This window comes from Haliotis rubra, unplaced genomic scaffold (genome assembly GCF_003918875.1).
Source record: "Haliotis rubra isolate DU_JTF1 unplaced genomic scaffold, ASM391887v1 Scf28, whole genome shotgun sequence".
Classification (NCBI taxonomy): domain Eukaryota; kingdom Metazoa; phylum Mollusca; class Gastropoda; order Lepetellida; family Haliotidae; genus Haliotis; species Haliotis rubra.
In genome coordinates, this window is record NW_025766891.1 from 1,313,159 (window position 1) to 1,385,247 (window position 72,089).

General features: G+C 40.4%; 1 protein-coding gene across 2 annotated transcripts; it reads right to left on the reverse strand.

Moving 5' to 3' along the window:
- Positions 1 to 11,450: 11,450 nt before the first annotated feature.
- LOC124281123 lies at positions 11,451 to 46,110 on the reverse strand. Of its 2 annotated transcripts, none has more exons than XM_046717139.1 (10): positions 45,302 to 46,110; positions 22,883 to 23,900; positions 19,233 to 19,253; positions 18,495 to 18,601; positions 17,233 to 17,303; positions 16,716 to 16,827; positions 15,637 to 15,853; positions 14,920 to 15,093; positions 13,302 to 13,625; positions 11,451 to 12,764 (listed from the first exon to the last, which is right to left on the reverse strand). In XM_046717139.1, exons 1-10 carry the CDS (start codon positions 45,407 to 45,409, stop codon positions 12,394 to 12,396), a joined length of 2,523 nt encoding a protein of 840 aa, XP_046573095.1. In that variant the 5' UTR covers positions 45,410 to 46,110; the 3' UTR covers positions 11,451 to 12,393. The 2 variants fall into 2 exon arrangements, with proteins under 2 accessions (XP_046573095.1, XP_046573096.1); XM_046717140.1 differs by lacking the exon at positions 45,302 to 46,110 and adding an exon at positions 24,774 to 24,909.
- Between the last annotated feature and the right edge of the window lie 25,979 nt (positions 46,111 to 72,089).

The window sequence follows — 72,089 nt, forward strand, 5'->3', positions numbered from 1 at the left end:
ACATGTAAAGTCACTTGCCCTGATTATTTTCCCACTGTACCAACCGTTTTCTTGCTGATTTTTTAAATAAACAACATAATAAACATTGGAAAGTCAACTGGACACCGGTACAGTGTGATATACAAATTTGCTTGCCCGACAGAAAAAAACACTGGACTCGGACGTCAGGCAATGGGTTATTTCCACCCCTGCTGATGTGTGCGGTGTTAAACAACAAAAGAACTCGCTTGACTTGTATCGGGCATTTGGTTAGCCTATTGGTTAAAGAGTTCGCTTGTCGCATCAGAGACCCGGGTTCGATTCCCCAATTGGGTACAATGTGTGAAGTCCATTTCAGGCATCCCCCGCCGTGATATTCTGTTGGTGTAGTGCAAAAAGTGACATAAAATCATATTCACTCAACATGACTAACTTTGAAAACCTCTCATTCACATTCAAAGAATCTGCAATAAAATCATCCACTAAACCTTGATATCTACCATGGTTAAGGCGTTTCTTCAAGCGATCCAAATACACGATACTTGCTCTTCCTCTCGCCACTGTGAAACCATCTGGACCCAAATAACAGATGTCAGACCAGCGGGTCCTAAAGCAGGTCTTTGATTAGGCTATATATTTTAGACCAGTTGTTTTGATGACTGTTGCTGAACGATAACGCCACACAAAATACACACAGGGTTTTACCTTGACTCAATAACACAATTATTACTTTTAAGGGTCCTTGCAGGTCCTATGGGGGTCCTGTAAAGCAACAGTGTAGAGAACTGTATATTTTTTATAATTTCTTTAGAGCCTGGAACGAATCATTGATCATGTAGACTAATGGATGAAATGATGCAGGTCTGCCCTGGAGGTGAGGTGAGGTGAAATTGGGTTTAACGTCGCACTTGAGAATATTTCGCTCATATGACGACGTGCATGTGTGTGTGTGTACGTGCGGCTGCTTGTACTAGCCCAGACTGAAGCTGGTTTTATAGTGCTAGCCCACTGAGATACCATGCCGCAGTGAAGCATGAATACCCCACTCAGACACATTATACTGACTCCGAGCCCACCAGTCCTTGTTGTACCCATTAATGCCGAGCGCCAGGCAGGGACCAACAAGTACCATATTTTAACGTCTTTTGGTATGACGCGGTCGGGGATCGAACCCGCGACCTTCCGCTCTCCGGGCGGACGCTGTAACCACTACACCACGGAGGCGGTCAACTGCCCTGGAAGAAACAACCAAACACTTAGTAAAGTCATATATGTGTAGTGGGTAGGCTACAGTGAGTAATATTGTGCGTCCCTCCGTGAATTTTTCTGCGTCCAATCTCTACATTTTGCGCGTTGTGTAAAACTCTGTACTCTTAAACAATACCGTACCGCCGAGAGAAATTGCTCGTCACCAACCCATAAACCAGTGGCCGTGCCTTGAATGAGTGGGTGAGTTGGGTTTTTTTGTACCACTTTCAGCAATATTCTCGCAATACCACGACAGGGGACACCAAACATGGGCATCACACATTGTATCCATTGGAGGAAGCTTCGGGGTCAAAAGCGAACGCTTTAACCGCTAGGCTAACCCACCGCCCCCTAGTGGTTTAGGTGTTCCCTGCCGCAACATTGCTAGACTATTGCTAAGAGCGGCGTAAAACCATACTCACCGCGAGGTTATCTATGTGTTCAAGCTTAAATATTTCATATGTATATAGTCATTCTCTTTCATATTTCGAAAGTTTCATATTTGTTTTTCCCAGGTTCGAACCCATGTCCACCTGGAGCCTTCAACACCATCGAGCCGCACCAGAGCCAGTGCAACAAGTTCTACCTTTGTAATGGCGGCGTTGCTATGGAGATGACCTGTGCCCCGGGTCAGATCCTGGACGCTGTGTACAGAATGTGTGTTCTGAAGCCTCCTGGCCACGTCTGCAAGTTGTAACGGGCGATAAGACTCGGATAATCTTCCAGACACTCCAAATGTCTCGAAGGGTCGTTTTCCTCTCCCACCGAGCCTTTGTGACACACCCAACCTTGGAAGCATGAGCTGGATTTTTAAAAGAATGTATATTTTTGTAACTTTTTAGCAGCCATAGCTGATTTAAAAGAATCTCGGTACATTTATTCATTGTTTGAAAAAGATGCAAGATGGAAGAGACGAAAAACACCATATTAAAATATTTTAAAGAATATTTGCATATCATTTAAAACACTAGAATTACGCAGTAAATAGTATTTTGCCTGCATAATGTCTATTAGATTGTGAATATCAATTTTCGAAGACAGTTGTGTTCTGTATAAACTGTATTGTGGAAAGGAGGTTTGGAAGTCGACCAGCTTACTGCCTAAACAATACCGTAATTTGATCAGGCGGGTTGTTTTGATGGCGATCTTTGGTCCTGTGACTTCTGAGCGTGCATAACATGGTGATTAAGTTAAATTATTGGTGTATTTTTAGTGTGGAACGACTTGACAGATCATTATCGAAACAGACAATAACAGGTTTCGTTGTATGTGTAAGCACTCAGTCAATCACTCATTCTTCATCTATAGCAAGTCAGCTAAATATTGATGACATATGTTATTTTTGCCACAGTTGTATAACTGTCCTGAGCTATACAGATATCAGATTATGTACATAGCGTTGTCTCGGGGCTAATATCCCTGTACCTTCGTGTACCGTCTCTCCTACAGCTTAACGCAATATCCGATGTACGATAACACGCTTCAAATTAGCCTACCGGCTCCGTCTTTTAAACATATTTAACGCTTATGCCCAGGATCTTGATGAAAACCATCGATATACATGATATATCTCCTTACTACATAGCAATGGAATGCCCTAATGTACGACTTAGAGGGCAAGCAGGGAATGCCGCTGTGAAGACCGAGTTCGATTCGGTAGTAGTGAACCGTTGTTTTCTCTAACGCTCAAACAGCCGGAATGCTGCTTAACATTTATAAAGATAAACCCGTTTACGACACAAATCAAAATAACTAACTATAATGGAATTTGGTATTATTAGTGGGGGAGACTATGTTAGGGGAGGGAGGTTGTAGTAAACAAGTTTGTCCAGAAAAACAACAACAACAGTTGTTAACTTAATAGTACATTAAAGGGCAATAACACTCCAACATTGAACGTTTTGAACTGTGTGAGGTGTCTTCGCGGATTCAAAACTTGATGAGTGTTTCTACTCTCGACTAACTATTTAACTTGAGATGAACACTAACTGACATGTGATGACCGGCTTGATGTGAGTTGGATGATTGGGGCCCTTTAAATGTTCGGATTATATTTATGTTTTATGAAAAAATGTTGTACTCACCCTGTAGTCATTACAGGAGCGTACAGCGTCTGTTTTGTACGAGAAATATATATATAAATTTAAGTGTACCCTCCGCGGATGAAATGTGGAGCTGTCATTACTTTTATTATTAATATTATTAATTTTGAAACATACAATTTTCCCATACGTCAACTGCTATGTGTAATGTTTGAAATAAAGGGAGATTATGTCACGGCTAGCCATAAAGCCCTATCTCCAGCTGTTTTGTGACGGGACAGTGTTACCTACCGTGATAAAGAGCTCATGGCTTCAGGCAATGCTGAATGCTGGAGGATACATTGACAATTTCCCACGAATGTCATTTTCAATATAGGTCCCATTATGACTAATTTCATTTTGTATAATATATAACATATGCATATTTATTACAGTTTCTACCTTGGCGTATTTCTCATATGAATATATTATTTATACGCCTCGCTTCATGCCAAGGCAACAGTGTATGCCGTGTATATTTTATTCATACATTTTTGTCAGCGGTGTTTTGATTGTAAATAAAATTATCCTATTGTTATTGTTGTTGTTGTAGTTGTGGTGGTATTGTCTGAGCTGTTGATTGCCGGTGTTGTTATATGCGTAGGAATGCCGGGTTAGAATTGGCTTGTGGTGTGAAGCGACTTTACGGATCGGGAAGTCAGACTCGCTGACTTTGATCGAACCTTTTGATCGAACCTTGACTTGATCGAACCTTGACTATATGAAACTGTGTTCATGATATCAACCTCCTGTTACTCTGACCCACATTGCCGCGATGAAGCTGGAATGTTGTTGATAGCCACTGGGGCACCTTGACCTGATATGTGTCTTGAATATTGGCACCAACTGTGTATATTACACAAGGAACACCCGACTAGTACGTATTATTATATTTGATCTGAAAGAATTTTCATTTTAACTTCATCTCTCTCTCTCTCTCTCTCTCTCTCTCTCTCTCTCTCTCTCTCTCTCTCTCTCTCTCTCTCAACGTCATGTTTAAAGTTATTGAGTCACAAAGGCGGAGGTTGTGCCTGGAATATAGGGATCGACTCTCTCTCTCTGACTCTCTCTGACTCTCTCTCTCTCTCTCTCTCTCTCTCTCTCTCTCTCTCTCAAACAAAGTGGAGTATCCATGCTGCACTGCATCATATCTCAGTGAGCTAGAACTTATTTAATTTCACCATAAACCAGCTTACGCCAGGGCTAGTACAAGCAGCCACGCATACACACGCATGCACGTCACATGAGCGAAATATTCTCATATTCGACGTTAAAACCCATTTCACCTCACCTGTAAAGGATGTGTGAGGGGTTTGGGCAATACGTACATCATGTTTGTAACTAGTAAGTCTCTGAAATCAAAACACTTTTCAAAACATTTAAGGTTTTCTTTTAAAAAAATATCAATTATCCCCCCTAACCAAGTGAGTACTATCTTTTGTACGTCAGATTAGTCAGTTTAGTATCCTGGATAAAGAGGCAGGGGCATGAGTAAATGTGACACTTGCATTCATCATTCGCTTCTCAGCACATCATGTTATTTTTAGCTCTGGTCCTTAATACACCAACATGAATGGACTACAACGGAACCATAAATTATTGCAATGTATTTCCGGAGATTATGTATCATATTGTCGAGATTTATTGGACATATAGGCCGCTGTACAATATATCCTAACTGCCGAACTTTAACCTTGAAGCTGATGGATGATGGCGGAGTTCAACGTTCACCGCATTCCGAACATTCGTGCTATTCCTGGAAAAGCCGAATGGCGACTCGGGACTCGTGAGGATTTCACACTGGCGTGTGAACGAGGAACTACTTTAAACAAGAACGATAACTCTGTTCCTGTTCAAATCCAGTAATAATAAGCATTGCACTCACATGTTGTTGTTTAAAAGAGGAAAACATCATTAATATATGTGTATGTTCACAATGAATTTACTTTCTTAAATGTTCCTGACATGAAGCGCCAATGTAAATATTTTACATGAATAGGCAATTAAATACGACCGTTTCCCATCTGTAATAGGTTCCAATACAGAAATACATTTGCCATACAAGTTCAAATATAGGTATCCAGTTTGTCCACAAAACTGTTGAAAGCATTGCGTTAATGACCAATAGAGCGATTCCATCAGAAAGACATGTAGTTTTTCAGAGTTCAGATTTCATGTGTTTTGGTTGTCTCTGCACAAACGCACATGCACAGGCAAAATATGCTTGAATAAGTATTGACGGAAAACCCAGTTACCTTAAAATCGTTTTTGAGCTGTTATTTATATACTAAGCAGCAAAAGAAACGTCAGTTTGGAATTTCCCTTCACAGAAACGGATAACTGTAAACTCATTTCATGTTTTGATTGTATATTTTTGACAACATCTCTGAGCAAAGTCATTCCTTCCCGAACTCAGAATGGAACCCAGAAAATGGTCTCAAAAACGCAACCTGATCTGGGATATGGTAGGGTGTTCTCCATGTGTTTCATGCAACTCATGCTGCACGAGGACCAGCCCTATAAAATGCTACCCCCAACCTGGTTGAAACATTCACATTACAACTTCAGCAGGATGCCGCGACTCACGGCAGCTCAGAGGAACCAGGCGCTAGGAAGACTTGAAGCTGGCCACACTGCACAAGCCGTTGCCATTCACTACCAGGTCAACGTTCAGACCATCTACAGGCTGCAGCAACGTTTCCGGGCCACCAACACCACAGATGATCGCCCCCGTACTGGCAGACCAATGGTGACTACAAGACGACAGCATGTGCAGAATCCCTTCATGCAGGCATCCGAAACAGCACGTCAGACAGTGGAAACACACGGAAGACCAATCAGTACTGATACAGTACGCCGACCTCTTAACAGCGGGAACCTCCATTGTCGTAGACCTTACCGTGGACCTATCCTCACCCCTCGTAATCGGCGTGAACGTCTACAGTTTGCTTTACAACACCAAAACTGGCGATACGGGCAATGGAGAAGTGTTCTGTTCACAGATGAGAGTCGGTACTGCGTATCAACTGTAGATGGCAGAACAAGAATATGGCGACGACGCGGCCAGCGTTACTCAGACCAATGTGTTATGGAAAGAGACTCATAGAGAGGTGCAAGCATCATGGTATGGGGTGGAATAGGCCTGAACCAGAGAGTGGGTCCTGTGGTGTTCCAGAACCTTGGGGGAGGGGAAGCGGCATCACAGTGGTGCGCTACATCGACCAAGCTCTCAGACCCCACGTCATACCACATTTCGCACGTCACCGAAACAACATTTTCCAGCATGTTAACGCCCGGGCCCATACTGCCAGAGCTACACGGGACTTCCTACAGCAGAACGGTGTCAACATTATGCAGTGGCCAGTCCTTAGTCCTCATTTAAACCCAATTAAAACATCTTTGGGATGAAATATCATACCAAGGCCGAACACAGCCGATTTTATTACGCAAGGTCTTTCTTAGAGTGTGGTTCCAGGTGCCAATGGCCTTCATCAATCGATTGGTGCACTCCATGCATAGACGCTGTGCTGCAGTTATTGCCGCTCGTGGTGGTCACACTAGATACTGAAGTCAAGAGTTTGAATGGACTGTAAACGTTAACGTAATGTCTTGAAATTGTGCTGAGTTATTCATTGATGTGCCAAGATATTGTACACGAAAAATGTTTTTGATCCGCTTGCTATGTCCATTTCTGTAATGATTTGATTACAGTGCCTATCTATTTTTGAATTCGTACTGACGTTGGTTTTTTTTTTGCTGCTGCGTATATATATACTGAGTCAAAAAAGAAACTTCACTAAATGTAATTTGTAAAATAATGAATATTTTTTCTCTGATGATACATCTATGTATCCGAAATGGGATCCCTATCTTTCGACTCTAGAAAAACGTTAGCAAAACCCACACAAACCCATCCATTCGTCGTGCAAATGACGTTAGTGCCAAATCGCATCGAAGTTTTCTTCATATGCACGTGTTTGCATTGGCCTCAAGAATTGAAAAAACACTTATAAACCACAGTTCTAACGGTACTTGAAATGCCACGATTGTCAAATGTGCAACGTGAACGTGCCGTTGGCATGTTGCAAGCGGGAAGATCAGTTATTGACGTCGCAAGAGCAATGGGATGCAGCCGTCGTACTGTGTATGACTTGCGAGTTCGTCTACAACAAACTGGCACCACTTCTGATCGCCCAAGGTCGGGTCGTCCACGTGTGACGTCACGAGCAGAAGACCGACAAATCGTCCTACGTCACCTACGTGACAGATTTCTGCCGGCTACACGAACCAGGGCTGAGATGTTTAGAGGTCGACTGTCCTCACAGACCATTCGAAATCGGTTGCAGGCTGCCAATCTCCATTCTCGACGTCCATATCGTGGGCCAATATTGACGCCGTTTCATCAACGTCAACGTCTGCTGTGGGCCCAACGTCACCTCCGATGGACCCAGAGAGACTGGAATCGAGTCGTCTTTAGCGATGAATCCAGGTTTACCCTCAGATTCGCGGACGGCAGGCATAGAGTCTGGAGACGACGTCGACGTCGTGAACGGTATGCCCAATGTTGTGTACAGGAAGTCGACAGATTCGGGGGCGGAAGTTGCATGGTGTGGGGTGCTTTCTGTGGGAACAACCGTTCCCGACTTCTGGTCATCCGTGGAAACCTCACAGCTGCTGCTTACCGCGACCAGGTGCTCACCCCTGAACTCGTTCCTTTCATGGCGGCTCGTGGCCCAGGTCTATAGTTCCAGCATGATAATGCTCGGCCGCATACCGCGATGTTGACACGAAATTTCCTTCAAAACGCTGGAATCAACGTCATGGACTGGCCAGCAAGGTCCCCTGACCTTAATCCAATAAAGCACGTTTGGGATGCACTTGGGAGAAGGCTTCGTGGTCTTAGGAACCAACCTCAGAATTTGCAGGAACTTGGCGCTGCCTTGCAAGAGCAATGGCGCAGAATCCCCAACCACGTGTTCACAAGCATCAGGCAGTCGATGAGGAGACGGTGTTTGGCAGTGGTGAATGCGCGGGGCGGCCATACACGATATTGAACTGAGAAATTTCGCATTTTTATTCTTGTGACATTCTGTATACCCATGTTTTGGAACGGCGGTTTAGCCTAATGGAACTGATTATGGCACTGTCAGTGTATCGAGTACATCACACACATCTCAGCAATGAAATAATAACAATTTAACCATCTTACAATCTCTTGTTCTTTTATAGTGCCCTGAAGAAAGAATGTGAAGTTTCTTTTTTGACTCAGTAAATGCATCTGACACGGGTCAGTAAAACAGGTCAGACGTTAAGGATACGTGCACAGATCTACAGTTTTCCCAGACATTACTGAGAAGATCTTTGTTTCCTAATACTGATGATAGACGTTTAACAGGTGTTAATACTCAATATGGTAAGCAGCTCTTGTAGACTTAAGAAGTCCAGCTACAACCCAGATCCTAACCCTATTGAGAATGTGTGGGGACTAATGAAGGACAGAATAAACCAAACAGGACTTAGAAATATAGAGGATATGAAGGAAGAAGTGGTCGAATATTGGGATGCGCTGTCACATAATTTATAACAAACTTTGATCGGTAATCTACTTAGGCGCATTTAGTCGTGTATTGGAGGGCAACGAGGTCTCACAAAGTACTGAAAAGACAAATATAAAAACTGTAAGGGAAACATATCTCAATATATTCATTTAAGTAAAATTAGATATTTGCCGAAACAACTATCTCAATCATTTCTGGGAATTCTATGTACCGCGAGTGAGTGAGTGAGTGAGTGGGGGCGGAGGGAAACCAGATCTTCAAACTGACGAACGAACGCTTCAACCACAGTCACGTTAGGAGCAGGAACCCTAATTAACGTCAAACCCTCTTTAACCATGTTCCAGACAGTTATAGTCCGTTTTACTAAAAGGGGACAGATGAATTGCAATCTAACTCGAAAAATAATATTTTACGCTGATCATAATCAAAACATCATACCCACTCTGTGAGGTTTTTGCAGAATTTTTGTCCTAAAAATAAAAAAGTTGTTTAACAATCTATCATTAAAATATTGACACAGTTCACTGTTTGTTACGAGAGAGGAGTGCAGAGAAAGGGACAGCCAGGTGTATGAATAAATAACTTTGTCTGTGAACGTGCTTCTCGAACACCTGGCTGTCGCTTTCTCCGCACTCCTCCCTCGTAACAAACAGTGAACTGTGTCAATATTTTAATGATAGTTTGTTAAACAACTTTATTATTTTTAGGACAAAAATTCTGCAAAAAACTCACAGAGTGGGTATGATGTTTTGATTATGATCAGCGTTTCATTGAGTATGTTATGTTTATTAGATTTAGAGTTAGATTGCAATTCATCGGTCCGCTTTTGCGCCAAACGGACTGTACTGTTGAGAACTGATAGCGATAGTCTTGTTGATAGCAAAGTGTCCCAGAAAGTGTTGTCAACCCTCTACCCTCTATTGAAACAAGGGGCGGTGGAGTAGCCTAGTGGATAAGGCGTTCGTTCGTCATGCCCAAAACCCGGGCTCGATTCCCGACATGGGCACATTGTGTGAAGCCCATTTCTGGTGTCCCCCACCGTGATATTGCTAGAATATTGCTAAAGGCAGCGTAAAAGTAAACTCACTCACTCCCTATTGATGCTAATAACTTGTCAAGTTCAGTTCGTCATTGAAGATACACTAGCGTCAGTCACTTTAACTTCAATGATTGTCCTGCTGTTTCTGGCCCGTGAAGGTCCGGGTTAGAATTGGTCTTCAGCAACGCTTGCTTGTCAGAGGCAACTAACGGGATCGGGTGGTCAGGCTCGCTGACTTGGTTGACACATGTCATCGCATCCCAGTTTCGTAGATTGATGTTCATAATATCAATCACTAGATTGTCTTGTCCAATTCTATTCGATTATAGCTCGAATATTGCTGAGTGCCGAAGGACTTTCGTCAACAGACCCGTCAAGATCCGGGTTAGAATTGGTCTCCAGCAAAATTTATTGTCGTAAGAGACTACCAACGGGATCGGGTGGTCAGGCTCGCTGACTTGTTTGACACAGGTCATCGTATCCCAGTTGCGTAAATCGCTGCTCATGATGTCGATCACTGGATCGTCTGGCCGAGAATCGATTATTTACAGACCGCCGTCGTATAGCTGTAATGTGTATAAACAAACAAACTACTGTCTTTGTTACCAGTACAAGTGTAGTTCACTTGCCTGTATTTTTGAGACGACGATATAGCCGCTCTCTTAGATTGTGGTAATTCAATTTGCATTTTACAAAGTCTGGTCTTGATGTTTTACCGCAGTCATTGAAATTTGGGATAATACCGTCAGGGTTTAATTTAGTTCGCTGAAAGTCCAAGAGTTAAACCGTTACTCACAATCTGAAATATTTGCCATCAGGAGTTTTCATTTAAAGCTTATAAATGAAAACTCCTGATGGCAAATATTTCAGCTTATCAGGTCTTTACTGAGGTATTGAGACTCGTTGTAACAAAATACATCGAATAACGCAATAAGATTAATATTACGGGTGCCTCTTATGACAAGCATGGGTGCTGAAGATCAGTTCTAACCCGGATCAAACCAAGCGATGTAATTGGCATTACATATCAAGTGATAAGTATTATTAGACAAACCACGTGATGTCATTACAAAACAAACCACGCGATACCATAAGATAAACATGGTTGTTGCTGATGTTGTTGTTGTTGTTGTTGTTCTAGTGTTAGTGTAATACGAATCTTGTGATATCTGTAGTTTTATTCATAGATGACCCATGTGATGCCATTATGCTTACAAGAGCACCCCGGGGCGGTGGGGTAGCCTAGTGGTTAAAGCGTTGGCTCGTCACGCCGAAAACACGGGTTCGAATCCCCACATGGGCACAATGTGTGAAGCCCATTTCTGGTGTCCCCCGCCGTGATGTTGCTGGAATATTGCTAAAAGAGGCGTAAAACCAAACTCAGTCAGTCAGTCAGTACAAGAGTACCCCGGTGAAATCACGATGAACAAGCAGAGATCAGTAGAATCGGGGACACGAGGTGTGTCGCGTGATATGATGTCAGGGTTAGGCAGGTACTCTGGTGCCAAGCTTCTCGAGCAGTTTCATGAGATGATAAAACCAAGATCAGGTTAACACGGAGGTTTTATTGCATAAATAGAAACAGTGACAACGAATATATCAAAAACATCACATTGTACCCAGTAACATTTAAAGAACATACATCCATACAATGGAGGATGAATCTTGAGGGGTCTCACGTAATACCCGATAGTTCATGAAATACATCGGGAAATGTAGCTCAAATATTGGTTCTGTAATAAACCAGAATTAAGGGAGCCCTAACAGATTGTCATATCAAAGAAACTTTGTACATGTCTGTGTAGATAAATAGCAATTGTAATTCCAACCGGTATTTCCTATATTACAACATTAAAGTTCTAATGGGTAGTGTCCAAAATTTAGAAGTTACCACTTGTTCACAATGCTTTGTTTACTCGTTTCTTCTTGTGTTGTTGACCCTGGTAACAAGTTTGTCGTCATGGCAACGTCATGAAAACATGTCGTAGCAACACTGTAACAACCTGTACGACATGCATTTGCGTTCTGTGGCAGCTTTTCATATCATTTGAAACGAGTGCGTGTTTTTGTGTTTGCGTCTGTCCGTTTGTGCGTGTATGTGCTTGTGCGTGATAGTCTGATTTGTAACGCCGCACTCAGAAATATTTTAATTCCGCGACAGTAGCCTGAAATTATCTCGACCAGACAAGCCAGTGTCAGTGAGTCTGACCACCCGATCTTGTTAGTCGCCTCTCACGACCACCATAGATTGTCGTGGTCCTTTCTAACTCGGTATTAGGACAGGATTCATTAGCCGTGATTCAATGTACAGTATGAATGCAAGAATTCAGTTCTACTGAATCACTCCGACTGGCCCTGTTCATAAAACGTACAGAACATTCATTGAACAAGGAATATACCACAACAAGGAACAATATATTATAGTTAGAGTCCCGCTCTAACTTGTCTTCTATCACAGATACATATCGGCGTGACGTCATCATTATAGTCACGTGTCTTCATCCGGGCAACTGACAGAGTTCGTTTTATGAACACAAGAGTTCACGTGTGGGTTCCAAACGAGGCTATGCATGCACGTCTGTATTACCTCCTTTCCGTCGTTGCACATGATAAACTTGTTGCACTTACGTGGGTGGGGGAAAAAACCTTGATCGCGACCTTCACAAGGTCGGATGTCGGGACAATAGAGGTCATTCTTGGCAGGTATGCAGACTTTGATCTTAGGGTCAAAGTACAGATCTTTCGCACATGACATGATTCTTTCGTTTTTGTATTCACAGAGGATATAACGGCTACAGTTGGAAGGGTCTGGGTACAATCCACCATTGGTGCCGTCTGCACAGGGAGTTGAAGAGTACTCTGAAAAAAGAAATGAGATATAAATATATTTCTAAGTTTTCTAAGAGAAGAAAAATGTAGGTCCTGCCCTGCGATTGAGTTGAGCTGTCCGCAGGTTTTAAAACGACGTCATGAATGTCATGACTGGGGACACCAGAACTGGAGTTCAGGAACGAGGGGAATCGAACCAGGGTCATCGGACTGAAGTGAACGCTTTACCCACTAGACCCATTGTCCCATGATCGCTATGTAAATGACTGCCATGAAAGGGCATATGGCAGTCAGTTTCCCGCATGGGACCTGCCTGTACAGACCAACAAACCGTCAAGATAATGGGTGCGGCCCATGCACGCGCCCCCCATTAACAAATGCGTCTGTCCATTTCAAACAAATCTTAAAGAGGCAGTACTACTATAACGTATCTCACCTAAACGTGTCACCGTTCATCAACGAATATTTTCTAAGAACTGACACTAAATTCGTACGATTTGCCAATGCTAGCTCACTGAGACACAGTTGCCTCCCTTGATTCGAGAAAATGCTGAATTCATAACCAACCTGGTCTTCCTGGATATATTATAGGTGGCGGGGTAGTTGTACTTCCGGTTCCGGGTCTGTTTGTCGTTCCGGTCACGTGACTGTCGCCTGTTTTATGCGTCACTGGCGCGATGACGGATTGAGGCGAGGGGACGGGAGGGGAAGGGCACTTGACATCGGGGGACGGAGGGACACAGATCTTCTGGTCTGAGTCGAAGACGTGGTTATTCTGGCACACCCGAACTATTGACTTGTTGTGTTGACACTGAAAGAACAGCCTGCAGTCTTCGGGGTAGGGGTAGTACTGTTGCTCGCTGTTCGACTTACAGGGGTCCCACGGGTCGGCTGGAAGGGTCAAGTTCACATATGTAATGATGAGCGATTAAGAGTGAATATAAAAGAATAAGAGTAATATTGCAGTATTGTTGCGGTGAGGCGGAGACATTTTTGCTTCACATTATTGTTATGTAAAAGTCAATAATTACGTCACAATTACGACACGAACATTAGGATGTTTCGCATTTTGCTCTTTGGGCGCTGGAAAACCAGGAAGTGGTGATTGTTGCTAGATTTTACTGACGCTTCTTTCAGCTATTTCGCTCATCAGCTAGCTGCTCAAAAACGTGTTCTGCCTGCGTTTTGGACGGTTTCTAGCCCTTAAGTACACTGCAAACACCCACAACTCAGTCAGCAGAGGTACAGATAAGCTGCGTATCTGCGTAAATTACGCAATTGTTTTTGGGAAAACTCAATTCCTATTAAGTCTATTGCGTACAGCGTACAAGTACGCTTGAATTTTTGTAAATACTCAATAAATGTGATCTTACATGCGTACACACAAAAATGTCAAATCTTAGCTTGGGTACCGGTGGATAGATAAAATAACTTAGGTATATTGAGAGGTTCTATTTCAGGACATGAACGTGACAACGTGACAGCAGTCTTTCTTATCATTTTTCATATTACAGATGAAACATAAATAACAAACACTAACATTTAAACTTTATTATATTTTTAAAATTAATGGAAAATGGCAAAATACCCAATTGAGTTTGAGTGAGGTGAGTACAATTTATTTGGTTACTCAAAGGAAAATTAGGATACCCAATTGAGATGAACACAAGCGAGTAAATAACTCAATGACCCAAAATGTTAGCTTTAGCTCTGAGTCAGTCAGTCAGTTTTGCTTTACAGGAAGAGCTGGGCTCTGGGACTGTGAGACAGGGTATATTATATAAAGAATGACTGAGATTGTCTTAAGCAGAATGTAATCATTCGTGGCATCGGGATATATTCATACATCCAAAGGCCGTTTTGTCGAAATTCGAGGTGCCGAACGTGCAGTTGTCCGAAATTCGGAATAAAAGCTTGCACCCTGTGTTTTCCTTGTTTAATCATTTCGGTCATGTTTCGGGTGAGTCGAACCTCTGATATATACGTAGGTCATCTTCGACACAACGGTGCTTGACTGTAATAATGTAGGGAGGATTCTAATGTTTAAATGGAAGAATATTTTCGATAGGTTTAAGACTTTTAAAATTTAAATATTTTAAAATACCTTACATTAACACAGCTGTGATAAAACAAGTGAACAGTTTACGTTTTTGTATGATAATGTCTAAATCTTGTTTATTCTTACCTGTACACTGCATGTTGTCGTTCTTGACAGTGCACACCTTGAGCGTGATGTTGAATACCGTGCCGGTAGGGCAGGTAAACAGAACACTCTCCCCGTTCAGGCACTGGATGTAGAGGTTGCACTGCCGAGGATGTTGTATGTAGTCGCCCGTCTTACCCACACATGGGTCGGGTGCTGGAATACACAAACATTTCTCATGATTTATGCATTCAGAAATACCACAGCATGTTTCTTTATGTTACTTTTAATTGAACCGAGTGAGTTGGGATTATTTTCGCTATGAGCAATATGCTGACGTGCAAAAGAAAGTACACACACCTGGTTGAAAATCTCGTGATCGTTTAATGTCCGTTTTATGTGATTGATGACATAATATTTTCACATAATACAACTTCAGAAACTGTGTTTCTGTACCCCCGTCGTTCAGTAAACTGTCCCATGTAGTGCTGTTTGATTTGAAGCCACTGGAGTCTGCAGAAACTCCCATACAAAGGAAACCTAGTCCAAATCTTTTTGGAAGGTGAGTCAATGAATCATTGATTGTTGATCTCCAAGTCATTTAATCGATGTTTGGGGCCTAAAGAGAGTTGCTGACTGCTGACTGCTGACCTCATTTGCATGGTAATGCGCTCGGTGAAAATACTGTCCAAAGTGGCACTGAATCTCACTCACTCACTCACTCAATCAAACACACGAGACCAAGCATAACGCTCTTACTGGATGACCGGGGCTGTTGTGTAACAGAAGCGGTGGATGGCGTCACGGTAGGCGATGACGTTGATGTAGATGAAGTTGACTTCCTTGTTCTACTCGTCGTCGGGGATTTAGGCGACGGAGGTGTCGCAAACGTAGACGTTAATTCTTCGTCATCATTGACCTTCTCTACCGTGACCTTGGCACTGGCAATATCCAGTTTCAACTGGTTTATCTGGACCTGTCCATATCATGAACAAGAACATTAAGACGCTGTTTCAAAATGGTTTCTCTAGTATACAGCAACACTTAGTCGTAGCTACTGGTGTAACGATGCATCGAACTATCGACGAATCGACACGAACAATAGTATGTGTGACTATCGATAGTTTAGTGATGGTTATTTATTCTTATTAAATAGTTGTAAGGTATTACGGTCTGTTTGCAGTGAAAACGTACCGATGAATTTCACTTTAAACAAAAACGTAAATCAAATAAAGTGAAATTAGAAGTACGAATCCTCATGATTTTACCTTGCCAATTGAACATTTATGTCTCAGAATTGTATTCAACTTAGGATAAAAGTTGTTTAACAAACGATCATAGTTTCAAATCGGTATTGTTGGTTTGTATTACAAGGGGGTATGCACATTAAATGAAACACCGAGAAGAATTAGGGTTGGTCTAAGTTAACGCCCATCACGTACCACACGTGCATTTGTATCACTGTTCCAATTACTGCGTTTACTCCCTTGTAATACAAAGCAATAATAGCGATTTGAATCTATGATCGTCTGTTAAACAACTTTTATCCTAAGTTGAATAAAATTCTGAAATTTATATGTTTAATTGGCAAGGTAAAATTATGAAGATTCGCAATCTTAATTTCACTTTATTTGATTTACTTTTTTGTTTAAAGTGAAATTCATCGGTACGTTTTCACCGCAAACAGACTATTGTAATGACTTCAACTGACAATACTATTGCAATAATTAGTCGCAATGTACTATCGCTATCGCAAGAGTATGTTGTAATAGATGTTCGCTATCGCAGTAGTTGTTTCACTCTCAGTCTGTAGTCGTATGATATGAAGCTGCACCTACCATCGACTTGCCCCTATCTGTAGCACGGCCCTTCAGGACGTCGACAATGTTGTCAGTGGTTGCCTTGTCTTCCTCGTCCTCAAAGAACAGAGTAAACTTAATCTTGTTGTTCCTGAAACAAGACGAATATTTGGTCAACGAGTGATACCAAACAGCGGTAATGAGTCATGTGGTTTAGCTGCAGAATGGTATATTAATACGTCGAGGATCCAAAACATGAACATCTTTTCTGAAATCTATTTACGGTTTGAAAAAAAATGACAAGATTATAACCAATCCAAACAAAAAGCCTAGTGCTACTTTAGTGCATGCATGCATAGCTTGTATGCAAAAGAAATTTTTTTAAATCGCATTTCTGAATACGTTGAATTTTGCTGAGAAGTTAGAGTTAGATTCGTCATAAACGACATCTCGAGATAACGGATTCGAGTAAACCGCATCATGACCGCTTTTTGGTTTAGTGAGTCGGTGGTAATGTTTAAATGACAAAACGTTTATTGAATATAAATCCACTTACGTGATTGAGTCCACTTGGCATTTTTTATATGTATCTTGAAACAACGAACTCTCTTTGTAAAACAGATCCACCTGAGAAGACAAATAATATGAATTAAAGTCAAAGTTTACCCAGAGACGCTTAATTCAATCAGCATTGTAGTGAGTGATCGAGTTTAGTTTTACGCCGCTTTTAGCAATATTCCAGCAATGTCACGGCGGGGGAGACCAGAAATGGGCTTCACATATTGTACCCATGTGGGGAATCGAACCCGGGTCTTCGGCGTGATAAGTGAAGATTAAGCCACTGGGCTACCCAATGGCTATCAGCATTGTAACACGTGTGTGTTGTTCACGCAAAGAGGGGCGGTGGGGTAGCCTAGTGGTTAAAGCGTTGGCTCCTCACGCCGAAGACCCGGATTCGAATCCCCACATGGGTACAATGTGTGAAGCCCATTTCTGGTGTCCCTCGCCATGATGTTGCTGGAATATTGCTAAAAGCGGCGTAAAACCAAACTCAGTCAGTCAGTGTTCACGCAAAGATGCTTCATTGTGTTTGCAATATAACGTGTGTATGCTATTCAATACTATCAATGAATACCTGATTAAAAGGAGAAATGTTTCGAAAATACCCACGAAAACAAGTTAAGGAACACCCACAATCGACGATTGTGCTGTGCGTTGCAATACCCACCAGATAAGGCAGATTAACTTTAGTCACGGAAAATATCGGTTCTTCTCAACTTCTTTCCCTGCATAGATGACTATCAAACAATGTTACGGTTTTGTTTGTATGTTTGTTTTTTGTATATTTGATTGTTTGTTTACCTGTGTTTGTTTGTTTGCGCGTGTGCTGTTTGATACAGAGATCAGTAAGTTTCCAGCTACAGCATAGGGCCCTGTACAGTAACTGTTTTCAACTACATGTATCTTTCACATATCAACGTCGGGTGAGAAGGAACGTCAAGAAACGTAAAGCGTTGGCCGGGTTCGATCAAAACATGGGTGTAATATGTGAAGACAATTTTCGCCACCAAGAAGCAGGAATATTGCAGGAAAACTGTCACAAACACTTGTCATCTATACACTTGGCCACTCACCCACTTTAATGTGTTACACTTTCCTGTCTACATTCCACTAGACTGACAAATACCATGTGTTCATCATTGTGACACGTTTTTCTACATATTGGCAGCTTACTCAATCATCTGTACAAACAATGGCGCTGTGTTGAAGTCTTTCAATCACAGTTTGGTTTACCTCGCTATGACGTACGTATCTCACCTGTTTACAGTAGGACTCTGTCAGATTCTGTCTCTGCCGTAAACTTAACGTTTGAACGTTCACGCCGGACGTTGACATTGACATCTCAAGCTGTGCCCTTAAAATCTCTGAAAAATACATATATTAAATTAAAACTGATTAGAAACGACAGATTCCATTTACAGTAGAACACGGATATAACGAACTCCAAGGGACCAAGAAATTTAGTTCGCTATATCCGGTGTTCGTTATTCACATTTGACCGCCATCTTGGATTGTAGAGATGTAGAGACACGTATATGCTGAGGCTACAAATCTTTATTCTTATACATGTATATTGACATAACATTAAAATTCTGAATTTATCATTCACAGACATAAGCTAGAACATGTTTAACTGAATTGATTCTCCGGTGATACAATAGACTGACGAAGAACCATGAGAAAATATGTGTTAATTGTTAATGTCAACACAGAAGATGGAATAAATCATCTATTTATCTGCCATGAAAACATTGAAGCTTTTTTATGCAATATGTTAAACAAAAGAAAGCATACACTTAAAAATGGATTTGAAAACAATATATGTATTATCAAAACGTTGCAACTGTGAAAATGTCCGCAACACCACCAACCTAAGTCTAGAACACAACAATAAACAATCTTGTCGTTTAATGTTCAGTCACCATTAAGCATGGGTTTATACTTGTATTTCCCCGAGAGTTAGGTAGTTCATATATGTATTGTTATTTGTCTCACCTATTGTTTGTTGTTGAGCATCTGCAAAGAGAAATATATAGATATGTAGACTAAGGTTATGCATTACAGCATTTCTGCATATGAATGATTTTAAAACATGAGCCAGACTAGAGCTTATGACCTTTATATCGATATTTCAAGTGCATTTTGTTTTTTGTCGTATTTTTATTTGTTTATTTTTTGTCATTTTAAAAAATATTATTTTAAATTTCCAGTATTATCAATCAAAACGTGACAGGAAATTGAAACATGGGCTGAAACAATGGCCTCTCTGTTCATGTCAACCAAAACGTCTGTCTGTTTCTTCCTTGATAAAATTTCCACAAAATCAAGACCATAAATGTGAGTTGGCTGGTTGGTCTGTTGTTTACCCCCGCACTCAGCAATATTCCAGCTATATGGCGGCGGTATATAAATAATCAAGTCTATACCAGACAATATAGTGATCAACATCATGCGCATCCTTCTACGTAATTGGGATACGATGACATCTGTCAACCAGGTCAGCGAGCCTGACCACCCGATGCCGTTAGTCGCCTCTTACGACAAGCATGGGTTACTGAAGACCAATTCTCACCAGGTATACCCCATTGTTTATGAGGATAGTATTTTATTCATATATGTAAATTAAATATATTAGCGACAAACGTTTTTGTTGTCACCCTCCGGCCCAATTCTAAGGGAGCTTTACACATCTTCCTCTTCCCAATCTAACTCCTATCGAAATACATTTGTGATACAGGAGAAAACCAGCCTTTCTTATTATTCAAGCTGTCAGAAGGGGAAGTGGGGGTAGTCTAATGGTTAAAGCGTTCGCTCGTCACGCTGAAGACCCGGATTCGATTCCCACTAGGGTACAATGTGTGAAGCACATCTCTGGTGTCCTCCGCCGTGATATTGCTGGAATATTGCTAAAACGGCGTAAACCCTTCCTCACTCACTCAAACTGTCAGTTTCTTCTCCGGGAATTTCTCTAAAACGCACATTTCCCGAACGGATTACTTATTTGTCAACAAGACACTTAAATCGGATTTACCATCGTCATTACTCTGATAACACTGAATCGTAAACCGTTTAAGAATAGAGTTTCCATAGCCAAACAAGTTGCACGGAAACCTTAGGTAGCGACCAAAACCTGTCGTCACTGTAAAGAGCCTGTAAGCTGTCACGTAGAACAGAAAGCACGGCAGCTCCGGGCAGTGTTGTGGCACTGACATCTGCCATGCCTGACTGGCAGCCACGAAGTGACTACCACTCGATAAATACACCTTCATACAATCCGTTACTGTCTAGCACCAATGCAATCAATGTCCTGCTTTATTATAAATAACTGTTTATTGTTTATGGGAGTGATTTTCTAACAACGTGAAACACAATAATGCTTTAAAAAAATCTCATTTATAAATATATTTTATGTTATTGCAATGATTACATATATACAGACGTATTGCCTGTTGTTTTCACACAGCAATATTCCCAGTATATGACGGCGTTAGGTATAGAATCAATCAGGACCAGACAATCCAGTGATAAAAATTATAGGCAAGTGGAAAGAGTAAACTAAATTGGGTGTTGTGTTGGGTAGCCTAGTGGTTAAAGTGTTCGCTGGTCATGGTTCTTCACGGTCATATTGCTGGGTTATTACAAAAAGCGGCGTAAGACCCAAACTCGCTCGCTCAGTGACGCGAGTGAGTGAGTGTAGTTTTACGCCGCTTTTAGCAATATTCTATCAATATCACGGCGGGAGACACCAGAAAAGGGTTTCACACATTGTACCGATGTCGGGAATCGAACCCGGGTCTTCGGTGTGACGAGCGAACGCTTTAACCTCTAGGCTTCCCCACCGCCCCCTCAGTTATGGAGCGATATCCCAGCCTTATAACGGCAATGGTGTCCACAAAGGGCTTTCCGTGTGGGAATCATACACCTGTATTTATATCCTATCTATAAACAGTTGTTTGTTGTTTAACGCCACGGCAATATTGCAGCTATATGAAGGTAGTCTGTATATAATGTAATTAACGTCATTCCAGTGATTGACATCATGAGCATGAAACAATCAACTAAATCACCGAACCCGACCCGATACAGTTAGTCGCAGGGGAGATATTATTCTTAATATAAAGAAGATGGGGGTTTGAAGTTTTTCGATTTCTACTAAATGCCCTGAATTAATTTGAAGGTGAGGTGAGGTGAATTGGGTTTAACGTCGTGCTTGAGAATATTTCGTTCATATGACGACGTGCATGCGTGTGTATGTGTATGTGCGGCTGCTTGTACTAGCCCAGATTTAAGCTGGTTTTATAGTGCTTGCCCACTGAGATACCATGCCGCAGTGAAGCATGAATACCGCACTCAGACACATTATACTGACTCCGAGCCGACCAGTCCTTGTTGTACCCATTAATGCCGAGCGTCAGGCAGGGACCAACAAGTACTATATTTTAACGTCTTTTGGTATGACGCGGTCGGAGATCGAACCCGCGACCTTCCGCTCTCCGGGCGGACGCTCTGACCAGTACACCACGGAGGGAATTAATTTGAATCAAGAACAGCCTCAATTATCGCGATTCCTTTGAATCACGACCTCTTTCTCACAATAGCACGTGACGCCCTGTGAAGATACACTGCCCACGTGGCACTTTTATATAGGTATAATCCTTACAAGCCTTTGTTTATTGCTGTCGCCACCCATCTCTAAAAGCGGTTACAGTTTACCGTGTCACCAGGTCACGCGAGAACATACGTTATCTCGCGTTAGACCAGTGACCGAGATGTTATAAGTGACTTTAGTACACTGACCGGGTCACGATAAACCGCGTCAATGGCGCCTCGAGCCGTGACCACTGTTCACGTATCGTGGGCCATTTCATTGTATAAAGCATTATTACATTGCTTACATTGCTTTGTATTGCTGATATTGCTCAAATTCTTGCTAAAACAATAAGTTACAATATTTCTGAAGTTGCTGAAATCATTGCCGACAATGATGACATTATTGTAGGTGTTGCTGAAATTATTGCTGATATTGCTAACCATTGTTGTTATTGCTAAACGGACAAATAAATGTTAAGTCTTGTGAGAGATTAAGTTCATCGGCCCAATCTAAATATTTGCGTTCAGTATTATTGCACTTGTATAGCGACGTTCATACATACGTGCGTGCGTGCGTACGTGCGTACGTGCGTGTTGTAAGTAGTCCGGACTACCGCCGGTTTAACAGCGCTAGCCCTTTCAGATACCATGCCGTACTTTGACATGGAAACCCAACTAACAGGATACATACTGCCTACTAGCCTGTCTCACAGTCCCTGAACCACATTATTTTCCCTACTGCCAAGCCCTCTCAGCAGTGCTAAAGCCCTAAATAAAGCAAGCCTAGATTTCCTCAGGCTCTGAATCTCTGATCTCCGTAGGGCTCCTTTTCAATTTAAATGGGCTTGTTTGTTACTATCAAAATTATATATATTCAGAGACTAAGCAATAGTCTAACTGCCTACCTAACAGTTCCTTTTGTATTAATGTCTTACGGCAGGCAGGGAAACAACAAGTACCTGATGTCTTCAAGTACGACACTGACAATAACACCGAGGCGGCCTCGATATCATACACCTGAAGAGAGAAACATGCACTGACTTCAATGAACTCACCTTTCAGAACCGTAGCGAAGTAGATGGCGGCGCCAAGACTCGCCGCTAGCGTGATGACCAGCACACACATTATAAGAGGTCCGAACAGTTTCTTGATGCGTGTAGCGGGCGTTTCTATAAATTCAATAGGGATCTCAATAGTGCTGGAGGTTTGAGCAGTGGGCTCGGGTTTATTGTTATTATTTGAAATCAATGATGATGATCTAGCGGACTCCCCACTTCGCCGACTTGGAGTCGAGCTTGGGCGACGTTCTTTGCCCGACCTTGACCCCGCTTGACGTCGGTCACTATTTGCGGTGAGCGATGTAATTTTTGTCTCGTCACTTTTACCGCTCACAACGCTCTCACTACGCCCGCTTTTAGCACTCTTTCCGCCAACACTGACCTCACTCCGAGTCTCACCACGCAGGTCACTTCGGGAATCACTACGCTGGTCACCGCGCAGGTCACTTCGGGAATCTGTGCGTAAGTCAGGGCGCAGTTCAGTTCTAGAATCAGGTCGCAGATCAGTCCGGGAATTACGAATGTCATTACGAGGATCACTTCGAAGGTCACTGCGCATGTCATTGCGCAGGTCACTGCGAGGGTCATGGTCATGCAAACCTCTTCGCCGATTCAGGTGATCACGATCGCCATTTCCGTCAGAGTCTAACTGTTGGCGCCGGAAGTGGGGCGCCTCGTTACGCTGGCCGTTCTGATTGTAGTCTCTATCTAACAGATCACTTTCAGAATAACGTCTGTTTTGGGAACGAAACGGATTTTGCAAGTCACTCATTTCAAACACTGGGTTCCTGACGCCGCCGACGAATCGGAAATCTGTTCCCCGCTCCAGAAACTGATCTTCAGGGATTGTGTCCAGGTTTCCACCCGAACCTATTCTAGGAAATAACGACGAGGCTGATCTTGAACTTGCCTGAGCTGATGGCCTTGACCCTTGACTGGAAATTGCCGTGGCAACGGGCGAAGCACTCGGTGCATTTCCGTAGTTGTATTCTGTTTGCCATTTCAGCGGTTGGTACTGAAACAGTGAAATAATGTATATTCATACAACAGCATTATGAAAGTTAGAACTGACAGTGTTTCTATTTAAAGGTTAGTTTCCATGACAACAAGATCCGGAACCCTGTTAGCTGCATTTGTGTTTCTTGGTTTGCCACAACCATACCTGTGCTCGTGGCTGCGAGGGCCGGCATTACTTCGGTCCGTTCTCAAAATTGAAGCTGAAATGCCGTGATAAGTGGAATACTGTTCAAAGGTGCGATAACCTAACTCACTCACAGCATCAATCACTCCCGGAACGGGGATGAAATAGTATTGCATGTAAGAGCATAAAACAGGTCTGTTTTGAACAAAGTCTCTTTGACAAGCACACCTTGATCATATCGGCGTTATGGTAGTGCCTTTTTCTTCGTCAGAAGAACCAAAGCGTTAAGTCATTTAATGCCCTTCAAGGCAAATACTAACACAATTTTTAGTATTACATCTTGTGCAAAACCGATTTTCTTGTATTTGGAAGCTCTGTAGTTAAAGATTTCACTCGTCACGCCTAATGACAGAGTTCGATTCCCTTAAGGTGCGTAAAAAAAAATGTGAAAAACCACGAGGAGTAAGTATTCTGTTCTAAATTTCAAACAATTCATTACCGCATTAAAAGTAAATACAATCCATTTTTGATAATATTCTGCAAAATAAGACAAAGAATTAATGAACTTGCACAAACCTGATCTTTGGCTGTTGTGTTACTAATATACAAATGATTTCTATTCCCAACACGAAGTCTGGCTGAATTTTCCGTCGGTCAACATTAAAAACGTTAACAATTCACGTCCGCTATCTGGACAGCTTTCTTGGTTGTTTTTTATAACATTATAATTTTACCAGCAATACTCACTTCACAGATGAAAGGATTTGAGGACCAAGTTACCGGAGCTGATCTCCGTTCTGAGAGGGGTTTCGGCATAATCCAGAGACCGACAACGGAGCCCTACGACTCTCCCTGAGTGCAGCGCCACCTTCCCTGAGAACGACAGTCCGGGACTGAGTGACTGACGGCAATCAGGGGAGGTAACTCAATGTGTCACATCTGCCACTATGCAATAAACACCCATCTGTCAGCACCGTACAAGGATTTGTATGGATGGCCGTACATGAAGTTTAACATGCATCGCGCTTGCGCTGTAATCCTTTCATAGCTTCTTATGGGAGGAAATCAACAACTTCCAAGAATCCATGTATACGACCATGGACAGGAGTGGTTTAATTTTTGTACTTTTCTGATTAAAATTAATGAGTTAGGAACGTGCTCCTGTAAATGGGCGTCAGCTGTTTAAATAAATTATTATTAACATAATCATCGTTAGAATAGTGTTATTGCACAATCGCCAGACTTGAAATACATATTTGGGAGAGATTAGCTTTTTGGGAAAGGGTGTTTCACTTCATATAAAAAAAAGCCAGTGCCAAATTCGGAACTTTATGTTTTTGGCCAAAATTAACTCAGATAATTGTCTCTTGTTGAAACCATATTACGTCATGATTTAGTTACAGTGATATTAGCATCCTCAAAGCAAGGGCGGGGCATTACCCAACACACACGCATCAACTGTACTTCACGTCACGAGCGTACATTTGGTACGCTTCGCTACATCCAAACCAGTCATCATCTTGAAGCAGGGCTTTAGGGACATAACCTGATTTTAAAAACAGTTATTACGTCATATTACAGGGCGGGATTTGGCAGGAAACACATATTAAAGTTTCGGCGCATAATAGGCTTCACCATGTGACTCTGGATGCTGTATTTAACGCACCAACATATTTGCATATACTGTCTGTTGGTTATGAAGATCACGATACAAAACGGTGTTCATGTCGTTCATAAAGATACATCCATTTCGTTTTGTAAAACAATTTTTACTCATTTACAGATATAATTCGTTTGTACAGGAATACATGTATGTGTACCAGGCTGTACAAACCAGTACTATCAGTATAAAGAGGTTCAAGCCAAGCCTAAATAAACAGAAAATTACAAACTATTATCAACCCTCAACAATAATTATTCTAAAGATTTTGAAGGTACCAGCTGCCGAATATGGTCGCTGTTCATGGTGCATTTTAATCACAGACCGTTTTCGTCCAGTAGAAAAGGCAACTGAAATGCTTTGGTTGACAGTAAAAAAGACTGATTGTTATCTATATCTAATGACTCCCCGGTCTTAACATACAACACAGTGAGACCAGAGCCTCCCTCAGGTTTCCATATGGAAACCTAACTGACCGTTATGAAGAGCCTTAGTGTGGTGAAAAAGACAATGCTTAAGATCTAATTCAGTAAACTTTTGGGTGGATGAACCCTTAAACCACATCAAAGACTGACATCTAGTAATGTATATCTGAACTGAATATAGATTTTAACAAAAACAACAACAAAATAGGCCTCAACAAATTATAATAAGCAGCCACATTCTTGACAAATACTGACCAGACTTGCTTGGATCATGTTGGATACAATTGTTTGGGGAACTACATGACCTTAATTGTTTCAGATTGTTTGTGTGACAGACCAGCATAGATTGTATTGTTCCACGTCACTACATCAGTGTCATGCGTCCCGGGCTGAATGAAGCCGTGTAGTACCCACGAGACGACTCATTCCCCGCATCTGGCGTCTAAGTAAGTTAATCGAAGACCTACCTACAACCTAATTGCTCTTTGACAGTAACAGATGACACATGTGTCTCAAATCCAGGCAAACGTCTGAAGTCAGAGACTTCATGATCTGTCAGACTGGTTGTAAACAACTTAGGTCGATAGTTAACACCATGCGCCCATCTCGTAAACTGTCACTTCCGCCCTAACATACACCAAACACTTCGTAGGCGTGTTATTGTTTCAGATGTTGAAATGAAAGGGCCCATCAACGGACACAACAAGTCCTGTTCTTCAAGAAGATGTTCTTAACACGGTCGTCCTTGACCCTTGACGGATATATGCTAACTTGACATGACAGCTCGACACCGGAAGTGACTTTGAAAACGATATGGCGAGAACTGGACATTGGTCATGTTTCTCGGCTGAGGGATTGGTAAAGAGAGGTTGTTCTTGTCTATGTTTGATGTTTGGGTGGGGTGTGTTTGAAGGGAAGACGTATGTGTTGTCCATGTTGTGGTTGATGACGTGCATGCAGACGTCGACAGACGGCGGATGGGATGTGGAACATAATCACTTATACTTTGCTGACAAACGTTTCACTGTTGGTAAACAAGGTCAGAAAGGTCACTTCAGTTACTACTATCTCTAATGAGTGAGCTGTTTTTAAATTTACGGATGGTTGAAAGGTTTGCCTGAGAGTCTCACTACAGTTGTCCCTTAACACTTGGCATGTATTCAGTGCAAGACCCGGGTTAGCATTGGTCTTCAGCAACCCATGCCTGCCTTAAGAGGCGACTAACGGGATCAGGTGGTCAGGCTCACTGACTTGGTTGACACATATCATCGTATCCCAATTTCGAAGTTCAATGACGATGGTGCTGATCACTGGATTGTCTGGTCCTGACTCGATTATTTACAGACTGCCGCCATACAGCTGGAATATTGCTGAGTGCGGCGTAAAACAACAAACAATAACCAATTCCATGCTTACAGCCAAACACATGACCACACTCATTTTACATTTGCTACCTTTTTGTTTGCCTGTTGGTTAACGCTGCACTAAAGTCCTGCTATATGAAGGCGGGTTGTAAATAATTAAACTTCCTTTTGAAACATATTTTATTCTCAAAATTAAATTTTAAAAAATAATGATGAATTACAATATGGACAGTAACCCCACGATTTTGCCAACTGAATCTAAGTCGGCAAATACTCGAAACTGATTGTGAAACTGACACTCGAAACTGATTGTCCCCAGCGTTGACGTCATTATATATTCACACAAAATAGAAATAATTCGAACTTTAATGTCTCGAGGTTCAAAGTATTCTGATGGCATACGATCCGATGCACACAACTGCTATCTCACGCTTTGAAAAGAAACAAGCGAGGAATGAAATATTTCAAAATTAGTCACTTGCCTAAGGTGAGATCGAAAGATTAGCCTGGATCTTTTCAGTCTTCCAAACAGAGATGCCCTCGGCCGTTTAATTCGTTCGTCACAATGACACAGCTACCTAGATACAGAGCTGTATACACCCATCCAGTATCTCATTAGCGTTACATAGGGCTAAAGATCAGCTGCAGTTTACTGTTATGATAAGCACAGTGGCAAATATTACAGCTGCATTATATAGCACAACTATTCCGTTGTAAGTCACTGCACCGCGTTAATTCTGACCTGTTCATTTCTGTTTTGTGTGTTTGTTGTTCAACGCCACAATATTCCAGCTATATGGCGGCGGAGTGTAAATAATCAAGTCTAGACCAGACAATCCAGTGATCAACATCATGAGCATCGATCAACGCAGTTGGGTTTACGATGACATGTGTCAACAAAGTCAGCGAGCCGGACCACTAGGGTTGGGTATTGCAGAGAATTTTCATATTGCAATATATTGCGATGCGAAAGCATATATTGCGATATGTATTGCAATATATTTCAAGAAGTTCTTTTTTAACAAAAAAACTACTTATAATCGAGTTAATGCTTGATTAATAAAGCAAAAACACAACAAAATCACCATGTTTGATTAAGCTTTAATAAAAACTTTTAATCATGACAAAATAAAAATGTAAATAATATTTGGCACAAATAAAACAAGGAAAGGAACAATTTAAAAAACGGAAATATCCAAAGATTTCCGAGTGTTACGAAGTCTTTTCGAATGCATGTCAAAATACCGGTTTTGAATCAGCGTATCGCAATACGTATCGTTTTCATGTCTGAACCGGTATATACCGGTAAACCGGTTATATTGCGCAGCCCTACTGACCACCCGATCCCGTTAGTCGCCTTTTACATGGATTGCTTGAAACCACTGCTAGACCTGTTCAATTGCTCACCCTATAAAATTCAAACAGAAAGCTACGTAAATAACGAACTAACGTATATAACGAACTAACGTATATAACGAACTGTCTTTTTTGGTCCGGGGCTCGGCTTTAACATTCCTGTACCTCACTGATGTGTCGAGTTCACCAAACATCTCCTTAATATAACCCAATGCTTTGGTGTATGTAAATATATTCTTTGTCCATAGAACTAGACGATAAATTACCATGTATGTTTTACTGTGTACTTATGAAAGCCCTTTCATGAATGCTAAAGAGATTGATTGTAATAAACGTCTGTTTGATCTCGTTTACGACCGCTAAATATTTCCAGTTGAAACACGTACTGCTATTATGCCCCACACATATTCTTTGACATTAATGAAACATTATTAGTTTGCCTTCCAGCGTATATACGGAGTTTACAAGAAAACAGATTGTTGTTGTCGATAATTGCATGGCATATTAAAAGTGAGTGCGGGAAAAGAGCTTAATTACCACGAATTCCAAAATGTCAGTTGGCTCCGAAAATTATACTGTGGTATCGGGAAAATATAACAGAAAGTACATAATAACGAAAAATATCATTTCAATAATGATATGAATATTTAATGAAGCAAAGACAGTTATACGATTAATTCTATATTATCCATGTATATAAATGTTTTATGAATCACAATTAATACATTTTCCAGCCTATTCCATATTCCAGCTATATGACGCCGGTCTGTAAATAATCGACTCTGGCAGAGAAAGTCCAGTGATCAATAGCATGAGCATCTATCTACGCAACTGGGATACGATGAAAGGTGTCATCCGATCCTATTAGTCGCCTCTTAAGGCACGCATGTTACTGAAGACCAATTTTAAGCAGGGTCTTCAAGGGTTTATTAAAAGTAATGATACAAAATGTTTTCGAAAGGTATATGTATCCTGTACCGTAGTTGGCACCGTCAAAAACACATGCAAAGTCAGGTCAAATTTTCACCTCAACAAATACGGAAACCAATGGCATCAGTCATTATAATAGATCAGACATCATTAAATTTACCACAAACAAACCAACAAAATTCAACCAAAATAACTTAGGAAACAGTCTCCTAAGCATTTCCGAAATTATACAGGACGGTTGTACGCATTGGCAGCAGACAGAATGTGGAAATTCGTTCACATAACTTCATTGGATTGAAGTTTACATATTTAAATAGTTAAATTCAGTTCAAATGCTAGTTGTAGAGCGGTGGGGTAGCCTAGTGGTCAAAGCGTTCGTTCGTCGCGCCCTAACCCTGGTTCGATTCCTAACACGGGTAAAACGTGTAAAGTCCATGACTGGTGTCCCTCGCCATGATATCGCTGGAAACACCATACTCATCAAACAGCTAGTGGTAAGATGCTACAAAGAGGATCGGGTGGCCTTGGTCACCGCCTCCGTGATATAGTGGTTAGAGCGTCCGCCCGGAGAGCGGAAAGTCGCGGGTTCGATCCCCGACCGCGTCATACCAAAAGACGTTTAAATATGGTTTTTGTTTTCCCTGCCTGGCGCATTAATGGGTACAACAAGGACTGGTCAGCTCGGAGTCAGTATAATGTGTCTGAGTGGAGTATTCATGCTTCACTGCGGCATGGTATCTCAGTGGGCAAGCACTATAAAACCAGCTTAAGTCTGGGCTAGTACAAGCAGCCGCACATACACATACACACGCATGCACGTCGTCATATGAGCGAAATATTCTCAAGCACGACGTAAAAACCAATTTCACCTCACCTCACCTCTTTCAGTTGGTTGTGTGGGATTGAACGAAGCGTGACGGTCTAAAACTGAAAATGGATATTCATTGCTAAACACTCGTCTGTTCAAGTAAGGAGCCCGCAGACTTTCAAAAATTTAAGTTATTTCCCGACGATCTAAATATATCCCAACGTTGCTTAAAGCTTCCCATTTCGTTTTTGTCACTGTCAGACACTAAGCACGCAGGTGCTTCCTCGTCCGGTTTATACCCAATGTAACTGGCAATCGTATACTAGCACGCGCGGCATGTGCTGCACGCAGATTGGTACCAGAGTGGCAGAGAAATCCACGCCTTCCACGTGCTTCATGATTATTGCGCATCTCAGGCTGTCGCAGTTGGCATTTATGACCTCTCCTGACACTATATAAGCGCTGGTACATTTATAGAACCACAGTTGTATTTTTCACACAGTGGGATGCGGTGGTTTATGGAAAAGTATTAAGCTGGAAACGGCGATTTTAAAAAAGTTGTAGTTTTGTTATACTTCATTCAAAGAATTACGTCCATGAAACGATACTTAGAGGCTTGAATCGGATAAAACACAAGATCAAATCTTACGGGATTGTTTATATGGGTGCTTCTATGGTATGTGGTATGTGCATCTCGCGGAACGAGCAGTGTGTGGTATAGGAATATATTGTCTCTGATAAACTCGACAAAACTTTATTTATTTATTCATTTATTTATTATTTAATACATTTTTTTATTTTTCTTATTTTATCTTACTTTTTTTAATTTAGTTGAAAAACCTCACAGTACTATTTCTGCCCATTTGACCCAAACTATTTTCCCATGTACCGATAGCATTTCACAGTATATGCAATTAACGTAGACCGAGCTCTATCGCAAAGGAAAAGATACGGCTGTCGGAATCATTGCAAATGTCAATAAGGTATTGTCTAGATGTAAAGATGCTCACCACCCGTCCTCACCAACCTCATACGTTCATATTGTCAACCACAGGTTTGAGGACAGTCAGTGGAGGTACAGAAATAAAATTGCTAACAAAACCATCACTTGAAAAAAAATAAAAGGAAGAGCAGGCTAAAATGTGACATTGTGTGATGTTTGAATATTTATAAGCATAAGTGGTTTATATTTACAAAATAATTGCATACTTATATTCATATATGCTGACAATGAAGCCAATAAACTGCCCAGGCCAGCTATAATCAGAGACCTGCGCCAGACCCGTGTCATGTTGTCAAGCAGTGCGACCCCACCCTTTGGGGAGAAGGTGGGGCAGGGGCAGAAGGTGGGAGGGGGTTTAAGAGACAGCAGTTCAGTTATCAAATTTCGTCACGATATTGCTGAAATATTGCCGATGTGACGTTAAATAATAACTCACTCACTCAGTTATCAAATTACCGGTACGCTGGGGCGAGCGTAGTCTCTCGTACAGACCCTGAAGCAAATATATCCAAGAAAGCCCACGCAAGTCTAGAAAAGTCTAGATTTCCACAGCTTCAGGTGTCTGAAAATGAAGAAAGTCTCAGGGCTCCATTTCATTATATATTTATTTTTTACTATGAACTTTTTTTTCAGTAAAATATGTTCATTCCAGAGACTTAGTCTAGGGCGAGCGCAGATACTCGACTTAAAAAGTAGCATTCGTGACCAACGCGTGTTATTCCGGGACAAGCCGAATAGCGAGGTTACGGAAAGGGACGAGTGGTGACGAATGAGAAAGTAGCATTCAGCATATTCTGTTTGTTTGTTTATTGTTTAGTGTGTATCGCAAAATCTAGCTGTATGATGGTGGAGGTTTGTATATAATCGAGCGAGGGCATGATGAGACTAACAACTAGTCTCTGAAATGAACATATTTTACTGAAAAAAGTTCATAGTAAAAAAAAAAAAATATATAATGAAAAGGAGCCCTGAGACTTCTTCGAACTCTAGACTTGCCACATTTTCTAGACTTGCGTGGGCTTTCTTGCATATATTTGCTTCAGGGTCTGTACGACAGACTAGGGCATGATCATCGGCCAAGGCAACAGGAACCTGCCCACACGATCTCATGTATCGACTTAAGTGAGTGAGTTTAGTTTTACGCCGCTTTTGGCAATATTCCAACATTTTCACAGCGGGAGACACCAGAAATGGGGTTCACACATTTTATCGTATGAGGAATCGAACCCGGGTCTCCGGCGTGAATCTTTCACCACTAGGCTACCCCACCGCCCGAGTCGACTTAAGACAAGCATGGGTTGCTGAAGACCAGTACAAACCAGATCTTCATTGGGAACCTCGCAACTGAATCATCTGGCGATTCATAACCAATTAAAAAAAGTACGAAGCTCAAATACTTCGCATGTAACATATGACAACCCGCGAACACCCGTGTTAGAATTTGTCTAAGAATATTTACAGTCCTCCGTTATTTAGATGGAATATTGCTGAGGGCAGCGTTAAACAACAATCTAACAACTAGGGCTGCGCAATATAACAGGTTTACCAGTATTTACCGGTTCAGACATGAAAACTATACGTATTGCGATACGCTGATCGAAAACCGGTATTTTGACATGCATTCGGAAAACTTCGTAACACCCGGAAATCTTCGTATATTTCCGTTTTATAAATTGTTCCTTTCCTTTTTTTTATTTGTGCCTAATATTATTTACATTTGTATTTTGTCATGATTAAAAGTTTGTATTAAAGCTTAATCAAGCATGGTGATTTTGTTGTGTTTTTGCTTTATAAATCAAGCATTAACTCGATTATAAGTAGTTTTTTTGTTAAAAAAGAACTTCTTGCAATATATTGCAATACATATCGCAATATATGCTTTCGCATCGCAATATATCGCAATATGAAAATTCTCTGCAATACCCAGCCCTACTAACAACACAGTTTACGCTTGTTTCAATACCTTTTCAGGTTTGCTTTAAACAAAGTGTGTGTGTGTAGTGGGGGGATGCATACCCCTTCACAGCCCCCTCCCCATCTGGGATCTCTTGAGGTTACATACGGATCGCAGTTTGAAAAACAGACCCGTGTTAATTTCTTTCGAGGAATGTCGCCAAAGGTGTAACAATGTAAAACAGCTGAAGTGGTGATATTAATCAAACGTATGTTTCAGAATTCGTAATAGTGCTTGACAGGAGGATTTACATTATTTATGACAGAACACTGAAAACAAAATGAAAAAAGGTGCATTAAAAACTCCTGTGAATGACAGGAGGGTGAGATGCATAACATGAAATCACGATGAAAGTGCCGTTATGTCGACGCGCCCATATGCTTCCAAACTGTTCATGTTAAACGCAATCTGCACCGTCTCACTGTGACAAGCGTCGCAGTCGTAATTGACAGGAATGTATGTCAAGCCTGAGATATCTTCGTCAAGGAAAACCTTCAGACAGTCAAGTCATATTTGGAACATGCATCCCCCCAAAAAACAAGCACGTTGTATATGTTTCACGGGAGACCCTTTGTCATGTAAGGCCAACCATGTTTTTTATGTTTCTCAGCTCCCATCTCAACTAGGAAGAGAGCAGGTTGACCAAATATACATATACGAGTTGAAATATAAAAAATATGCTTTCACTAATTGTGTATTATTTTATTAGAATTCCAAAATGAAGATCACTTGGTAATAGTCTTTAAATTAATATTTGATGTGGATTGAATCACATAGCTTTTAAAACTGTTTTTCGTTTATATTGAGATGAAGACAGATCAGACCTTTTTATTAATGTGCGTGTTCGAGTAAGAGTGTTTTGTTGATTAGAAGGAAATGTAAAACAGGAAATCTTTTGATATTATACGTCGGGAGAAGGGAAACACAGAAATAAATATGGACAGCCTATGTGTAGAAGAAGACGTTTTCGTCTAGTCCCGACTGTGACAGAAACGTCTTATGACGTGTTAAATGTACTTTTACAAATATTTTAAGAATGTTGCAATAGCGTGAAGCTTTAGGAGAGCAGATCTGCTGTCAAATGTTTTGTTTTCAAGCGAAACGTCACTTACAGTAGTTGAAATGTCTAACATAATATTTCAGAAATTTCATGACTGAAATAGCAATCCTTTGGCCTAAAACACTATAAGTCATAGATTTGCGCCCCGTACCTGTACCAGGATCCGCAAAAGTACTTTCTATTTTAGTCCTAGATTTCTGTGTTCAATACCTGAGGATTTTAAAATGTGTACCTCAAACTGCTAAACTCATTCTTACATTGATTTTTGATTTACCTCCCTTAGCCTTTCCGGGATCCTCTTGGGAGGTTCCTGTTATTGTCCTTGGTTTAAAGAAGCAATAATCATGGGCTTAAAGGAGTTATAATGTCGAAGCCTTCATATATGATTTAAATTTCTACCTTCCTTCTCTGAGCTGACTCGCTGTGGTGTTTTGGAAACATTGTTCCGAGCACTATTAAACACAACCGGCTCACATTCTCCGTGAGGTCAGTCACTCGGATTGGTTCGTGTCATGGTGACTACAGTCAGCTGAAATAATAGGTATGACCTTTACCTCTTTTGAGTACACCCGTGAAGGTCCGGGTTAGAATATTGATCTTCAGTAACCCATGCTTTTCATAAGAGGCGACTAACGGGACCGGGTGGTCAGGCTTGCTGACTTGGTTGACACATGTCATCGGTTCCCCATTGCGCAGATCGATGCTCATGCTGTTGATCACTGGATTATCTGGTCCAGACTCGATTATTTACAGACCGCCGCCATATAGCTGGAATATTGGTGAGTGCGGCGTATAAAGGCACTCACTCATTCTTTTGAGTAGTATATGTCAGAACAAGTCCAGCGTCCTTGGAGGTCAAATACCTCTCTATATACCCTGTTTGTTTCGTTTGTTTGTTGTTTAACGCCGCACTCAGCAATATCCTAGCTATATGGTGGCAGTCTGTAAATAATCAAGTCTGGAACAGGCAATCCAGTGATCAACAGCATGAGCATTGATCTACGCAATTGGGATACGATGACGTGTGTCAACCAAGTCAGCGAGCGTGACCACCCGATCCCGTTAGTCGCCTCTTACGACAAGCATGGGCTACTGAAGAATAATCAATTAAAACCCGGATCTTCACGGGATTTTACCCAATTACAATATTATCAAAGAGGTGTTATATTAGTTTTACATAAACACTTATACAACAGTTTATCCCATCCCAATACATTAAACACGATGTATATATATATTTATAAGGGTGTGAGTGCGTACATGCAGCGTAACAGGTCATATGCCAGGATCATAAATAAATTTAATGACTAGGACATTGGGCGCACCTATGCCGCTAAATACGTGCTGCAGGGGATGCGGAACAGAGATTAAATGATAGTCTAAGTACATCTGGTACATCCACATTAGGATGGACGTCAGTAGTGACCCTGACACAGTGAAAGCTGAGTGGCCAAGCACGCGGAAATATCATCACCATGTCTCGGGGGCGGGGACAGCACACGTGGGTGTAGACACGAAGGCGATGGGTTAGTCTAAGCCACAGTTCCTGAACCATATTGTTTTCCTTTCCGCCACGCCCTTACTGAAATGCTATAGTTTTGATGAAGCAAGTCTAGATATCCCTTGGAATCTTCTATCTCACTTGGGCTCGTTTCCAGTTCAAATGCTGTTTTATTCTTATGAAAACAAATTTAAAAATTGTTTTAGAGAATACGCGTCAATTCTGGCGAAGAGTGTACAGAGTCATTTATTTAATATATCAGGGGCCTGTGGTGTAAACTCCTGGAAGTGAAAGACATTTCGTCATTGGACCACCACAGATTGATTGTTAGCTCGTTTAGATATCAAGAAATGTATGGCTTTTCTTTCGACGGCGTATTTCATATCAGCACTTTCTGCTATAATAACCCTTTGTGGATCTGAGATCATCAGGAACGTCATGACAAATAGCCAACGCAAAGAGCTCGTGATACGAATAAACATACTCACAAAAGAACTAAAATGAAAGATCTATTTGTTTAAAGAGAGAATTTTATGTCATAAAAATCTACTCATCCTGACGAAGCATGGCCATCTTTCAGAAAGCCATGTCATATTCTTTAACTCTTTTATTCAAACTCACTGGTGCAATCGCCAAAATAAACATCAGTACAAAACATTTCTTTAAAGTTTTGTATGCCACATAATTGATATATGGGATTTTTTTAAATGACGAATCATTTTTATGCGAGTCTTATAGTGTTTTTCATTTGTCAGGCAACAAGCACTTATTGTGTATATTGTATGAGTGACGAGTGCTACCAGTAAGGGAGGACATGCTTCCCCTTTTCGCGATCATTTTCAGGATTTTCGGTGATCCATTCGTATACGATGTACATTTTTCATGGCTGTTCTGCCTTGCACCAGCAGAATCTGTTCCGACGGGTTATGGAGACAAGATGGCGATGACGTTTTGTCTTTTTAAACAGAATGGTGGTAGGGGGATAAAATGTTTTAGGCATTCGAAACATTTTCAAAATAAAATGCATTAGAATGCAAAATGATGATAATAGAAAAATAAACATCAATTACTATGGTTAGGGTTATGACGAATCATATTTGACCGAAAATCAGTCACGTGCTCAACTTAAACACGTGCAGACAAGGGTGTACCACCAGTTGATTAATTGAATGCTCTGTCAATGTTTAAGATTGTCAGTTTTGTCAGAGGTATTGTCAACTGATTGATGACACACGAACAATACCTGAGCAGTGTCAGGAGAGGTCTCCCTGTATATTAATTGTTGAAAGACACATTCAGGCTGAACTGAGAGTAATAGGATTATTAAGAACAGGTGACATATAAAAAGGTGTGGTGTTTTTTTCTGTCACTTTTCACGAGGTTATAATATAATTTATTTGCAATGTGAGTCATCAATTTAGGCAACTGTTTTTTTTTTTTTTATTCCTGTCGTATTACCAAAAGATATTTACGTCAGCTGTAGGTACGGTACAAGAAATAAAGTGATGCACAAAAGAAAGTACACACCTGGTGCATTTGGATTACTTTCCAAAAAGCGACGTAAATGTTTTGAATATAGTTTGTACAGTGATATATAAGTCACAGACATTCCTAATATGTTGCCAAAACACCACAGATATCGTGCCCAATTGCGAAGTTGCCAGTCAAAATCACAACACTTTTCAAATAATCCCAAAACACCAGGTGTGTACTTTCTTTCGTACGTCAGTATAGTAATTTCGGAATAAGAATTGTTGTGATCCTTAATTTGAATAGTATTGGTTGTTATGAAGTATTATGAAAATAGATACAAAGGTTAATTCGAGTGTTATTACTTTATGTTTCCATTTTTTTTTAATTACGTATTCACGAAATAAAAGAAGTTGTTATGCCAAATATGTTAATTATGTGGCTTTCCTCGTTACAATCAATGTGAATATCCCCCTCCATTTCATGATATATTCCTGCTTGACAACGGTTTGAATCGAAACGTCCACATCACGAAATAAAACAAGTTGTTATCCTTGTAGTTTGTCAATATCCAAGTACATGCACTGTTAATTTTAAACAACGACATGTTCAAAACAAATTCCCTAGTTAGACCGGTTATCCAAACTTTGAAACTCTATACGCTTTGCGTGGTCAAAAGACATCTACATTAACATCGAGCTTCTTATTTCGGTTGGTAACCTAGAAACAATATTTGAATCTCGCATTCATACACAGTCGTGAGAAACGAGATATTTCTCTAACTTGCCTAAAGTCCCTGATGGTTGTTGTCAAGGTCATCTGAAGGTGAGACACATGGATTACCTTATCAGCGGTTGTACAAAGGGAATTTACCTGTCGTATATCATGCTAACAATCATTGCCTATCAATGAACATTACCGCCCAGCCATTAGGTCTGTAACGCTGATGGCGAGCTGTGACAGCTGTCTATTCGGTTACGTCACCGTGACGACTGTTACGGGGTATTGGGGAGCTTAACAAGTTAATCTGCTGTCTGAAGCTTGTTAACAGATTCGTCGAGAGTGGTCTTGGCGTATTTCAGAACGAACTGGTTATGAAATTAGCTGCTGTCGGATATGTTCTACTAAAAGGTTCATGAATGGCCCCATGTTAACATACCGATTTACGTCCCGTAGCAGTGTGGGGATCCGCAAGATGTTCATCGACAAGCCATACGATTATTCCGACCAGGTGTCTTTAAGCTCCGAATTCGTACCGCCCAATTACAATATTGTCATGTTTCGGAAAGTTGTTCACGTCTATTCTGAATAACAGATTAGCCAATTTTCTTAATATTAACAATATTCTAAGTCCTGCCCAGGCAGGATCCAGGAAAGGTTTTTCGGTATCAGACAATCTCTTTGTCATACATATACTTACAGAAATATTAAAATTAAACAAAAAGAAGTTATACTGTGTCTTCATCGATTTTACAAAGGCGTTTGACACTGTTTGGCGTATTGGCCTGTGGCATAAGATGGTCAGAAACGGAATAAATGGAACATTTCTTAATCTAACAAAGAACATGTATCATGACATCAAGTCCGCCGTTATGCTTGACAATAATATATCAAATACATTTCAGTGTTACTCCGGTGTTAGACAGGGAGAAAATTTATCGCCATTATTGTTCTCTATATTCATAAACGACATAGAAAGTTTTCTACATGCAAACAACTGTGAAGGTGTTGATCTCCAATGTAATGAAGATATAGATACATTGTGTCTGCTAAAACTGATAATATTATTATACGCTGATGATGCTGTTCTTTTTAGTGAAGACCAAGTTGAATTGCAAAAATCATTAGATACATTTCAGCAATATTGTTCCACACGGAAATTACACGTAAATCTCGCAAAAACAAAAGTGCTCATTTTGGTAGCGGACCTGCGACCAAATCCAAAAATATATTCGTGTATCAAAACCAAAACATAGAAATAGTCGACGTGTACAATTATCTTGGAATCAAACTTCACAGGAATGGTAGATATATAATTACAATCAAATCACTAGTTGAGAGTGCAACAAAAGCCATGTATGCTTTATTGAAAAAAGCCCGGAATATAAATTTACCACTAGATTGTATTTTAACAGGTTTTGACACTATGATCGTACCTATTATGATATATGGATCCGGAATTTGGGGATTTGAAAACTTACTGACTATTGAAAGACTACACCTTAAATTCCTTAAACTAATTTCGTCCTTAAGAAACTCAACTCCAAACTTTGCTCTCTATGGTGAATTTGGTAGAGAGCCAATATATATTAAAATATACAAACGAGTAATAACCTTTTGGCATAAGATCGCTACTTGTACCAGTACTTTGAAACTCTCCAGTACACTGTACAATTATATCCAAGTTAATGTCCCCGATATGTTAGATCGACTGAGATGGTTTTCATTTGTTAAAAAAATTCTTAATGATTGCAGGTTAAACGAAATATATGATAACCCTTCCACTTGCACCAACACGTGGCTAGCCTCAACAGTAGAACAGATACTCAAGGACCAAAATTTACAAAATTGGAGAAGTTCCGTCGAACAAAGTTCCAAGGGATTTTATTACAAATATTATAAACAGGATTTATCTTTTGAACCGTACCTTTATATGCCAAAATCAATTTACATGCCTATTCTTAAATTTAGAACTAGCAACCATTATCTACCTGTTGAAACTGGCCGGTGGACAAATACTCCAAGAAATGATCGTTTATGTAAATTATGTAACTCACCCGCTGTCGGTGATGAGTTTCACTATCTTTTCAGGTGTCAAACTCTTCACCAACAGCGGCAGCTGTACATACCTCAGTATGTCAATACCTGGCCCAACCTTTATACACTCAAAAGATTACTTTGTTCAAAGAAAGCTAAATATGTGAAACACTTGTCAAAATTTATTAAATGTATCAATAGAAGTTTAGATGTAAATACATGTAATTAAATGTTTGTATCATTCTCTAATGACACCCTTGTATATATGAATATGTATGTACATGTATATTGTATTGTACATTATCCTGCCTCAATTATATCTCTCCGATGCCATCTTGGTGTATATGTGTATATAATGTTTTTCCAGTTCACTCATGTACCGCCGTTGGTGGAAGTTGAGAAAATAAAAACCTTCGAACCTTCGACAGCTGTCTATTCGGTTACGTCACCGTGACGACTGTTACGGGTCATTGGGGAGCTTAACAAGTTAATCTGCTGTCTGAAGCTTGTTAACAGATTCGTCGAGAGTGGTCTTGGCGTATTTCAGACCGAACTGGTTATGAAATTAACTGCTGTCGGATATGTTCTACTAAAAGGTTCATGAATGGCCCCATGTTAACATACCGATTTACGTCCCGTAGTAGTGTGGGGATCAGCAACATGTCCATCGACAAGCCATACGATTATTCCGACCAGGTGTCTTTAAGCTAACACCTGGTGTCACGAATGATTTTCGGTGGTCCGTTAAAATAAACTCCACCGCAAGTTTCCCTAACGCTTAATGGTATTTACCACGGCAGATAATCGATATAGGCCGTTATACATATAGATTTTCATGCATGATTGAATTGTGTTTAATTGTGTTTAACGCTGATTTGAGTCCATCTACAGCATCACATGTCAGCTGGATGGCTGGGAGGGGGCGTGCGTGGGGTGGGTGGGGTGGGAGTGAAACTGATGCAGGTCTAATTAACACTTTGTTTTAAGCTACAGGCATGAGTATCATAAGTAAGGGTCTTACTTTGAGCGAAACTGAAATTCTAACCTCGTATCACAAGATTCCAATAAGCAAAGTGTCGAAACTCTAGATCCGTCAGTGGATTATGTCACTTTTATTAATCATTTAACCGTTTCTGTTTTTAACAAAAAAAGAAAGAAAAAAAACCAACTCCCTGAAACACATGTTATTTTATATAAGGATACTATTATATGTTTATTTACTTACCTCGTGTCTCAGAAACATTATGCCTGGGCGTTTCCGTTTACATTTAAAAGACTACTGTACATATACAAAGCTTGGGTAACTTATGACAGAAGTGCTGTGACAGTTCATAAGAAGCCTTGCTTGAAATGTTATTCATTTGTATTACGCAGCATACATTTGCGCGTCTCCCCAAAAAAACTTAGTTCACGCATGACAAAAAAATATGACAAATGTCTTGGGTCGGTTTAGCGGTAATCGTATGCATAACGTGCCCGAGTGATGTCCCTTGTAGACGACGTGTTAAGTTAATGCGCGAGACTGACAGGTAGAATGTTCCTAGTGACGTGGCGTTTATATCATAGAAATATTCAGCCAACACCTTCGCCTGTTTTACGTATACTACTCAAAAGAAATATAAAGACTTCCTGATGATATGATATCAACAGTATAAATAGGAATAACTCGGTGACCCCTAACGTCTTGTGAGTAGTGTAACTAAGACACCGGATTTAATTTGTTTCTGGATTTGCATTTGGAATTTTTTTTAAAAAAAGGTTTGTCATAATTTATGTCGTTTTTGACCCAATCTGGGACAAGAGTGTTGTTGATTTAAGAGGTTGTTTTTGTTTAGCAAAGAGATTGTGAAATGGCCTTGAACAAATTGCCAAACCCAGCAAATTTGATTCATTGTTCAAAAACTATTTCGTATGTCTGTTAAACCCATTGTGATTTACATCAACATAACAGTAAGCTTGGACCGTTATTATTAAGTTAGAGTTAGGACTGTCGCAAGTGGCACCCAGTGGATCGGGTGGCCAGGCTGGAATAATGTGTTGGGTGCGTGTCAGCATAACCCTAGCTCATGATATTAGCCACTGGTTTGTCTAGTCCAAATGTGATTACATACATGTCACGGTCAGGTAGGTGGAAAATCGCTGAATGAGGCGAACAAACAAACAAACCGCAATTTCTCAATGAGGACAATGTCTCTGTTCCTCACGGAGCACTATTGTAGTTTGTCACACCTGGATGCGCAGTCCAGGATTAAAGGACAGAATCATACCAACACGATCCCTGAAGATCCGGGTTAGAATGAACCTTCAGTAACCCATGCTTGTCGTAAGAGGCGACTAACGGGATCGGGTGGTCAGGCTCGCTGTCTTGGTTGACACATGTCATCGTATCCCAGTTGCGTAGATCGATGCTCATGCTGTTGATCACTGGATTATCTGGTCCAGACTCGATTATTTACAGACCGCCGCCATATAGCTTGAATATTGCTGCGTGTCGCGTAGAGCTAAACGCACTCACTCACTCATACCAACACATGCTGACATACGGTACTTGTTGTTACCCCGCCTGCTGGACGTCTGGACAACTCGGGTTCCTTACACCTTGTCTGAGTTGAATATCTATATTACACTGTTGTATGGTATCACTGTGGGCTAGCACTACAAACCAGCATTAACAGGACTAGGATACCCACGCACACGCGCGTGTACACGCGCACGCACGCACGCACGTGCACATACGCGCACAGGTATTTACGACATATTACCGTCATATTTCATCCTATAAATTTATTCCATACTTAACGCAGCTCTTAATGTCTTATTTTCAATGTCGCATATATATATTTTTGGTTATTTCGCGAGGCTTAGGAACAAAAGAATATATGACCCGAGCTGAATAGATTGTTTACAGGTAAAGATCTCATTAGATTCATATATATATATACTGCCTATGCAAATTGAATTGAAAACTAAAAGCCTTAGGATAGCCATATATTCGCAACCTGTCACATGCCAAGAAACAAAGCTAAAGCGACAAAAAATACCCACAGACCATTTCAAGTTGCCCACAAAGATTTCATTGACGGCATAAGTGTCAAATGTAGGCGTTGATCCGTTTTGTACAAGGAAACAGCTTCAAAGAACAGGCTATTGACATATAGAGATGTTAAACAACTAACATAAACCATTTATATTTATGGAAAAAGACGTGGGTTATATACGACCTTGTCACGACAAGATAGTTATACCATAAGTGGGTGTGTCCATCTGTTCACTGAATGCAGTCAAGTGCGCTTGAAAAAAACACATGATGTATTGAGCAATGTGGTTCTGCTTACTCGTTCGGGGATCGATCAATGTTTTTATCTTTTTTTTAAACAGATAAATAAATTAAAGTCTCTGCGATGAAGTCGCAACACTCAGAAATAACGCCAGGCCATACATCAAGAAGGGATGTCGGTTTTTTAAACCTCTCTGTCAGTAGCCGAGGGTGTACGGTTAATCTGATACGTCATGTTTGAGGTAATAAAACTGACAAAGGGTTTGTACCAAGCAGGATGGCGATAACCAGTGAATTATCTAAATGTTTCGTAATTTATGCTATATTGGACTATCGATAGAAAATGTTGGCTTTATTCCACCAATATCATACAATATTACTTCACAGTATGCTATACCTCAGTAAACTGCGCAGACACTTAGTGTGGGGTGGGGCTTTTGGGTTTGAGGGTGGTGGTGGATGGATGGATGGGGTGGGGAGGGGGCAGGTGTACCATGTGCAATGTGCAATATATATATACATCATTTGTACAAAAATATCTTTAGTATAAATATTAACATAACAAGTGTATCATATATATCATCATTTATTAAAGGTTACAAAAATATCTTGAGAGATAGAAGAGAGAGAGATAGACAGAGAGAGAGAGATTGAGAGAGAAGAGTTTAGAGAGAGAGAGAGAGAGAGTAGAGAGAAGAGAGAGAGAGAGAGAGAGTCAGAGAGAGAGAGAGAGAGAGAGAGAGAGAGAGAGAGAGAGGTGCCTGTATTCGATCATGAAAGTATCATGAGTATTTCAGGTTATTGCAGATTAGAATTACGTAATTGTTACACTATCTTTTATTGATGTCACCGTTTATTGGAGATGTATTTGATTCGAGCACACAAGCTGTTGCAATGAATATTCAGTTATCTAATTTCACAGATTCACATCGGAAATTTTTGTTGCAATGTCGCAGTCAAACACATTGAAACTTTTCTTTGCTAATGCTTTTAAGGAAAATGTTCTCTCAAGGGAAACTCTCTCAAGGGACCAAGGCTATCGGTTTATGGATTGTTGCTTCCATTAATTAAATACGACCTGCCGGTGTGGTACAAATCCAACATTCGCCCTTGTTATTATTATTATTTAAATCACTGTCAGGCCACATATCAGGGCGCGTTGGTCCCATGTGTAGCGCACAGGCTACGAAACTGGGTCCCGATCACTACGCCATTCGTAAGCCAATGGTAATGGTTCCGACCGAACGCTTTGTGGATCTGGACCCTGAAATTTAAAATGCTGGTCGCTGCGAGTAGGGGTGACTGTGTTTGGCAAACTTGACAATAGAATCTATGTTCGAAACATGACTCTGTCCACTCAGCACTGAATGGGTACCCGGTAGGATGAGATGGTGATGTAATCTGTTGACACTGTAGCTCCTCATACGGCAGTTTAGTTACTTACTCCCCACGGACATGATATATAGTTCGAGTGCAAATTGATTCATTTTAATTATTATTGATATGATTAAACTGTAATCAAGAGCTTGTCTAGCCTGCTTGCAGGTGTAAACTATAGAAATTCTCTAAAATATTTGCATCTGAATTTCCTCAGAAAAGAGCAACGTTCGGAAGCTGCCAGGATGTTACGTTATAATATATGCATTAATAATAATAAAACAGATAAGTATGACACCAAACTGAACTTGATTGTTACTGTGTAGTACTCACCGTTGTCCTGTTTGCATCCCAGAACGCCGGTGATCCCGGCTGCACGGACTGAGATCTTGGACGCTGGCTTGCGCCAAACTGTTTCACCCACGATGGTGACTCCGCCATCCCTGATGCTGCTGCTGTCGACTTATCTGGTTTCTACATCCATGCCGTAGATGATATCCTTGTACACGCTGTTTCACAAAGTCCACACAGGGTCACTGAGGGACAAGCACTGATGAAGAGCTATACGCCAAGACACGCCTGTTACCAGAATAACTTTTTTTGACAGGTGCCTCGTATATTTCCGACAAAATAAGAGATCCGAAAATGTCTCAAGGTGAAGTTTGTACGAAGGATGAAATGTGTGTATAATTCACTCTCGTATTGTGGCGACAACGCGATAAACATCCAGTCAAGATAACTTGTCTTTATCACACAGCTTGATGCACGTTAAACAGGGGTATAATTGTACGTTGTATAGTACAGCGTTGTATAGCGATCGGCTGTCGTGTCACGTAGTGTCATCAATCCTGAGCAGACGACTGCACCTGAAGCAGACGATATTCGGAGCACCCGGTTCTGAACTGAGCCTATAGTTGTTCCTCAAAGGTCAATATTTCACTGAAATAGCTTCCAATGAATATCACTTGCATTCGTGGTTCATGTGCACGAAGAATAAAAAGTTGTCCAAATCGGAAGAACGACATAAACTGTATCCTCTTTCACCGGCAGTTGGATCCCTCCGCCAAACAGCAGACGTGTCTTTGTGGAGCAGCGGAGAGACAGCAAGCAATGTCGGATGACATTAATTTAACAATCACCAAACCCTACCTCAACATGAGTCCCTGCGACAGCTGATGATCACTCAAAATGTTCACCAGGAGCAACAGGCTGCCGATAGGCTCAACGTCTCCCCTCAACGCCTGTGACGAGAATGACTGTGACTTCATATTACGTCGCCTCGGGCGGTGCGTGGAATGTGCGCTCCTATCTACGATAGTTTGACAGTAAAATCTCTTTATGGTGGTTCCCGTCACGCTCAAAGGGCTGTGACGGAATAACGCTGAGCACTTTAATGTGGGCATGGGTCCTCGCCCTAATTCAACATGGCAGAGTTGGTAAATGAAATTCCACGATACACATTATATATCATGAATGAAATTTGTACAAGACCGCGAGGAGCGGTGCAACAAACAACATAGTGAAAATATGAACTTGATTCATCCTAGTATTCGACTATATCCCTGGCTCAGGAGATAGACTCTCTGTCCGGTGACCTGAGAGCCGGGGTTCGATCCTCATCCGAGCATACCAAAGGACGTTATTGTATGGTACAGTCCGTTTGGCTCAAAAGCGGACCGATGAATTGCAATCTAACTCGAAAACTAATAAACAGAACATACTCAATGAAACGCTGATCATAATCAAAACATCATACCCACTCTGTGAGGTTTTTGCAGAATTTTTGTCCAAAAATAATAATGTTGTTAAACAAATGATCATTAAAATATTAACACAGTTACCTGTTTGTTACGAGGGAGGAGTGCAGAGAAAGGAACAGACAAGTGTTCGAGAAGCACGTTCACAGACAAAGTTATTTATTTATTAACCTGTGCTGTGCCGCCTCCATCCGTTCTGCAAAAACCTCACAGAGTGGGTATGATGTTTTGATTATGATCAGCGTTTCATTGAGTATGTTCTGTTTATTAGTTTTCAAGTTAGATTACAATTCATCTGTCCGCTTTTGAGCCAAACGGACTGTTTTTGTACGTGTTACCCTGCCTCATGCTTGGTATTAAACAAGGGTAAAACAAGGACTAACCGACTCAGGAGTAGTGGGGCCAGGACTATAAGGCATTACTGTTTGTCTGTTCCTTATCGCCGCACTCAGCAATATTCCAGCTATATGGCGAGAGTTTGTAAATAATCGAGTCTGGACCAGACAATTCAGTGATTGACTTCATGAGCATCGATCTACGTAATTGCGATGTCAACCAAGTCAGCGAACCTGACTACCCGATCCCGTTAGTTGCCTCTTACGACAAGTATGGATTACTGAAGATCAATCCAACCCGGATGTTCACGGGTATATTTGTCTGGATATTAGTTCACAACAAACACACACACGTGCAAGCGCGTTGCTTTCAGAAGGTACCCGAATTCATCAACGAATGGACAGAATGCTGACTGGAGTATTTCACATCAAAATCAATTTCTTCACTCAGTGTAAATCTATACTGTTGATGAACTGTCTTTATGAGCAGTTGAATTTACTTTGCTTTAAATTTCAAAAGTCATAATTCATTTCTTGCCTTGAGCGAAATATTTGATAAACAGTGTAATATCCAGCTTTCAAACGGTTACGTTCATTCTCATCAGCGTGATGTATGGTGACATGTTCATCACACATTTGAAACATCTTAAATATTTTTAATGATTTCTTGAATGTTTGTATATTCCAAAAGATCTACATGGCAAAATCACTTCAGTCTGATGGCCTAGAGGGCAGGTGATCCCACGCCCTCTCCCTTTATCCCACCGTTGATCGATCTCACAAAATACAAAAATACCGAATTATAAGATATAATGATATATATTTTCACACATTAAGATATTATGCACACATGTTTGTTCGTGACAAGAATGAAATATGTAACGATATATATTTTCAGATATTAAGATATTATGCACAGGTTTGATTGTGACAAGAATGAAATATGTAACGATATATATTTTCAGATACTAAGATATTATGCACAGGTTTGATCGTGACAAGAATGAAATATGTAACGATATATATTTTCAGATACTAAGATATTATGCACAGGTTTGATTGTGACAAGAATGAAATATTTAACGATATATATTTTCAGATGTTAAGATATTATGCACACGTTTGATCGTGACAAGAATGAAATATTTAACGATATATATTTTCAGATATTAAGATATTATGTACTATCATGAATTTGATTCTCTATTTCCGGGTTAAATTATATTTTAATTGCATCTTTTACCAGACAGAAACGTTTCAAATCAATATTATGAAATGTCATTTGGACTCAAGCTGATTGGGCATATGATTGTTAATGAGTGAAGAAACATATTTTGTTAATACCACAATTCGGCAACCTATGTCTTAAAGGTGTTTTGGTGAACATGGCCTCAGATTTAACATATATTATAATACGTTGTATTGTCTCTTCCTTTCTTTGACAGTTTATGTTTATTATAGGAAATATAACATGTTTTAACATGTATACTCGTTTACACAACACATTTCGTAGAACAAACGTACCGGTATATATATATTCTTCGTCTACGGCGCATGGTGTGGATTGTGGTTACATATCATTAGTTCATTGACAAATTCAAGTACTACTTGAATTACAGAAATTTGCAAAATTCATCTTCGAGTGGTACTGATAAAAGATGGAATTCCACAGCCTCGCATGGTTGCGCTCTCAAGACTTACGACGTCATCATGTGTGCGTAGATGTCACGCGTTACGGTGATCGGTGTAGATAACATGTTAGCCGGTCACGTACGTGACGTAATGGTCAGATAAAGACGTATAATATACATACAGTTGCAAATGTCCGATAGCTGGGTCTGATAAAACAATTCCAGTAGGTGACCGGTTCGTGTAGAACATGAATGCGAACGTTCTTAACTCTGCACAGAGTTTTACCATGTTATACCATTGTTGATAATTAAGTGATCGGCGGAAATTCTGGAAGAGACGAAAGGTGGAATTGCCTTTCAATATTATTAAGTATATTCAATAAGTCTGTTATATTATATTCTCAGTACTTGTGAAAAAATAGTAAATATTTTCACATATATTATTGTACGTCATATATTATTTTCACTGGAGCTCATAGAAATGGGGGCGGTGGGGTAGCCTAATAGTTAAAGCGTTGGCTCGTCACGCCGAAGACCCGGGTAGGAATCCCCACATGGGCACAATGTGTGAAGCCCATTTCTGGTGTCCCCCGCCGTGATATTGCTGGAATATTGCTAAAAGCGGCGTAAAAACCAAACTCAGTCAGTCAGTCATAGAAATGCAAGGATATAACTGAAGCTGAGTGCAAGTGCACTCGTTACTGGTTAGACTAATATACGGCCCTGGTACACCACTGGATACTTACTCTGTCCTAGGATTGTTTTTAGAGACAACAACGATCTTGTCTCCCTCGTCGCCACGCCCACCCCTCACCCAGATGATTTAAAACAAAGTGAACCCCACCCCACCCCAAGCCCCGACATCATGTAAATGTTATGATAACCTGCGTAATAACCTTAGCCTTTCCCTTTACAATGCACAGGGGTCTAAGATTTCTTTATTAAATTGTTAACTGAAAATAACCCAAAAAATATTAAATGTATTTGTACTGTAATTAGAACCATGTATTTTAGACGTCAATTATTTCTGTGATTTTATGATAGTGTTTCATAAGCCAAAAAATGGCTGGTTGTTAAGATTTTTACTTATGCTATAATCATGATTTTATACTGTATTCTGAACTTGTGACACTTTAATAAACTATTTCTGTCTGTCATCATGAGTTGACCCAGTTGACTGTCAGCAGGGGTGCAGGGTACTTTTCGACCTTCAACCCCCCACCCCTGCCTCCATCATTACAAACCCACCCATGTGGATCTGTCATAGCTGGTGTGCTACAAGTGACAAGCGACACGCTTCAGTTTGTGAATTAAACATCAATGATTTGGCAAATTTACAGTTACAATATTTCATAAATGAAACAATCAACATAAGTGGTGGGTATATATTTTTCAACTGTCAGTTTCACACAACACGGAAGATATCCAACGCTTCATTATTACAAAACACACAATAAAGAAATAAACCTTTCTAATCCGATCAAAACCCATCATACAATTTGTTGCAAAGATGTCGTAAAAACGTCACATTTTGATTAAGAAAACGATTGCCTATTATTTTCAGAAGATAATGAGACACGGTGAATTGTTTTCTCCCCTGCCTCACCCCCGGGCCCCAAGACGCCCAACCCCAGGGCAGAGTGCGGTAATATGGCAGCTAGATCTTCTCTGTACTATCTAAATGAGAGGTGGTCCGTGAGACTCTCCACATAACATCTCGTCATCTCGCTAATCACGTGTACAGATACCACGTGCCCAGAAGACATCACCCTTCCTGTCACGCATGCGTTGTTCAGAATCGACCGTTGTATGCTGGCTGCACATGTACTCGTTATTGGTCAGCCTCACACACGGTCCCGGTACAGTACTGGTGACGCTTCTTTGCTTACACTGTCCGGGATTGTACATCACACAAACTGACCCCCTGTGATGAATGTAGGTATACAGTATAGGACTGTGTATTGGTAAATAAATTGTATTGCAACATATTGCGATTCAGGTACCCGTATTGCGATATAGTGGGAACTAAAGCGTTTGACAGTGAGTGACACTATTTGTGCTTGCCAAGCCTACTTTCTACATTGTAAGTCTTACTGACTGACTGAGTTTGGTTTTACGCCGCTTTTAGCAATATTCCAGCAACATCACGCGGGGGACACCAGAAATGGGCTTCACACATTGTACCCATGTGTTGATTCGAACCCGGGTCTTCGGCGTGACGAGCCAACGCTTCAACCACTAGGCTACCCCACCGCCCCTTGTAAGTCTTAAAGATGTATGGTATGGTTATGATAACAGCAGTCTAGCAATTAGGCTGCATAGTCAGGGATTCTATTTTCATTTTTATACAATGTATTATGTTACAGTATGCAGTTTTGTCATTGAATAACGAAGGAAAACACTAGTTGTGAATGAAAGTCTGTGTATATATTTATATACACCATAAAGATAATCACAAAAACTTCATATATGTTACTTACCCAATATACCGGTTCTCAGAAAAACTGTCGCAATACGTATCGTTTGAATAGACTATGGCGATATACCGGTAATACCGTGCAGTCCTTATACAGTATACATGTAATACATTGATACCACAAGAGGCGGTAGGGAAGCCTAGTGGTTAAACCGTTCGCTAGTCACACCGAAGACCCGGGTTCGATTCTCAACATAAGTACAATGTGTGAAGCCCATTTCTAGTGTCCCCCACCGTGATATACCTGGAATATTGCTAAATAGGGCGTAAAGCTAAACTCACTCACTCACCCCATTGATACCATGAAATTAAGGAGAATTATACCACAACAATCATTTTGAGATATCAGCTATTTAAAATTTTCATTTTCAATGCCTGAATGAAGTTACTTTTAATCGTATCCATTCCATTCAGTAACTAACTGTTAATTGTTTATATATTATCCACTCTGTATGTTTGGGAAAGGAGATTATATAACTTGTAATCTATATTATAAGTGTTCCGTTCGGTGTACCTCGGTGTGTGTAATAGTTAAGATACCAGAGAGAACTATGAGCCAGTTACATCAATATAGAACACAGACACATTGTATTGAAACATTAATTTAAGCAATAAGGCGTCTCATAAGAATATACCGATCTGCCTGACTGGATTAATCACTGTTATTAATCACATTTCATTTTGAATGCCACAATGAACCAAACCTTGTAATATGTAGACTGACATTACAAAAGAAATGTACCCGCTGTTTGTGATTTTCTTATAAATTAAGACAACGTAAATATTTCTCACGTGTTTTGATTATGATTTACAAATCACAAACATTGGGTATTTGTTGCCAAAACACTTCTTGCTGTTTTGCTGAAGCGCAAGTGCGTGTTATAGACCAACTTCGATTGAGATTGTTAGTGGAAAACCTGTTAAAGGTACACTTGAAAACATCCGTGGAGCGAGAACGAGCCACTTGGAAGTTGCAGATGCGGGTTTCGAACATACATATTGTCAGAACGTTCAGCTGTGGAAGGCTTCAACCAGGCTGACCATACATCTGGCAGTCCCAAAACTGGAAGACCGAGAGTGACAACCAGCTACATGACCTCACATCACCTGCGCATGTCGCCATCTGCGCAACCGGATGCTCGCAGTGACGTCATCAGCATCAACAGCGTCTGGTCGCCATGATGAGGTTACTGCGTGCTGTCGGCATCCGGCCCTGTCGACTATCTCGGGGCTTGTCAGGAACCCGTCAGCTTCAAATAAATCGTCCACGATGGACGAGGAACGTGAGGCGCCGGCAAAGTTGCATTTTGGTACGATATCAGAGTAGATCCAGGTATTGAACTTCTAAATATATTTAATGATCGACATTCATAAGGATGTTTACGGTTTGGGTCTGTATGACTTCGTGGTGTCAATGTATGCATCGCAAGGGCTCGTTATTGTCAGTGTGTGTAACCAACCTACTCCAAGCCCGTAGAAAACACACACACACACACACAGACCAACTTACTCCAAGCCTGTACAAAACAACCACACACACATAGAGAGACACCAACCTACTCCAAGAGAGAGAGAGACCAGAGAGAGAGAGAGAGAGAGAGAGAGAGAGAGAGAGAGAGAGAAAGAGAGAGAGAGAGAGAGCAACCTACTCCATGCCTGTACGAAACAACCACACATACACAGAGACGCCAGACTACTCTAAGCCCGAACAAAACACACACACACACACACACACACACACACACACACACAGAGAGAGAGAGAGAGAGAGAACGTACTGTCTGGTTGCTCAGTGTCACGTTGGTGTGCTAAACATGTGAACAATCTACATAAACCAAAATTTTAAAAATTAATGTTTCTATCAACCACCGATAACCCTCGGCAGAATATTTTACCTGGCGCGAAATTGACTCAGTACGTTCAGATCTATCACCACAAGTGTCTCTCTGTATTAACTTGACGAGAATTCGTTTCAAGAAACCCGCGTGACCAACAAGGAACCCCATATATGTCATGTCACATTCGCCGAGAGAATTGGCGACAAAAAACTGAATTCACGGCTGTAATCATTTCTGAACACAGACGTTTATAGTATTCTACGTAAAAAAACCATGACAGCACATACTATTTATAACCTTTATTACCCGGCACGGGCTATTTATTAAATGTAGTATCAAATATTCAATTCGGTAAAGTTTCAGTGCGATATACAGCACCTCCGCTCACTGTCCACACAGACGTTATGTTAAAGTAAAGTTATGTTAATTTGTGTAATTAACTATCCCCACAACAGCTATTGCATGGACATGTGCGCACAGTCTAGTCTTAAAGCAGCAGGGCCAGTTTGGTAGCCTAGTGGTTAAAGCGTTCGCTCGTCAGGCCAAAGATCCGGGTTCGATTCCATACATGTTACTGTGTGATAAACATTTCTGGTGTCCTCTACCGCAATATTGCTAGAATGTTGCTAAAAGGGGCGTAAGACTATATTGACTCAGCCCCTTAAAGCGGGAACAATATACAAAATGAGCAGCGTAAGCAGGTTTCCGACTACAGAAAGCCGAAAAGCTAACTCCAGTTCTGTGCAAGACGGTACCAGCTTGAAATCTCTTCAACACATTCGTCAAAGGTCATCGTGTTAAAAAGAAGACGCCTCCAAATCTTATGGCAAATTTCAGTTATCAGATGGATGTGCATTTAACGAAAACGTACACAAGATCATCCAATCACAGCAGCTGTTAGATGATTCTATCTGCACGGAAGGGTACAGAAACTGCTTATAGAACAACTGGTTCTGATTTGGTGGTGTATTACCAGTACCACCAGAAATTATTGAGAATTTAAGATTGTAAATTTTTTGTCACTCATTATCCACGTATTAAATGTGAATATTAGCAGAACATTATTCCAGATTCAAAGACAGGTGAACAGTTAGTATTTTGTCAAGTCACGGGCAGCAAGGCAGGCTTCAATGCGGCAGGGCATACTACTGATCAAAGAAGTTAGAAAGTCGTGGTCCATGCTGTCCCAATATCGGACCACCTCTTCTTTCATTTCAGCAATATTTGTCAGATTTTTCTTATTGATACTTTCCTTCATAAGTCCCCAAACATTTTCTGTTGGATTTAGGTCAGGGCAAGAGCTTGGCCAATCTAATAATGTCCCATTTTGGGTCCGAAACCAGGCCTGTGAATGCTTTGAACGATGTTTTGGGTCGTTGTCCTGCTGGAAAATCCAAAAATGTCCATAGAACACGTGAGCAGATTAAAGTAAATGTCCCTCGAGAATATCTGTGTACCGCTCACTGTTCATATTCCCTTCACATGCACAGAGGGGCGTTGCCCCTAACACAGATATGCCACCCCACACGTTAAATTTCGGACTGTACTTTGGGCGCTGATACAAACTTTAGGTTTTTCAGTTTGTTTGGTCCACAATTTCAGTGTATTAGGAAACAGCCACACAGAACTTTCATCTGAGAAAATCACATTGTCCCAGGTAAAATTTCTATGCTGTAAGCACCAGTTCAACCTTCGCTCCTTTTGTTCAGGTTTCATGATCGGTGATGGAATTTCTCGACTTTTCTGCCGACCCATTGCATGCAGCTCAGTTCTAATTGTCTCCATACAGACAGCCACAGTTCCTCTATCAATCATATCCAACCTTAAGTTTTCTAAACTCCTTCGTTTGTTTTTAGAAACAAGAATACCAAGCTGCCTCCTGTCACCGACAGTCAATTTTCTGGGCCTACCTGCGCCTCCCTGGTGCTCAATGCAATATCCATTTGCAATATTTTTCAAAACACGATAAACAGTGGACAAAGGGATGCCAGTTCTACTTAAAATCACTTTAGCTGATCTGATGTCCTTGTTATAATACTCTAAAATCAACTTCCTCTTCTCTAAATCATCCATACTGAGGATCACTGAAAATGTCGTCTGCTAGCAAGTAAACAAAGGGGGATAACTCTTCACAAACTAATGAAAAAAGGAATAAAGGAGTTGTCTCTCTTGAATGAAACCAGGCACTTGATAGCTGGTCAAGGTTGTTTATACTAGAAATCCAATTAAACATATTCCTAAAATTCTCAATAATTTCTGGTCATACTATACCTATTGGAGCTAGCGCTAGGAACGGCATGTCCACAATGAACATATGGTGGCGAACGCCTCCAGTGCATTATTCGTGTGTGTTGTTTAACGCCATACTCAGCAGTGTTCAAGTTAATATGATGGCAGTCTCCATAATATTAAGTCTGGACCAGCAAGTCCATCGATTTACGTCATGAGCGTCGATTTACAAAATTGGTTTACATGCGTCGACTACGTCAGCGAGCCTGACCCCTTTTACCGAAAGTCGTCTCTTACGACAAGCATGGGTTGCTGAAAACCATTCTGACGATGGGTTCCAAGGCAACAGAATGTCCATGTGATACAAGGCATAGTCCCGCATGACAACCAGGGTATGATGGCAGTATCGTTCAGTAAGCTGCAATGTACAATGAAACCAACTTGGAGCCCATGAATGAGTGTTTTATTGGTGTCATATTAACTGATCGAAGTTCATTTTTTAAATTGCTATGGCAATTGTGTTAGCCTTGCGCCTGGCAATATATTGAAAGATATGAGGAGAACAATTTCATCATTTATTTAGTTAGATCGCCCTGTATACAGGAAATCAGAAGACATGAACATGATATCGTATCCTTTTTAGCTGAAATGTTAAGTCACCATCTATGTGAGTGAGTGAGTGAGTGAGTATGGTTTTACGCCGCTTTTTATCAATATTCCAGCAAAAACACGGCCGTGGACACCCGAAATGGGCTTCACACATTGTACCCATGTGGGGAATCGAACCCGGGTCTTGACGAGCGAACGCATGAGCATTGATCTACGCAATTGAGATACGATGATATGTGCCAACCAAGTCAACGAGCCTGACCACCTGATCCCGTTAGTCGCCTCTTACGACAAGCATGGGTTACTGAAGATCAATTCTAACCCGTACCCGTACCCGTACACGGGTTTATGAGGTCTATAAGGTTTGATAGTATCAACTAGGTAGCATCACTTTATATAGAAACAGTGAATGAGTGAGTTTAGTTTTAGGTCGACGACCAGTATAGGATACTGAGGTTCAATTCTAACCCGAATCTTCACGGGTTTCGTCAAGATGAGGTGAAGGACATCGTTACCATACTAATTCGTGTGTAGTGAAGAAGACGATCTACCTCAATGCATCCCCTTGCCATGGACCAATTATTACCAAGCACATTTTGTTGTAATGTGTTGATTGTGACAATCAGACAATGTTTTACCATGGTGTTCCCATATCATCTGCACTTTCGAACCACGTTTCTGCATATCTTTAAAATACAATCTCTGACAACACCCCCTTATTGTTTGTAACACACTATAAAACAAAAGACATTTCTCGCCGGGAATGGCTGAACAATTCTTAATATTTTTTTTTATTTGGCCCTAGGGCTGAACAATTCTTGATTTGGTGATAGGCATTATTCACTCACTGACTCTCTGGACCAGAAAATCCAGTGATCAACAACATGAGCATCGATTTACACAGTTGGGATACGATGCTATCAAGCAGATACATACCTAATACATATATATAATCAAAACAAAGAGTTAATAATATGCAGCGAACTATGAACTGAATCACGCGTGGAGCGGTTGGTCTGAATGACATGAAGGCTACGATATTTTTAGCTAAATCGCAAATACAAAAATCAACTAATGTAGCCTTTGATGCTTTTCATATACATAGAATTTGTGTTATCTACTTAAATCGTCACACGGATGGAACATTTTTAAAAAGAAAACGCATTCGGTACTAGGGCTGCGCAATATAACCGGTTTACCGGTATTTACCGGTTCAGACATGAAAACGATACGTATTGCGATACGCTAATCGAAAACCGGTATTTTGACATGCATTCGGAAAACTTCGTAATAATCGAAAATCTTCGGACATTTCCGTTTTGTTTTTCACACAGACAATGGTGTACTGATGATGATGGTGGTGATTGATGATGATTGTGATAAATCGTGATGTTTGTGGCAATGGTGTGGTGATGATGGTGATGAAGATGTTGATGATTGTGGCAATTGTGGTGATTGTAATGGTGGTGGGAATGATCGTGGTGAAAATTACACTTAACTGGATTGTGAGGTTTGAAGTTGTGTTCTTAATATTTGTTCAAGCGTTTGTCAGTGTTTTGGATATGAATGTTTTAAATATTTACTCAGTAAGGACCAGTGATCTCTGATATCTCCTGACCAGGTCAAATTGCTGTCTAAAATCGCAATCTAGTAACCACTGTGTTGATGTTAAATTGTTCCTTTCCTTGTTTCATCTGTGCCAAATATTATTTCCGTTTTTATTTTGTCATGATTAAAATATTTTATTAAAGCATATTCAAGCATAGTGATATTTTTTGCTTTAGAAATCAAGCATTAACTCGATTATAAATAGTTATTTGTTAAAAAAACTTATAATATGTAATATGTCTCAATGCCTATCGCAATATATGCTTTCGCACCGCAGTGTATCGCAATATGAAAATTCTCTGCAATACCCACCGCTATTTGGTACTTATAACCCATTTTCTTCTTCCCCTTTTTATATGTTTTTTTGTTGAAAATGAGACACAATTAATAGGTATTTAAAGGTGGAATATGTAATATAGATATCAATTCAATTCAATTCAATTCTTTATTCTCATAAACCACCTTGGTGGTACAAGAGCATATATTGTAAACATATATACAAATACAAATTCAAATTCAAGATGGAAGTAAACAACATATTAACATTTTTTTCTGACAAGAGATGATAGATGTAGGATATATTTTGATAGATTTACTATGTCTCGAGATGTTTTTACAGATAATATTTTCGTGAACTTTGTTTCATTATGAAAAGAGGTTAGATGGGAGGGTAAATATTGTTTCCTCAAAGTATCTAATGCATTGCAATGACAAATATAGTGGTATTCATCTGCGATGCTTTTAGAAGTGCATAGTTGACATGTTCTCTCGTCCCTTGGAATATTATACCAGCGGCCCGTCTCAATAGGTAAACTATGGTTACATGCTCTAAATCTTAATAATGGTAAAGAAATGCGTTTTGGAAGGAGGAGATATACATCAAAATTGGGAAATGGCTTTAGGTGCTGATAGTGTATACCCTTGGGACTAGAAATAATGTCATTGTGCCAGTTTTCGATAAATTGATCTTTAAGAATCTGTTCAACTTTTGAGACCAGCCACTGGGTAGTACAAATTGAGGGATTTTCAAAAAACCTACGAGAGTCCAGTATTGTCTAATATATTTTTAACACTGTCAGAGTGTTATGTAACCACGTTATTTATTGTCAAACCGTGTTGCAGTTGTATTACATCGTTTCTGTTAAGATTCAGTAGAAGGCAGAGGTGAGATTGATACTATATTTAGAATAGACTCGTCTGGCAAGTTCCAGAGCAGTCAGAATAATTCAAAGTATTACACCAAAAGTTACAGAACAGAAAATTCGTGAAGCTATATATAATTGAGTGAAACTATGTATAAAGGCGGCACACTCTTGCCGCGATCAACTCTCATTTCAGCTCAGATCAAGACGTGCATTTGAATGAAGATCACTTTTCACCCCGGATTCCCACCTTGGGCCTATTTTGGAAGCTTAACCACTCTTGCTATTATGTGAATATTATCATCGTTGTATTTATTGCTATAATCATTGCTTTTTATTGTATTTCCGTCGTATTCGTACTGCTCTTGAATTTGTATTGCCGCTCTGTTTTGTGATGATAATGTAAATCTTTTGTTTTAGAAGACGATTATCAGTTCTGTCGCATTTCTTTGTTTCCCATCGAATTCGTTTACTCACAACAGTTTTGTTTTGAACTTTAAATTTGAAGAGCTCCAGGGTTGTTTTCAGCCTAACTACGTATAACGTACCCGTGAAGATCCGGGGTAGAATAGGTCTTCAGCAACCCATTCTTGTCATAAAAGGTGACTATGCTTGTCGTAAAAGGCGACTAACGGGATCGGGTGGTTAGGCTCGCTGACTTGGTTGACACATGTCATCGGTTCCCAATTGCGCAGATCGATGCTCATGCTGTTGATCACTGGATTGTCTGGTCCAGACTCGATTATTTACAGACCGCCGCCATATAGCTGGAATAATGCTGAGTGCGGCGTTAAACTAAACTCACTCACTCACTACGTATAACGTTGTAATTGGTCAAATCCAGTTGTCAAGTGTATACTGATGGCAGACAGTTACATTTGTTAATGCATTGTTACAACAAAGGCAGTGTACCGTGTCACCTAGGCATTCCCATCGTCTGTACGTCATCTGCTCAATCATCTGCTCCAGGAACTGTGGTACATGTACAAGAAGAGGCTGTCTGTGTGTTAACTCACGCGTGGGATATGATCAGGAGTCATACATATGCTATGCGAATGAGTCATGTCAAAGATGTTATCTTGACTAGGGTGCACGTATTTACATATCAGAGTCATCTTTTAATATTGCTGAAGTATTCAGTATACTGAACATCATTAGAAACGCACCACCCATATAATACATGGGTGCAGTTTAGTGTGGTGCGTTTCTAATGTTGTTCAGTATACTACTCGAAAACAGTTAAGGCCATCCGATCCTTTCATTCTTTAGTAGATAATCCGTAATGATACGGGTGATCCTTAACTTCTTTTGAGTAGTACAGATAACACGTACCTTCATACGGCAATGTAGATTGCATACCACCTCTCCTTTACTTTTTAGTATTAAAATGTTTCACACCATTAAAAGTCGTGGGTGTTGATGCCTTCTTGTGTCCAATCATTGACGAATTAAAGATACTCAACTGTTATGTTTTGTTTAGAAATTAATTTCACCTTCCATTGTGAAACGTGAGGGCATGTTACCGTGTTTCATGTATAACCTTAGTTGATATCTAACGTCATGCAGTGGTAACGACGTTGATATATGACGTAACGCAGTGTTACCATGGTTGATATATGACGTAACGCATTGGTACCATGGTTTGATATATGACGTAACGCAGTGGTACCATGGTTGATATATGGCGTAACGCAGTGTTACCATAGCTGAAATATGACGTCATACAGTGACGTCGTGGTTGATGTATGACGTCATGCAATGGTACCGTGGTTAATATGTAGAGGATATTATATTGAGTGCCCATGTCATACTATGTTCACTACAGATAGTAAACATCGTAAACATAGTATGATAAGGGCACGAATATGCTATTCTGTTTGTTACCGAAGTCGTCAAATTGAGGAAAATAAACCCAAATCTACTTTCAAACATAGGCTGGCTAACCATCGCCGCCGCAAGTAGAACGCAACGTCACAGAAGAAACGTGACGTCATAGCATTGTTCATGACGTCACGTCACCAAGACAAAAAGATATTTTGCCTTAGTGCATCGTATGAAATATATGAACCCCGATATGTTCGCCCTCGTAGGTAATACATACAACGTCATGCAGTGGTGCCGCGGCTGATATGTGACGTCATGCAGTGTTAAGACGTGAGATAGAACGCCCTCTCGTCACCTGCCCCATTGGCTCAGTGGCTTACACTACCAATTTCAACATGATATACGAGGCTGCATGTCATGTCATAGAATTTTCATGTAAACGTTTAAAAAGTCAAACATTAACATTAGGCACCTATCAAACGTGTTTGTAAGTCTTTGGTGGTAACGCTACTATTTTGAGAGGTATACCCGATCTTGACTACATTTGAGGTTTCTTAACAAAATGATGGTCTTGTAAAACCAGTCAATGTACGTCAAATTAAATCACATTCATTATTTAAAGATGTAACCTATGGAGGTATCCTTATTAACATTACTGTTGATATTCAACGTGATGCCATGACACCGTGCTTAACTCATGCATGGGCACAGAATGTTTTTATAGTTCTACTTTCATTGACTACTGGATAAACGCTGGGGTTGAAATCAATGCGCACAGCTACAACATGATCACTTTACTCTAGTTGTTATCAATTCTCTCTCTGATGAGGTTCCGTCTTAGACGGTTTGTGGGATACATCTTTCTCACTGCGGCGTAAAACATTAACCTTCGCCGTTTCTGTACTATCGCCCTGGATCCCGATCCACAAAGCGTTCGTAACGTTACGACCTGTCGTAACCCTACAGTTAATCATAGGCTTACGAATGTCGTAGCGCTACGAACGTTTTGGTGATCGGGACCCTTGGCCCCTTTTCGCAAATCTCTTATAGGTCGTTACGACAGTCGTAGCGCTAAGATAACATTGTGAAAAGGTACCCTGGAACGTAGTGTAGTAAGCAAACAAATACCTCACGTCAAACAGAAAGGAAATGGATTGTGGCGTGCTGACAATCAGACGTCAACATATTACGTGAGACGTTTTGTAACTAAGCTTAGATTTGTAACAGTAATAAAATGCGCCTTCTTCACAAGACAGACGCGCTAGACTGCTCCCAACAGTGACGCACACAGTCTCGCGATGCAAGGAGTTCCGTCTCGTAACTCATAATAATTTGTAATATTTAAATTTTGTAAAACACACTGCACGATGTGACATAAATAATATATGTTGACAATCCAAGTATCTATAAATAAACAATGGCGGGTCGTGGAGAGCTTTGAGCACCCCTTGACTTTGCAGGATGGGATACTATACATTCCCCACAACGCTCGTCATCGCGACAACATGTCGCTTCGTCTCAAATCAGGAAGCGACATGTAATTCGAAAATCCTTATTCGTTTTTAGATAAAACCTTATTAGGATTAATTATCAACCGGATTTACGAATTCACGGCGGAATACGTCAACCCCTGAGTACACTTGTCGGGGGATTACCAGCTGAATGGATGTATTTTTGTGACGCATATTTGCCAAAGGCCTGAAAAGTAAACCTTGCACGGGAAAAACGCTTGCGCAGCGCTAGACCTGCTCCGACTATATTTTTAGCTATAAGTCATGGATTATTGAATTTCCTCTATGGAGGTGTCAACTTAGCAGCAAATACTAAACCCGCGTGAAAAGAAGACCCAGATAAGTGTTTTCCGAGATTCTGACACTTTGTCGTAAGCAAAATTACTGTGGGACGAATTTATATATTGAACAACTTTACATAAAGTGTGAGCGAACAAAAATAGTCCGTTATATCTGAACAACATTTGTGTGTGTGTATGTGCGCGCGCGTGCGTGCGTGTGCGTGTGTGTGTGCGTGTGCATGGGTGTGTGCGTGTACCTGAGTGTGTGCGTGTATGTATTGTCTCGTTCGCATATTAATTTTCATATATCTCGCCTGATTTACGTTCACAGTATGAAAAAAATCTCGTTTTTCAAACCATAATTTCTCGACACATATTAAGATGTTTCTACCATGTATTTCAAATTGGAAGTTTGATCGTGTATCGTAGCTTAACTAGACTCTCACCTTTCAGGAACAAATGCGAACCAAACTCCTATTGTATGGGGTTATCAGGATTGTCGTAGAAGGTCAACCAACCTGATACATGGCACGGATTCTAGCAATTTACTCTTATGAATTCTTGATCTATTTCTTACAGAAACAGAGAAAACCCTTTGATCGGCATTCTACAAATTGGGAAGTCAAAAAGGAAACATATAACTTAATGGATGACAACTTCTTGTTTATTGCATTGAACCTCGTTTCGATGTAGATTCTTACGCCGTTATAAAACTTAAAAGTCCATAAATACCGTTGCAGCTTGATAACAGTGTAAGTATCTACACCGAAACGTCTCCCTATGCAATAAACAAGAAGTTATTACCCATAAAGTTGTATGCTTCATTTTTAAAGAAAAACTGTTTAGTATTCCGAGATAACAATAATTTAAAAGGGCTGAAACAGTTTTTTTATTATATTAATGATAAAATTAATTTGTAAATTGTTTGTGACTAGATAACTAGATAGAATCCATGGGTGTTAATGTTCCATCTGTCAAGCGACCAAAAGCAATTCCAAGACCAAGACAATTTGTTCTTCAAATGTGTGGATATTCAATAAAAAAAATACTTCCGCCGCACCTCTCACGGCGTTTGATTCAGAGGAAGACACGACAGTGTCAAGCATCTGTCCAACGTTCGCCACTTTGGTCTCGGGTATGGCTTGACAAAGTCGCAAGTTTAGTAGGAGTTTATTAAACTCAAATCTCTCATTCGTGTTTGAGAGTAGGAGTCGAATGAACATGTGAAGGCAGGTGTTGGTGTCTCATTCATATATGTCTTGGAGGAAACCGTCATGTTGCGTTAATTAGAGTTTTCAGTATATATCGACTACAAAAAGACATGTTGCAAACTCATGGATCGGTATAGAAATATAGATAAGGTTTTGGAGTTAGTATCACTATTCGAAAAGGTTCGAACCGACATCGGTGCAATGTCCATAAGATCCGTGAAAATCCGGGTTAGAATTGGTCTTCAGCAACCCATGCTTGTCATAAGAGACGACTAACGGGATCGGGGGGATCAGTCTCGCTGATTTGGTTGACACATGTCATCGGGTCCCAATTGCGCAGATGAATGCTCATGCTGTTGATCACTGGATTGTCTGGTCCAGACTCGATTATTTACAGACCGCCGCCATATAGCTGGCATATTGCTGAGTGCGGCGTAAAACTAAACTCACTCACTCATAAGAGGCGACTAACGGGATCGGGTGGTCAGTCTCGCTGATATGGTTGAAACATGTCATCGTATCCCAATTACGTAGCTCGATTCTCATGCTGTTGTTCACTTGATTGTCTGGTCCAGACTCGATTATTTAGAGACCATCGCCATATATCTGGAACATTGCTGATTGGGGCGTTAATCAACAAACAAACAAAACCAATATAACCCCCATCAAACGTCGGAATACTCTGTTTTGGCAAGCGATGTATTTATCTCTAAACACTTTCAAATCTTCATATCAAACATAAATGAAGCCTAGAACATACTTAAGCACATTTAATCCATTGTCAGCCATCCACTCAACAGAACAGTATTACTCCCGATAAAATCTCCTCTATCCGTCTATTCTACGACACACACTTCGTTTTTATGGGATGAGAAAGGTTTTTTCGCATATTTAGCTCGCAGCAACCTTATCTGATCGTATTGCTTCAAAATACATCCTATCTTTGCTTATATCTATTTCACAATCATGTGCACAGCAATATTTATCTCAATACAAATAACTCTCCCTGCCGTAGGGTCGATCTTCGTCATTGGCTTCTAGCACAGATAGCAGCTATTCTTGATAGTGCACGATACCTGGGGCACACAGCCATGCAAATTCACGTTGGAAACCGGATAGGAATATTTTCCGTGTTCAGTTAAAAATGTACTTATTCAGAAGCCTTGTGTAATCTGACAGAAATTATTCCGTGTGGTCTAAATTCGGCTGCGTGAACAAAGGGGATCCTTCTTGTCAACTATTTTCTTTTGCTAAATCTCCCAACTAATTTATGTATATTAATCAGGGAATTATTTGCAAGACAGCTTTAAGTGTATATTTGGTGGATTTAAATATCATAATGTCATACGAACGATCAATCATTTCGACTCACTCCGGAGGCTTGATCGAGCAAGATTGTTACCTGGTTACCATGGATACTAAATCTTATCGTGCACGGCTGTTCAACGTTAACTAGTTATTACTAGATATTCGTGAACGGCTCTAACATCAGAGAATGTTGTGTAAACCCAAACAAGATAGATACGAGGCCGTTTTTTCTGCGGAACAGCATCATTGATGTCCGTGGGAAAACTGAAAGCTGACTTGGTGAGTGACAATTGTCTGATGCCGCAGTCAAGCACATCTTAGTTATCTTCAGAGATCCGGTAAATAGCTACCCGTGAACATCCGGGTTAGAATTGGTCTTCAGCAACCCACGCATGTCGTAAAAGGGGACAAACGAGATCGGGTGGTCAGGCTCGCTGTCTTGGTTGACACATGTCATCGTATCCCAATTCGTAGATCGATGCTCATGATGTTGATCACTGGATTGACTGGTCCAGACTCGATTATTTACAGACCTCCGCCATATAGCTGGAATATTGCTGAGTGCGGAGTTAACGCCCAACCAACGGTAAGTAGCTGAACTGAGACAAAGAGCAGTGCAAGCAACGATCACCTGACCACTCGATCCTCATGCGATCTGGCAACAGACCTATTTGTCGGAGTGTTTGAGTGAATTTTGTTTTACGCCGCTTTTAGCAATATTCAAATTGCGACAGGTGGTATCAGAAATAGGACTTGAACATCTTACCGAGTTTTAAATAACCGTAAGGATTGCCAACCACCCCAAGCCTAACTGAAGCTTCAGTGAGTGTGGTTTTACGACCCGTTGAATAATATTCCAGTAAAGTCTATTGTGCACTTGTGGGAGATTTAACCCTCAAGGCATGACGAGCAAATATATGCAGTACTAGTGTACTTAGGTGAGACGGCCAAATGTTCTCGGGTAGCACCCAAACATGAATAAACACATGACTAACACATTGTTGATGAGTGTTTAAAAAATGGCTTTTTCAGAAGCCAGCTTACGTACAAAGAAAACGACATTTCTCAAAATCTAAAATTACTTTTATGAAAATTGCATTTCTCATAATGCGTTGTCTTTCCTGGTAGCGTAAAGGGGTCACGTGATAGCTGGTAGCCATTTAATAGAAAGATAAGAGAATGTGATGTACTCTTAAGTGCTTCCTTGATAACAGCTGCTGCCTACGTTCCGTATGTCACTGCCATGTAGACATCAGATCATTGAAACTGTAACAATAAACAAGCCAGACTCGAGGTGAAGCTAGGTGCGAGTTGAGGTAAGGTGATGTGGGATTGGTTGGGTGAGATGCTTTGGCTTGAGGTGGGGTTGAGTGGAGTGAGGTTCTTTGGGATGAGTTGAGGTGGGGTGAGACGAGGTGAGGTGCTTCGGGGAGAGTTGAGGTGTTTTGGAGGCGGGGTGAGGTGAGGTGCTTTGGGGTGAGGTGATTTGGAGGTGAGGTGATTTGGAGGTGAGGTAGGGATAACGCCGTGTTCTACATGCTTGCCCCCTCATAACGTCGTGCGTCTTGTACCAGAGCGGACTAACGCAGGGATTGTCATTCTAGGCTACTAAGAGGTGAGGTGAGGTGAAATTGGGTGTTACGTCGTGCTTGAGAATATTTCGCTCATATGACGACGTGCATGCATGTGTACGTGTACGTGCGGCTGCTTGTACTAGCCCAGACTGAAGCTGGTTTTATAGTGTTAGCCAACTGAGATACCATGCCGCAGTGAAGCATGAATACCCCACTCAGACACATTATACTGACTCCGAGCGTATTTTAACGTCTTTCTGGTATGACCCGGTCGGGGATCGAACCCGCGACCTTCCGCTCTCCGGGCGGACGCTCTAACCACTACACCACGGGGACAGTCCTAGGCTACTAAGAGACCCTGCCCAGGTTATACAAGGCTACTAAGAGACCCTGCCCAGGTTATACAAGGCTACAAAGAGACCCTGCCCAGGTTATTCAAGGCTACAAAGAGACCCTGCCCAGGTTATACAAGGCTACAAAGAGACCCTGCCCAGGTTTTACAAGGCTACAAAGAGACCCTGCCCAGGTTATACAAGGCTACTGAGAGACCCTGCCCAGGTTATACAAGGCTACTAAGAGACCCTGCCCAGGTTATACAAGGCTACAAAGAGACCCTGGCCAGGTTATACAAGGCTACAAAGAGACCCTGCCCAGGTTATACAAGGCTACTAAGAGACCCTGCCCAGGTTATACAAGGCTACTAAGAGACCCTGCCCAGGTTATACAAGGCTACTGAGACAAAGAGACCCTGCCCAGGTTATACAAAGCTACAAAGAGACCCTGCCCAGGTTATACAAGGCTACTGAGAGACCCTGCCCAGGTTATACAAGGCTACTAAGAGACCCTGCCCAGGTTATACAAGGCTACTAAGAGACCCTGCCCAGGTTATACAAGGCTACAAAGAGACCCTGCCCAGGTTATACAAGGCTACTAAGAGACCCTGCCCAGGTTATACAAGGCTACTAAGAGACCCTGCCCAGGTTATACAAGGCTACAAAGAGACCCTGCCCAGGTTATATACAAAGAGACCCTACCAGGTTATACAAGGCTAGAGACCCTGGCCAGGTTATACAAGGCTACTAAGAGACCCTGCCCAAGTTATACAAGGCTACTGATACAGAGGCTACTGAGACCCTGCCCAGGTTATACAAGGCTACTAAGAGACCCTGCCCAGGTTATACAAGGATATTCCAACTCTGTCACAACCAACTGTCTCGAGTCCTTCATTTAGACCCTCAATGTCCTGATATGGCGAAGGGGAAATAATGTTGTTCATCAACCGTGAGATATACCCAGTAGCTGTACGTCAAGCGATTTATCTCTTAAAATTTTCAAAGATTTTAATCAAATTTTATTAAAAATAAATCTGAATGAGAATTCTTTGACTGCTGACTAAACAGTGCAGTTTATTTTTATATACAATATTGCCAACTGACGATGTTTGCAACTGCATCGGAAACGTGGTATAATCTAAAGTATCAGTATCGTTGTTTTAGTTTTATTCTGATTCACGTCTAATTTCGAGGTATTGCAGTACAACGTGGATATATTTAGATGATAATCCGGAGTCATATTTAGATCTTGCTTTCACTAACTTCTAATCAGGGATTACCTATTGAAACGGGAAGATGGTTAAATATTTATCTAGAAAACAGAACATGTACAATTTGTAAAAATGATGCTGTTTGTGACGAGTGTCATGTTATTTTATCATGTACGAATGTGAACGTAAAAGATACTTCCCTCTTATTTTTTAATAATCCACATATGGACAAATTTATCTTACATGTGAAATGAGATTATACTTCACTCCCATTGAAACTATCACTGTTTGCTAAAACTGTTCTTAGTCTTTTATAAACCAATATTTCCACTTATATGCTACTGCATTATAAACGATCCCAGCGGGCACACAACGTTGACTTTTGGTTGGTCAACCTTTCATAAACGTTGATTCAACGTTTATCATGCGACCAAAGAAAGTTAGTCGAGATTCGTTTAGTTGTCAAAGTTGTTACAACGTAAGGAACCAACAAAATGTCAACTAATTGTTTCCTTGGCAAATTTGATACATAATTCATATTGGTAATAGGTATCCAACTTAGCAACTATCATTTCGGAACATTAATTTCATAAAAGATCAAGATCGAGCTAGTGACAGATATAATCTTATATATTGTTTGATTGTGCATCGATGAACGGACGGAAATATTACGTAAATCGCAGTTAAAAATGAAAAAATCAATGATTTTAGGTATAAAGTCGTCAGTTATCCAAATTGCATTACATTTGATATTTTCCCACAAAACTGTCAAAATTGTATAATTCCCGACAATTTGCTTTCAAACACCAGATGTTGACCTTTCGATCGCCTCGTTTGGTCATATCCGGACATGCGCACAATTATCGCGCGCGCAAAGGCAGTTGTCAGTTCACTTTGGCGAAGTTCAACGCAATATCGTTCTATTTTAACATCTTCATGGGCATGCTGGTGTTTATTTTGTAAGTATGTCCTTCGTGTATAATGAAAACGTAGGAATGTTGTTTAAATCTAGCAGGTCAATGTAGCAAGAAACTCCGAATTTGGGTTCATGTTTATCTCACAAGGTTACCGGTATGTCACGTACATGTTTCTCAATTTCGTGGAAGCCCGTGTTTACCATGAACTTGTTTTGTTATTTTTCAATATATTTGCATGCATATATTTGGCATTTTATTATATAATCGAATAAGATTTCCTTTCGTACCCATCACCTGATTTGAATTTTGCAAATATACATTTTCAAATAATCCATGAAGTACATCAATATAAGGGACCGTTCATAATTTATGGCTGGGGGTGGTGGTGGTGGTGATGATTTGAAGGGGTTCAGGGGAGCTAAGGGGGTCAGCAATTTTGTACACACGTACTATGTTTAATATGATGCTTAAAAATTATGGGAAGGGGAGAGGGGGTCATTGATTTTGTACATGACATGCAGGGTGGGGCGTCTCTTATTTTGTACATACATTTTACGGGTGTGTGTGTGGGGGGGGGGGGTGGGTGTGTGTGTGTGTGGGGTAATTCACATTGTACATGTTTCTCCATAAAAATCATCATCACCTCCAAGCCATACATTATGAACGGTCCCTTAGGGCAGCTATACAAAATCGAATTGAATTTATCAACATTTTATATTGCTTCACATTATTATGAACATTTGTTCGTTTGAATAGATCTGTCAGTAAATTGTGCATTGAGCACGCTCTGAACCCTGTCAACATATGTATATTATTTGGGGGGAGGGGGGATGGAGAATGGCGAAAGGAAATCTTTCTCAGATCATGCAATGAAAATTCACATCAAAATGTCTTGTGCAAGTCTTTGTTAAGGATGAAATTGTATATAATTTATTTGAACTTTTATTTATTTACAAAATGTGTAACTTCACTAATGATTCTTAACAAAACTGTACCCATAGACGTTCATTCTTATACTTGTTTGGAAGGGGATGTGATGATTTATGTCTCTTAATGGTTAAAATGTTACATACAAAAGAAGTAATTTAGTAGGGAACATTTAATTATGAAATAAGATTAAATTTTAATGGAATTTGCAGAAATCTCATCTTCGAAGATTGGGTGGCATCAATTTTATGGATCACATAAAAGGAGCAATGCTAAGGTAACAAGTTTTTAACATTTCACTTGTTTCCAGTATATCCACCACAAAGTTTAAGAGAAGGATGATAATGCTCTTTCATTACCACCTGTTTTGATTATTTGTGATAATGTTTGGTCTTTTTGGTGATAATGTTTGGTCTTTATCTTCATTTATATATTAAGGTTGATCATGTAAGAGAATAATTTGACAATGATTTCTGCCGGAGATGTTTAGTTTAATGAGCACTCCCTTGCTTGGCGCCATATTGTTTTTCGCCGTAAAGAGCCGGATGCGAGATAGCACGGGAGAGGACAGAAATTTATAGAGATATATAGATGTTTATTGCTGGGAGACACACTCTTCAGGTATTTGGTCAGCTGTAGAGTTTGAATATGTTTTTTATTATTGTCAAAGTGTAGGTTTTTCATTATTTTGCATTTAAATGTGTGAGCAGTGAAACATGCTGAGATTTGGAAGAGTCCATTATTTAGAGTACAGGTATTGTTAGATATCAGCATTTTATGTACATGTTCCCTTGTCAAGATCATCTATCGAGTATATTAGAGAGAAGGTGTATATTTGTAGTGTTTTAAATCAGAGTTATTTTCAGTGTATGACCTACATTTCAATATGTTTTGGCCACCTGTCACCCCTTTGGTCAAATAGAGGAGGACTTCCATTTCTTGGAATTGAGAGTCAGAGATACACTGTTTCCAAGAATTTGCGTGTGGCAGCGATGTTTGTTTACGAGTACATTTCATTCTTTTTGAGTGTAGATTGGAGTTGTAAGAGATGTTATTCATTGTCTTATTATATTCAGGGTATGATAGATTATTTCTGGCAGTGTAGAGTTTAATGTCATTATTTTATTGTTCATGATTCAGAGAGGCATAGTTATGACGTCACAGATATACGAACAATTCATTATGTGAGATTTTCTCGGCGTTCCTATAAGAGATTAAGTGTAAACATTTCTGAATTATGAAGAAGTTATTTATCTGAGTTTTATGAGTGTACAAATGACAAAGGGAGAGAGTAGATAATAGAGAACACCACCACCCATTTTGTTTTCTTATCATTTAATGTAAAATGGCTTTTGTTACAATTTATAACTCCTGTTAGCAAAATTGCTACATCAGTACAACTCCTATTTAATTTGAAATAATCGTTTCTGAGAATCTATAAAGAAAACTAAATCTGACAGAATAGCAACAATCTTCCATTGTTTAGCAGGACAATGCCAAACAATTTGATGTCAAGAATGAATGTTGATGGGCAAAACGGCAAGTTTTCTTTTAAGAATACAAGGTTGTATTCAATCATCTCTGGTAAGTTAATTACCAAATGCAGCATTTTCATCATGACCATAGCAAATAATATATGACAGTAAAGCATCGTCTAATTCATCCTAATTCATAGTCTGTTTGAATAATCAACTTGCAATTGAGGATTTTCTTTGAAAATGTTTAAGAAAACGTCCATTCCTTTAGTTGAAAATATAAATTGTTTACACTTTTTGTCATATTTTGTATGGATGCTGTTCATATACATGTTACATATGTTCACATGCCAAGTTACAGCAGTGAAATGAACCTTTCAAGTGATTGATTAAACAAATACTTGAATCATTTAAGACAATATATCTTCCATATAAAATTATTCATGTATTTAAATATAAAATTTCAGAATGTGTCCTATCTCATGGGAAATTTCAAGAAAGAGTTAGGAACGTTTCTGAAGTATCCACCTGACCGCCAGGCAGGGAGTGGCAGAAAGAAGAGGAGCTGATAATTGTGTTTTGGGAGTTGTAATTGTGTTGAAAAATCTGAACTGTGGTATTGAAATTGGTGGCGTAAATGTCAGTTTAATGCTTTATGCAGATGATATTGTGTTATTAGCACAACAGACATCACCTACAGACTATGTCATGTGTGATGTTTTACATTATGCTTTAAACCACGTTTCTGTGTGTGTGTGTGTGTTCATAAAGATTTCATGAAAAGTGACTTGTTTTATGTGCTGTCTTCAGGTATAGTTCCTGGTCATCTTGGATCCCTTTCATGGTGAAAGTAATTGCATTGTGTTTATTCAGGGGTCTGTCTAATAGCTGAAATTCAGACAAAATTTCTTCTCGGCACAATTTC

What these genes read in the sequence shown, in the direction of transcription:
- LOC124281123 (XM_046717139.1), bottom strand. Translation starts at nt 45,409, where the DNA reads ATGGCGGAGTCACCATCGTGGGTGAAACAGTTTGGCGCAAGCCAGCGT. An exon ending in GGGATGCAAACAGGACAACG is followed by an intron (nt 23,901 to 45,301) that starts GTGAGTACTACA and finishes TCACTGTTTCAG; the next exon opens with TACCAACCGCTGAAATGGCA. An exon ending in AATATATCCAGGAAGACCAG is followed by an intron (nt 12,765 to 13,301) that starts GTTGGTTATGAA and finishes TTCTTTTTTCAG; the next exon opens with AGTACTCTTCAACTCCCTGT.